Source organism: Phocoena phocoena, chromosome 4, assembly GCF_963924675.1.
Source record: "Phocoena phocoena chromosome 4, mPhoPho1.1, whole genome shotgun sequence".
NCBI lineage: Eukaryota > Metazoa > Chordata > Mammalia > Artiodactyla > Phocoenidae > Phocoena > Phocoena phocoena.
The window spans coordinates 125,995,209-126,067,297 of record NC_089222.1 but is presented as its reverse complement, the minus strand read 5'-3'; the positions used below and the strand labels follow the sequence as shown (position 1 = coordinate 126,067,297).

At 34.9% G+C, this 72,089-nt stretch overlaps 1 pseudogene; it reads left to right on the top strand.

The window, feature by feature from the left end:
• The first annotated feature begins 18,761 nt into the window (after positions 1-18,761).
• On the top strand, positions 18,762-57,019 carry LOC136122091 (small ribosomal subunit protein uS5 pseudogene; annotated as a pseudogene).
• Positions 57,020-72,089: the final 15,070 nt, after the last annotated feature.

The following is a 72,089-nucleotide window of genomic DNA, read 5'->3' as shown; positions in this document are numbered from 1 at the left end:
TTTAATTCTTTTTCATGACTCAGCATCATCCAAGAATTCTCTTGGAAGACCTTAGCTTGAACAAAGTGTGACAAGAATTCTCACAGAATGACTGCAGGCTCCTGATGGGTGGCAGTAGGAAGATACTGGTACATTATAGGAGCAGTAGAAATGTCTAAGCAAGCATGCCTACTCACGTAGTTTTTGTATTCATTTTGAAGCAATTATCTAGCTTAATTCTTTATTTCTTTGAGAATAAAATGGAATTGAATTGATTTTTCCTGAAATCCTCACCTTTCTAAACTGCTGAACAAAATGATTGAGGTATGAATTTCTATAGCAATATCCTGTTAGAAAACTCTGAATTAATGTTAATTTAGTCACAAGATCTTAAAATCCCCTTAAGTCTTATCCCAACTATTAACATTCTATTACAGTTATGAAAAAGATAAACTGTCCAATGACCAGAATATCATGACATGATAGTTATGAGAAAATAATTTTTCAATGAACTGGGCATTTTAGTCATATTTATAACCATTTTTTCCAACTTTATATCATGCTAATTATAGTTAACATAGTAATCTAGTTAATAATTTAAGGAGTGTTGTGATTTTCTTTCAGTTCCTTGATTTATTTGTTGTAGAGAAATAGCTCTGATGCATTATTACAACAACCTCAGTAAATCACTACATTTTATTCCCAGTTTAATATAATAAAATTAATGGAATGCTCTACTTTTAGAAATTTTTGATGTAGTATCTCTCTACATGAGCTGAAAAAAAAATCAGTTTACATTTTTCATTTTATGAGCTCTGTGATGCAAAGTCCCAAGGTATATATACTGTTCTTCCTGAGATTTTCTGACCACATTCTCTTTTCTCTCTTCTAGTTCTTTTATATCAATCTCACAAGTTTTGACTGGTTTGCAAGTCAGTTTATCTACTGTCACCCAGGATGATATAAATACTCTATTGACACAGTGACATAAAGATCTTACTTTTTAGTAATATCAGCATGTCTCACTACATGACACTCTTTACATTTATTAAGATTCTTACTAAATTATACCTTTCTGTTACTTATTAAAATTCACATTGAAATGGTCAAAGTTTAAAAATATTTTCCTTGCTTGAGGTGTGTAATAGAATAGGGTTAGGTTTTTTTGGGATTTTTTTGTTTGTTTGTTGTTTCAGGATTGTGTTAAGACATGTGAGCACTCAATTAAAAATACTTAATCTTTATTGCTAGATAAGTCCTGATTGTAATACTTGGGCATTTATTTATGGAATGTTATAAAAGCATGTCTCCGTTAGTGGCAGCCAGAAACATGAACTTTAAAAATCTTCAAATTTTCAAATTCTCTTCAAAATTCAGTATCATTAAGAGGTATATACCTTCAACTCATGCAGTCCTTTAAAACTCTCTTATTGACTATATATAACCTTCTTAGTTTCTCTCCCAGAGAAGTCTAAAGCCTGAAAGACATTTTAAAGTAGATAATACCTAGAAGGAAACATTAAGAATTCTGGAGAGAAAGCTCAAAGGAGCAAATCAATAAGCTCTACCAACCTGAGAAAGGAAATACAAATCATTTGGGAATATTAAGAGAAACTGCAAAAAAAAAAAAAAAAAGTCAAATAAAACGCTTCCAAAGCAAATACATTTCAAGTCCAACTGCTATTGTTTGGTGTACTCAGCTGAGTTACCTTGCTGTCTGAACAGGATAAAGCTCGCAAGACTCTGCCTAAAAAACTCTGTCTAGGGCTCCCCTGGTGGCACAGTGGTTGAGAGTCGGCCTGCCAATGCAGGGGACACAGGTTCGTGCCCCGTTCCGGGAGGATCCCACATGCTGTGGAGCGGTTGGGCCCGTGAGCCATGGCCGCTGAGCCTGCACGTCTGGATCCTGTGTTCCACAACGGGAGAGGCCACAACAGTGAGAGGCCCACATACAGCAAAAACAAAAACAAAAACAAACAAACAAAAAAACTCTGTCTAAAGATTACTTGAAATTATCACAAATTGGGCTTATCTACACTTGTGTTTATTTCCAATAAAAATTAGTTTATGTCATCTCTGCTCCATTCAAAGTAACAATGTAATAATGCCTATAATTTATGGATGTTAACCCTTAGGAAAACTCTATGAGATTTATATTTATTTGTATAGGAGAAGGAGAAGAATCATAGGAGATTAAATAACCTGCCCTAGGTCCCTTTTGAGGAAGAATCAGAACTGAAACATGAGCCAAACCAGTCTGACTCATGTTGAAGTCTGTATTCTTAAACACTGTCTATAGTAAGTTGAAAACTTGATGTTTTTTATAATGAGGGACAATATGATTCAAAACGCTTCAAATGCTTTTAGCATATTAAACAGGAAATATATAGGTTATCAATATAGTTAGACTAAATAACTAATAAAACTAGATACAGCTCCTTGAAGAAGTGATTTTGGCAACAAGCAAAATTAAACAACTATTCCATAGTGTTTTATGGTATAGAGCCCACTATTCTGACATGTTTGTTTTGAAAATTCAACTTTCACAAAAATCTTCACTAATAACAACATATTCTGCATTATGTGGATAATGTTTAACATTAAACAAAAGATCCACATAATTCTGATTATGAAAACTGGAAGAAAATTGAAAGATGATTGTGTAATTGTGTTTTGCTGAACCCAAAAATTTAAATTACTTATAGCCTTAGAGAGCCATTTTCTTGTGGTGTGTTTTACATAATACCTAGCAACACTTTCTCTACTTTTGTTTATGAATGTGACATAAACAAATGAACCTCATGTATGCATTAACTAGTAATAATCTGCAGTAAAATTCTCCTTGTCTCATTATTAAGAGATTTTACATAAACCTTGAGTTCAAAGTCCTTGAAGGCTTTTATTTTTATTTTATTTATTTTATTTAACATCTTTATTGTAGGATAATTGCTTTACGGTGGTGTGTTCGTCACTGCTGTATTACAAAGTGAACCAGATTTACATATACATATATCTGCATATCCCCTCCCTCTTGTGTCTCCCTCCCACTCTCCCAATCCCACCACTCCAGGTGGTCACAAAGCACCAAGGTGATCTTTCTGTGCTATGTGACTGCTTCCCACTAGCTATCGATTTTACATTTGGTAGTGTATATATGTCCATGAAAATCTCTCACTTAATCCCACCTTGCCCTTTCCCCTCCCTCAGTCCTCAAGTCCATTCTCTACATCTGTGTCTTCATTCCTATCCTGACCCTAGGTTCTTCAGAACTTTTTTTTTTTTAGCTTCATATATGTCAGCATACGATATTTGTTTTTCTCTTTCTGACTTACTTAACTCTGTATGACAGACTATAGGACTATCCACCTCACTACAAATAACTCAGTTTTGTTCCTTTTTATGGCTGAGTAATATTCCATTGTATACATGTGCCACATCTTCTTCATCCATACATCTGTCGACGGACATGTAGGTTGCTTTCATGTACTGGCTACTGTAAATAGTGCTGCAATGAATATTGTAGTACATGACTCTTTTTGAATTATGGTTTTCTCAGGGTATATGTCCAGTAGTGGGATTGCTGGGTTGTATGGTAGTTCTATTTTTAGTTCTCTAAGGAATCTCCAAACTATTCTCTATACTGGCTGTATCAATTTACATTTGCACCAACAGTGCAAGAGGGTACCCTTTTCTCCACACCCTCTCCAGCATTTATTGTTTGTAGAGTTTTTATGATGGCCATTCTGACAGGTGTAAGGTGATACCTCATTGTAGTTTTGATTTGCATTTCTCTCATGATTAGTGATGTTGAGCATCCTTTCATGTGTTTGTTGGCAATCTTCTTTGGAGAAATGTCTATTTAGGTCTTCTGCCCATTTGTGGATCGGGTTGTTTGTTTTTTTGATATTGAGCTGCATGTGCTGCTTGTATATTTTAGAGATTAATCCTTTGTCTGTTGCTTCATTTGCAAATATTTTCTCCCATTCTGAGGGTTGTCTTTTGGTCTTATTTATTGTTTCCTTTGCTGTGCAGAAGCTTTTAAGTTTCATTAGGTGCCATTTGTTTATTTTTGTTTTTATTTCCATTTGTCTAGAAGGTAGGTGAAAAAGGATTTTGCTGTGATTTATGTCATAGAGAGTGCTGCCTGTGTTTTCTTCTAAGAGTTTGTTAGTGTCTGGCCTTACACTTAGGACTTTACTCCATTTTGAGTTTATTTTTGTGTATGGTGTTAGGGAGTGTTCTAATTTCATTCTTTTACATGTAGCGGTCCAGTTTTCCCAGCACCACTTATTGAAGAGGTCTCTTTTCTCCATTGTATATTCTTGCCTTTTTTGTCAAAGATAAGGTGACCATATATGTGAGGGTTTATCTATGGCCTTTGTATCCTCTGCCATTGATCTGTATTTCTCTTTTGTGCCAGTACCATACTGTCTTGATTACTGTATCTCTGTAGTATCATCTGAAGTCAGGGAGCCTGACTCTTCCACCTCCATTTTTCTTTCTCAAAATTGCTATGGCTATTTGGGGTCTTTTGTGTTTCCATACAAATTGTGCAATTTTTTCTTATAGTTCTGTGAAAAATGCCATTGCTAGTTTGATAGGGATTGCATTGAATCTGTAGATGGCTTTGGGTAGTATAGTCATTTTCACAATGTTGATTCTTCCAATCCAAGAACATTGTATATCTCTCCATCTGTTTGTATCATCATTAATTTCTTTCATCAATGTGTTATAACTTTCTGCATACAGGTCTTTTGTCTCCTTAGGTAGTTTTATTCCTAGGTACTTTATATTTTTTATTGTTGCAATGGTAAATGGGAGTGTTTCCTTAATTTCTCTTTCAGATTTTTCATCATTAGTGTATAGGAATGCAAGAGATTTCTGTGCATTAGTTTTTTTATCCTGCTCCTTAAAAAGTTCATTGATTAGCTCTAGTAGTTTTCTGGTAGCATCTTTAGGATTCTCTATGTATATTATCATGTCATCTGCAAGCAGTGACAGTTTTACTTCTTCTCTTCTGATTTGGATTCATTTTATTTCTTTTTCTACTCTGGTTGCTGTGGCTAAAACTTCCAAAACTATATTGAATAATATTGGTGAGAGTGGGCAACCTTGTCTTGTTCCTGATCTTAGTAGAAATGCTTTCAGTTTTTCACCATGGAGAACAATGCTGGCTGTGTGTTTGCCATATATGGCCTTCATTATGTTGAGTTAAGTTCCTCTATGCCTGTTTTCTGGAGAGCTTTTATCATAAATGGGTGTTGAATTGTGCAAAAGTTTTTTTGCATCTATTGAGATGATCATATGATTTTTATCCTTCAATTTGTTAATATGGTTTATCACATTGATTGATTTGTGTATATTGAAGAATCTTTGCATTCTGGGATAAATCCCACTTGATCATGGTGTATGATCCATTTAATGTGCTGTTGAATTCTGTTTGTTAGTATTTTGTTGAGGATTTTTGCATCTGTGTTCATCAGAGATACTGGCCTGTAGCTTTCTTTTTTTGTGACATCTTTGTGTGGTGTTGGTATCAAGGTGATGTTGGCCTCGAAGAATGAGTCTTAGAGTGTTCCACCCTCTGGTATATTTTGGAAGAGTTTGAGAAGGATAGGTGTTAGCTCTTCTCTAACTGTTTGATAGAATTCTCCTGTGAAGCCATCTCTTCCTGGGCTCTTGTTTGTTGGAGGATTTTTAATCACAGTTTCAGTTTTAGTGCTTGTGATCGGTCTGTTTATATTTTCTATTTCTTCCTGGTTCAGTCTCAGAAGGTTGTGCTTTTCTAAGAATTTGTCCATTTTTCCATGTTGTCCATTATATTGGCATGTAGTTGCTTGTAGTATTCCCTCATGATCCTTTGTATTTCTGCAGTGTCTGTTGTTACATCTTTATAATTTCTAATTCTATTGATTTGAGTCCTCCCTTTTTTTCTTGATGAGTGTGGCTAAGGGTTTATCAATTTTGTTTATCTTCTCAGAGAAGCAGCTTTTAGTTTTATTGATTTCTGTTATTGTTTTCTTCAATTCTTTTTCATTTATTTCTGGTGTGATTTCTTTCTTTCTGCTAAGTTTGGGGTTTTTTTGTTCTTCTTTCTCTAATTGATTTAGGTGTAATGTTACATTGTTTATTTGAGGTTTTTCTTGTTTCTTGAGGTAGGATTGTATTGCTATAAACTTCCCTCTTAGAACTATTTCCCTGCATCCCATACGTTTTGGGTCTTCGTGTTTTCATTGTCATTGTTTTCTAAGTATTTTTTGATTTCTTCTTTGATTTCTTCAGTGATCCCTTGGTTACTGAGTAGTGTATTGTTTAACCTCCATGTGTTTGAATTTTTTAGTTTTTTTTTTTTTCCTGTAGTTGATATCTAATCTTATAAGGTTGTGGTTGGCAAAGATACTTGATACAATTTTAATTTTCTTAAATTTCCCAAGGCTTTTGTGACCCAAGATATAATATCCTGGAGAATGTTTCATGAGCACTTGAAAAGAAAGTGTGTTCTGTTGTTTTTGAATGGAATATCCTGTAAATATCAATTAAGTCCATCTTGTTTAATGTGTCATTTAAAGCTTGTGTTTCCTTTTTTATTTTCATTTTAGATGATCTGTCCATTGCTGAAAGTGGGGTGTTTAAGTCCCATACTATAATTGTGTTGCTGTCAATTTCCCCTTTTATGGCTTTTAGCATTTGCTGTATGTATTGAGGTGCTCCTATGTTGGGTGCATAAATATTTACAATTGTTATATCTTCTTCTTGGATTGATCCCTTGATCATTATGTAGTGTTCTTCTTTGTCTCTTGTAATAGTCTTTATTTTAAAGTCAATTTTGTCTGAGACGAGAATTGTTACTCCAGCTTTCTTTTCATTTCCATTTGCATAGAATATCTTTTTCCATCCCCTCACTTTCAATCTGTATGTGTCCCTAGGTCTGATGTGGGTCTCTTGTAGACAGCATGTATGTGGGTCTTGTTTTTATATCCATTCAGCCTGTCTATGTCTTTTGGTTGGAGCATCTAATCCATTTACATTTTAGGTAATTATCGATATGTATTGTCCTATTACCTTTTTCTTAATTGTTTTGGGTTTGTTATTGTAGGCCTTTTCCTTCTCTTGTGTTTCCTGCCTAGAGAAGTTCTTTTAGCATTTGTTGTTAGGCTGTTTTGATGGTGCTGAATTCTCTTAGCTCTTGCTTGTCTGTAAAGGTTTTATTTTCTCTGTCAAATCTGAATGAGATCCTTGCTGGGTAGAGTAATCTTGGTTGTAGGTTTTTGCCTTTCATCACTTTAAATATGTCCTGCCACACCCTTCTGGCTTGCAGAGTTTCTGCTGAAATCTCAGCTGTTAACATTATGGGGATTTCCTTGTATGTTATTTGTTGCTTTCCCCTTGCTATTTTTATTTTTTTTTTTCTTTATATTTATTTTTTGCTAGTTTGATTAACATGTGTCTCGCTGTGTTTCTCCTTGGATTTTTCCTGTATGGGACTCTCTATACTTCCTGGGCTTCATTATTTCCTTTCCCATATTAAGGAAGTTTTCAACTATAATCTATTCAAATATTTTCTCAGTCCATTTTTGTTTTTTGTTTTTCCTCTTTGTCTTATGGGACCCCTATAATTCGAATGTTCATATGTTTAATGTTGTCCCACAGGTCTCAGAGACTGTTCTCAATTCTTTTCTTTCTTTCTTTTTTTTTTTTTTTATTCTGTTCTGCAGTAGTTACTTCCAATAGTTTATCTTCCAGGTCACTTATCCGTTCTTCTGCCTTGGTTGTTCTGCTTTTGATTCCTTCTAGAGAATTTTTAATTTCATTTATGTGTTGTTCATCACTGTTTGTTTGCTCTTTAGTTCTAGGTCCTTGTTAAACATTTCTTGTATTTTCTCCATTCTGTTTCCATGATTTTGGATCATCTTTACTATCATTACTATGAATTATTTTTCAGGTAGACTGCCTATTTCCTCTTCATTTGTTTCATCTGTTGGGTATTTACCTTACTCCTTCATCTGCTCTGTGTTTCTTTGTCTTCTCATTTTGCTTTACTTACTGTGATTGGGGTCTCCTTTTCACAGTCTGCATGTTTTTTTGTTGTCTGCCACCAGTGGGTAAGGCTTCCTGCTGAGGGGACTAGTGCCTGTGTTCTTATGGATGAGGCTGGATCTTGTCTTTCTGGTGGGCAGGACTGCGTCTGGTGGTGTGTTTTGTGGCTTCTGTGAACTTAGTATGATTTTAGGTAGCCTCTCTGCTAATGGATGGGTTTGTGTTCCTTTCTTACTATTTGTTTGGCATGTGGTGTCCAACATTGGAGCTTTCTGGTCATTGAGTGCAGCTGGGTGTTAGTGTTGAGATGGAGATCTCTGGGAGAGCTCTCACTCACTGATATTACATGGGGCTGGGAGGTCTCTGGTGAACCAATATCTTTAACTCGGCTCTCCCCCCTCAGAGGTTCAAGCCTGACACATGGCAGGAGCATCAAGACCCTGTCAGCCACACAGCTGAAATAATAGAAGATGGATTTATGCTTTCTGATGTTTTCACTTCCATTTATTATGATTTTCTATCCTGTCACACTAATATTATGCCATTGACTGTGGGAATCTTTTCTTTTTTCCTTTAGAACCACTAGATAATCTTCATTGTTCCAACATTTTCACTTCACTTCAGACCATGTTCTACCTTGTGAACAACTTCCTTGATGTTATTGCTTGAGACATTTGTTTGCTCTCACACACTGGCCCATTCCTGCACCCAGCCACTGACATCAAGGCTCCCACTTAACTGATGCAGCCTTTTGTCTTCTCTCCTTGAAGGCTTTTAAATGAATATATAAAATGCCAGGACATCTAGAATCAGGGGTGTTTTTAGTGAAACTCTTCATGTTGTCTGCAAGTTTCATTCTTCTGTTTAACTGTCGAGAAAGCATGGCACCTTTATACTTTTCTGTTCTCCTTTTTCTGGGCACCAGGGAAAGGACATATCTTAGTACCCAGGAAACCTTCAGGTTGCAAATATGTCTAGGCTTTTAGCTTTGGATATGTATTATTCTTCTTATGGTGAAACACAGAAGTTTACATCTGAAACATAAATTGGAACTCTTTTCATAATGGCATTCCATTTAAGCAGTGGATATAAAAAGGAAGAATACAACAGAGTTAACTAGATATTTTTAGTGAGAAAGGTGAAAAAGATATTCTCAGCAGTAAATTGCACACCTAGAAATGCATATCAATATTTTGATTTTGTGCTGTCTGCAGTTTCAGTTAAGCCATTTTATAAACCATATTCTTGTTTTAATCTCCCCAATCAATTTTTTAATAACTGAATGAGTATACAAACAATATGTGGAGAAAACCACATGATAACATGTAATTTTTCCATATGGAGAATCCCCTCTCCAGGTATTTTAAAAGATGAAAGCCCAAAAGTAACCCCAGATTAGTTGAACCAGATTTTTTCTTGTTTGTTTTGGGGTTGGGAGGGTTACTTTATAATGATCCACAGTTCATTCTGGCTCTCACAGACATTGAGATTCAATATATTAGAAACAGTTTAGTGTTGGGGAACAAAGAATTTGAAGGCCAATCATTCCAGGACTCAAACTTTAGACTGAACTTGGCCACTGCTGAGCTACGTCACCTGAAGTTCAGGGTGGATCAGAAACCGTGACTCTCTTCCTCATCCTTATATCTTCAGGGCTGGTCTAATGTCTGACACATGGTAGGGTTTCAGTATGTGTTTGTTAAGTGAATTAATAAATAAAGGGGTGAATTGCTTTGTCTTTCTGCAAGAGAAGAAACTTTAAGAAAAAACGAAGGCTGTTTACTACCACATTTTCCTGGAAAGGACACATATTTGATTGATTTAATGAGGACCAATTTTTGAAGGTCAGATTGCCCATTAAATTCTGTATGAGGAGAGGCATTTGGGGTGTCAAATAGGAGTTTGTTCAGGTCTCCAGTGAGCATTAAAAAGAAGGTTGTGGGAGGATTTGTAAGAAGATGATTACTTCTCCTTGATACCTTAGAAGGAGAGTTCAAAAGGAAATTGACTTTTTCTTGATTTCTTGAGGATATAATGCAAGTCTTTTTCCCCCTCTGGGGTAGTGAAATTAGGTTGCAAGTGTCAAAGACAATGATTTATGGTTGTGGTCTTTGAACTAGGTGTCTTGAATTAAAAAGAAAAAAAAGTAATGCATTTCATGGTCTTTCCTGATAAACTACAGAAAGAAGTCATATTGATTCAATGCAATGTTTTCTGATGGAGTGTTGCTGGGACAAATTTTATAAGCAGATTATGTTCCAGAAGTCTTAACTGTGTTCTGAAAATTACCAAAATTCACTTTCTGTTTGTTTGTTTGTTTTTGTTTTTGAGGTTACAGCCTTGGGATGAGACCATTTATAGGAGAATGTGTTTCTTAGCTCTCCTTCCTAGATATAGCAAGCTTTGTAGTCAGATTTTGTGATCAAGTGTCAATGTGAAATATATTTCTCTAATTTATAGTTTCTGTGGTAGGATTTGAAAAAAAAATATTGCATTTCTCATAAGAAGTAGTAGTAACTTTAGGTAAAAATGCTTTGTAAGTAATTTGGACAAATTTTGTTTGAGGTAAATCTATTGTTTAGGTAAAAAGTAAAGTTCTCAATAAACTGACAATTTGCTAATAAGTGGATACCATAAGATGTTTAAATACAGCATCTAAATTATTACTCAAATTTTTCCACCTTTTTTGACAGCTTGGAGTTCTATTAAGAGCCTATAAATAGAGTAGTCTGCATTGATTTGGTAGATAATATTTATACATTGTCAATTGAATTGTACAGGAGCACCACTAGTGATTTCTTTATATCTTGACTCAAAATCCTTATGGGGAGCTCGATTTGTATGTTAGAAAATATGATGGCCTACTCAGTGTAGGCAGTAATGCAGATTTGCTGTCTATATGCATTCAGCTGAAATTAAACTGTAGGTCCTTGCTGCTCTAAGTGAGATTCGTGAAACTTATTAGAAAAACAGTAATTCAGGCCTGTCTTCAGATCTACAGAATTAGAATCAGCATTTTGACAAAGAACCTAGGTGAATAATTGGATGCATGTTGAAGTTTGATAGCACTCTTCCAGGCTTTTAGAATGTAAAATAAGGCATCCACTGCATGGAAAATCTAACTCACAGACAAGACCATCTTTTCATTATTGTAAGATTAGACATAAGGAGCAGTATTAGTCTTGGGTTTCTCTACTAACAATTTTAAACCTGTTAGAACACCTAAATTAATATAATCAAATACAGTATAATCTTATATGATATCACATCATATTTTTACATTAGAATTGGATCAAAATTTCAGAAAGTAGATGCCAGTGTTTTCTTTCTACAGGTAAAGAATCTGAGACTTGAGAAAGTAGATGCCAGTGTTTTCTTTCTACAGGTAAAGAATCTGAGACTTGAGAGGTGAAATGGCACACTCAAGCTTCCACAGCTGGTAAGTGGCAGAGCTCTGACTACTGTGAAGGTTTCTGGAATCCAGTCAAGACTCACCAAAAAGAGATGCTTTCTTCACTCTGTAAATTCACTAAATATCTTTATACAGTTTTTATTTTGAATTTTAAAAATGTATACCTGTCATTCATAAGCAAAAACTATCTGTGCATAAATATGTGTATATAACGTATACTATACCCGTATTTAATGATGGTTATATAGAAGAAAAGAAGTTAAGGTTATTTCACTTGGTAGAATGAGCAAATATACACAATAAAATATTTGCAACTATTATATATTAAAAAATCAGCTGTGAGTGATAATTTTATGTGGTGTGTGATATATGATAAGGGATCTGACTTGTATGTATATGCATGGCTTTGTGTGTGTGTGTGTGTGTGTGTGTGTGTGTGGTAGAGAGCTTAATTCTTATCTTCCATTATAGTAAGTCAATATAAAATGGCTAATTTGACAAAATGAGGGAGGAAGAGAGAGAGAGAGAAAGAGAAACGGAGTAATAAGCATATTACTTAGAAATATAGAGGTAGCTTACCAAGGTGCAGCTAGAAGACATGGACTATGTTGCCTCTGGAAACATGGGTGGGCAAGGATGTTTTAATGGTTGGCCCTTTTCCATTAAAAACCTATATTTTGGTAGACCTACCTATCATCTACCAAAAGCCTGTAATAACTTTTAAACATATGTTTAAACTTTCAAAAGGAGAGAAAGAAAGAAAATACATCATGGTTCACCTTAAGTACAGTTCAACAAAAGAATTCAACAAAACACATGCAGATTAATTGATTCTGAAAGTAGTTGATTCTGAAAATAGTGCACTGTGTTTAACTGGCAATTTCAGTTGGGTTGCAGGAATCTGGAAGTATAACCTGAACTCACTTCTATTTAGCACCTTGGCAAAGCTCAGATGAGTAAAACAATGTTATTAGAGGATTGCCATAATTACCATAGTAGAAAAATATTTATCTAAAAAGAATACCAGAAAATATAGCTACTAAAAAACATTTCTTGAGTATCAGTAGGGGGCACTAAGATTCCACTGAAAGGAAATTAATAACCCTGGAGCAGTCATAAATTATTTGTTTTCTTACTTTAACTTTAAAGGGAAAACATCATAAACTCTATGCTTTTTTAACTTCAGTATGGGTGGTGGAAATGCTTTTCCTCTTAACCCTTTTAATGCGAAGATGTATTTAACTATTTTCTTTAACTGGAAATTTATTTATTTTTTCTCTTATTTCCACCTCTGTTTGGTATGCTTCTTATTCAGCATTCAAATGCAATGCTAGTTTGCTTACTTTGTCAAAAATAGAGCAATTGGGTTTTTCACAGATAAGTAACTTCCTAATAAATGACCTTCTGCAAGAAGCTCTTTTAAAATGAAGCGAGGGTGTGTTTACTGCAAGTTGGAGCCAAGAAGGAAATTGTATGAACAAAAATAAGATTTGTACAACCAACCCTCCTCACCTTCCCCCAAAATAATGAAAACACCATTCCTTAACTAGGACCACACTAAAAATAATTCTAAATATGAGAAGAAACTAAAACTAAAACATGCTTTGAATGGCCATTGAATATTAATCTCACAGTTAAAGAAAAGATGTCTTTTATCCACAGAGGACATTAGCAAATCAGGGAAAAAACAACATAGATAAACTATGAAGGGGTGAAATCATATTGGTGGATTTTCATGTCTTCTTCAATACTGATTCCTTTAAATATTAAGAAAACATAAAAACTTTAAATTGCCACCCTAAATTATAAATAATCCCAGAAAAGAATCAGGGTTATCTGGAAGCAAAAGAGCAGCTTTATTGTTCCCAAGGTTTGCAAACCAGGAATACAAAGTCTTTCTCAGTAACTGAAAGCGTGTTTCTCCTATTTTTCACCCTGTGAAGGGGGTGAGGGATTTTTAAAAGCAAAAACCTCGAAAGTCACAGTTGGGAGACTTGTAAGGAAGTTGGATGGTCCTTGCAGCCTGACCACAAGTCCTTGCAACTAGACCGCAAGTTTTTGATGGTTGCCTGTCATCCGAGCTTCTCCTTAGGGACTTTATCCAGGTAGGACCCTTAGCAGCATCATCAGAAGTCCTTATAGTTTTTGTTCATGTTTTTCTGTAAGAACACAGGGTATGTGACTGAAGTCCAGGTGTGTCATGACTGCCTGGCTCCATTTTGGGTCGCTTTTGGCCACACCGGGTTAATTTTCTATGTTCTTTCCATAGGGCATTTCTCTCATTTTTACCTTTCTTTATTTTATTTTTACAAAGTAGAATAATTTTGAAGTATATTGCTAACGGGTGTTCAGTGTAATATTTTGGACCTGGCTGTATATTTTTTTTCCGTATACTTTTTTGTGTTTGTAACTACCAAAAAAATAAATAAATAAAAACACAATTTAAAATGTAGGCTTTCATTTTGGTTACACTGATCATATTTTTAGGTAATTTGTGGATTCCTAATGAATGACATGAGAAATGGCATTGCTAATTGTTTTATGTTGATTTTGCTTATTGTATTGTAGATCTAATAAACGAGGCTCAGATCATAGAATTGTAGATCTGTGAAGAACTCTCTCAACAACGCTTTTATTTTACAAATGAGAAATCTTTAAGTACAGAAAGGTCACTCAGAAACCTTTAAAAACATAAGTGAATTATTTGCCTTGGTAGCAAAACTGGAAGAAAATTCCAAGTCTCCTGACTTCAATCCAGAGTTACTTCTTCAGGCCATGCTGCCTTTCTGTGTGAAGAATAATTGATTCACTCTCAGAGTAATAGATTTCTTTAGCAACGATTTGGAAAACAACATGAACACTAAGGAAAACAAGTGAATGTTGATCTTATCTGCATTTGGATAAGCGGCATTGTACTTAGAGGTAGAGGATATTATATGTTGATACAGAAAAATGGATTTCTAAGACCATTAGGGAATGACTCAAAGAGCATGTCAGTTATTGGATTCTTTTATTGGTTTTGTCTGTGAGTACAAGTGAAGTACTGTTCCAAAGAAGCCGTATCAGAAATGAGGAAAGATCTCCAGCAAGGACAGATACTTTTAAATGCGACTGATATTGTTTTGTGTCAGAACTCTTAAAATAGCACAAAAATGAAAACATCAGCTCTAAACCTAAAGCATATTCCCTCTCCACCAGTAACACAATTTGAGTTGTGTGCCGTGTTTGCATTTGGCTGACTGTGCTGGTTCAGTCCATTTTTGCCCTCCTTCTCTTCAATATAATTAAATCAAATTTGTATGCTGAGTCTGTGATGACTAAGTCTGGCTGTTCGCTGCCAGTAAAATGTTTTGCTCTCTACATTTCATGCTGGTTCTCTTTCTATTAAGAAAAATGGAATTTTCAGGCTTCATTACAAGATTAAACTTCTGATAGAATTAAAGATTATTGATCCTTTCTTACCAGTTCCAAAGCAATTTTCCTCTTGGGACCTACCATCCTGAAAACTAGAACCCCAAAACACAATTCCTCCAGGGATACATTTTTTTCTGCTCAGCAGGGAATAGTTTGGTAGTATATTATCAAACTTGGCAGAGGAGTTAAACAATGTAAAATAGAATTATTTGAAATGAATGAAAAAATCTAATATAATCGTGTGTATAACCACCTCAAAATGCTTATGAGATGAGCTGCACCTCGTTACCTGTGACTTCAGAGACACAATTGTTTAATATTTTTATAAAATAACACAGAATGCTGTCCCTTTTAAAACAATAATTGTTTTCTTTTGCCTTTTGACATTGAAGATGCTCTGTAAATTTTCAAGAGGCTAAAAGACTGGTTTCCTTCTCCCTCAATGCAAATATGTTAAGATAGTGTTAATTTTCTTGTTTACACAAGAATTAAGTTTTCAGTCTATTTTTGTCATGTCAATAATAGCCACTGATGATAATAAAAGCGATAACTAAATAACTAGATAAATAAATGAAATACTGTTGTCTCTCCTTTCTCTTGTTATTTTGTTCTTTCTTTTCATTTTCCTGTTTATATGAATGAAAAGAGAGACTGATCCATTTTTCAAGGGAATGTTTCGAAATTTCATGCTTAAAACCATGTCTGGAGAAGGCCTTTTATCTTACTTAGCTTGAGAAAGGAGTGTTTGCTAATCTAAATGGAGAATGTTTATTTCTTACTGTATCATTTCAGTTGAGTGATTTTCTCAAAAAAGCTTAATATTGGGCCTAAGAATTGCCATTATCTCAGAGAACTATATGCAGATAACTGAAGACATTCCTCCCCAGCCATCTTCATTTAAGCTTCTTCTTATCAAAGAATAAAGAGCCAACTTAGACCATTATCTGTTATATGTATTCACTGTACATAGAATGCTTTGTTAAACCCCACAATCTGAGGTCAAACTATATATGAAAATGAAATGATTTTGTATATAAGAATGCTCTAAAGAATCCACACAAAAAGCTAGTGGAGTTAATAATCAAGTTCATCAATGTGGTAAGATATAAGATCAATAAACAATAACAACAACAACAAACACCCACATTTTGTCTGTAAGATACTTGAAAACTAAGGCTGAATTGGGCATGAAATTAAGCTAAAGCCACACAATAGTACATTGCAGAACGGAGTTCTGAGTTCAAATCAGTCTGACTTTAATACACGTTTTTTTTTCCACCCTCCCTCCAACTATCTCACAATTTCTTCTGTGTTCAATTCAATGACTCAATGAATATTTCAAAATAAATGGAAGAATTTTATTAAATAAAAATTACCCCACTTCTGGGCTTCCCTGGTGGTGCAATGGTTGAGAATCTGCCTGCCAATGCAGGGGACACGGGTTCAAACCCTGGTCTTGGAAGGTCCCACATGCCACGGAGCAACTAGGCCCGTGAGGCACAACTACTGAGCCTGCACGTCTAGAGCTTGTGCTCCGCAACGAGAGGCCACGACAGTGAGAGGCCCGTGTGCCATGATGAAGAGTGGCCCCTGCTTGCCGCAACTAGAGAAAGCCCTCGCAGAGAAACGAAGACCCAACACAACCGAAAAAAATAAAATAAATAGTGTTCCCTTGAAAAAAAAAATTACCCCACTTAAAACATTTGTATGCCATTATAATAAAAAGAAATTTCCATTTATTCATTGTCTGGATCAAAAAAAAAATTGGAACTCTCTTTGAGGCTAATAGCCTAATAAGGGCTACCTTTTGACCTGTGTGACACTAAAGATATACAACAAACTCTAAACAAGGCTTTATCCCCTTGGGACTCAAGGGATGCTGGCTGCAGTTTATCTCTCAGATTTGGCAGCATCTCTGGTACTGTAACTCTAGGGCAGGCTGTCATTGTTTTTCCTTACCTTTGATTTCTGGTCTTGCTGTCTCTGCTGTGAGTTAGCAGAAGGATGTTATTGCATTAAAGGTGGAGAACTTGAGCTAGGCTGGAAGAAAGTTAGATTGTAAACATTCTTGGAATTATGAGGAGTTTTGTAGCCAGGTCCTAAAGATAATATTGAGAAAGAGTCAGGAGAAAGTAAAACCAGTCTCTGGGAAGCATAATGGGAGGACAGGAAGGAGGGGTAGGGAATCCAGGATTGGAAACTAAGGTATTATTATAGCTCAACTACTCACTGTATGTGCATCTCTGGTTCTGAAGGCTAAAAAGATAAAAATAAATTTCACTAAAATGTTATCAATGCATACTATAATCAAGCAAAATAATGATCTCTCTCCCTTAGAAAAACAGTATGTCACTTATTATGTGTCCTAGGGATTTAAAAGGTCTGGCTTCTACAGCTCCCTGCCATCAATTGTTTGTAATGGCTTAGTAAAGGAAATAATTTTGTTTTAGTTTACTAGATTTATGCATTCACTCTCTCTTAGCTGAAATGAAGGGTGGAATTTGAATTCTAAAAATGTGCACTTCTGTTCCACAAAGTAAGTTAATTTTCAAGTTCATCAGATGTGTATTTATATGGTGATTGTATCTGTCACATAAACATTTTGTCAATCACTGCCTTCCTTCTGTTCTGATACACTATAAATTCCATCTAAAATGTGACGAATACTTTGCTTGTTCTAAGTATAAATTGATTGTGGCAATGACAAGCATTTTGCCAAATCTCATATGCTCTATTTTTATGTTGAATTAACCAAAGTAATCATTGAAGTTTTAAATTAAATATATATATATATATATATATATATGTCAAAATTAAATCATGAAATGATTTTGTTTTGCCCTTTAAATTCTTTTATCTTTTGAATAAACATTTGCCTACAACAACTATAAATATATAAACTAACCCAAGATCTTAAATTATAAAACAAATCAGAATGTGTGAAATAGCAATAGAATCTAATGAATAAATCAAGTTACCCTTCCTTTTTTTGTACTGGTATTTTGCTTGGTTATACTATGTATGAAAGAGATTAACTTTTTCCTTTAAAAGGTAACGGCACATCACTCTTGGCAGTCATCACAGTAATAATTCTTTTGAGCAAAAATCACCAGTGAATGATAAAATTAGTGAGCAAAAGTTGAAGTGAAATTAGAATATTTATATGTTCTCAAAGTATCTCTGCTTAAGTACTTATTAATTACAAGAGTATAAATATTAACTTTACAGTGGAGAAACCTAGCAGGCACAGCCTTAACCAAGTGATCAACATTAAGATCACCTTAATGGGACAAATTAACATTATGTGCCTCTTGACATGATACACTGAGAGGAACACCTATTATTTCTTTGGTATTATTGCCAAAAGTATATAACCTGAATCTATGAAAAACATCAGACAGGCCCACACTGAGGGACATTCTACAAAGTAACTAGCCTTAACTCTTCACAAATGTTAAGACAAAAGCAACCTTGAGGACCTGTTCTATACTTAACAAACATGGAATTAAATATGTGTGTTGCTATATTGGATCATGAACAGAAACAGACATCAATATGTAATTTTATGACTTTGACCATCATATTTTTTTTAATATAAGAGAATATCTTTTATCTTAGAAAATATACAGTGAAGTATTTAGAGTTAAAATGACATATCCCTGTAAATTAATATTGTAAATATCAATATTTCCAAGAAAAAATAAAGAATGAAAGAGAATAAAGCAAGTGTGTGAAATGTAAATTTATGAGGATTTGAGAAAGCTATGTGAGAACTGTTTGCGTTTTTTGCAACTTTTCTTGTAAGTCAGATGTTATTACAAAAACGTTTAAAAAATAGAGTACTGGTAGAAAATTTGGAATTTTGAGATGATGTCAAAGGGAAGAGAACAAATAGTTAAAATTTCCAAGTCCCCAGTGAATGCCTGGAGTGTCTGAGCCCGCCTCCTGGGTTTCAGCAGCAGTGAACCGGGCAGCGGATATCAGATACCCAGACTCCACCTTTACTTTCACCTGCGTTGGTGACCACAAAAGTGACTCTCAAGGCTATTGGAGCTGCTACACCAGGCAAGACCTACAAGACAGTGGGAGAGTAAGACTTGGAGATGACCTTCCTCCCCACAAATACATCAGAAATATATCTACATGTGGAATAACTCCTACAGAACACCTACTGAACAGTGGCAGAAGACCTCAGACTTCCCAAAAGGCAAGAAACTCACCACATGCCTGGGTAAGGCCAAAGAAAAAAAGAAAAAATAGAGACAAAAGCATAGGGACGGGACCTGCATCAGTGAGAGGGAGCTGTGAAGGAGGAAAGGTTTCCACACACTATGAAGCCCCTTCACTTGTGGAGACAAGGTAGTGGGAGAAGCTTCAGAGCCACGGAGGAAAGCTCAGCAGCAGGGGTGCAGACTGCAAAATGGAGAGATTCCCGCACAGAGGATTCATGATGACCACTCACCAGCCCGAGAGGCTTGTCTGCTCACCTGCTGGGGCAGGCAGGGGCTGGGAGCTGAGGCTCCGGCTTCGGAGGTCGGATCCCAGGGAGAGGACTGGGGTTGGCTGCGTGAGCACAGCCTGAAGAGGGCTACTGCACCACAGCTAGCCCAGAGGGAGTCTGGGAAAAAGTTTGGAACTGCCTAAGAGGCAACAGACCATTGTTTTGGGGTGCTTGAGGAGAGGGGACTCAGGGCACTGCCTAAACGAGCTCCAGAGATGGGCACGAGCTGCGGCTATCAGCGCAGACATCAGAGATGGGCATGAGACACTAAGGCTGCTGCTGACACCACTAAGAATCCTGTGTGCAAACGCAGGTCCTCTCTACACCTCCCCTTCCAGGAGCCTGTGCAGCCCGCCACTGCCAGGGTCCCATGATCCAGGGATAACTTCCCTGGGAGAACACACGGCACGTGTCAGGCTGGTGCAATGTCATGCTGGGTTCTGCTGTCACAGGCTCGCCCTGCATCCGTACTCCTCCCTCCCCCCAGCCTGAGTGAGCCAGAGCCCCCTAATAAGCTGCTACTTTAACCCCGTCCTGTCTGAGCGAAGAACAGACGCTCTCAGGTGACCTACATGCAGAGGTAGTGCCAAATTCAAAGCTGAACCCCGGGAGCTGTGTGAACAAAGAAGAGAAAGGGAAATCGCTTCCCACAGCCTCAGGAGCAGCGGATTAAATCTCCAGAGTCAACTTGATGTACACTGCATCTCTAGAATACCTGAATAGAGAAGAAATAATCCCAAATTGAAGGGGTGGACTTTGGGAGCAATTATATATATATATATTTTTTTTTTTCCTTTTTTTCTTTTTCTGAGTGTGTATGTGTACACTGCTGTGCATGACTTGCTTTTACCATTTGTCCTAGGGTTCTGTCTGTCCTATTTTATTTATTTATTTTTTTTGTATAGCTTTTAGTGCTTGTTATCATTGGTGGATTTGTTTTCTGGTTTGGTGGCTCTCTTCTTTCTTTCATTCTTTGTTTTTTTTACTTTTTACTATTTTTATTTTTAATAATTATTTTTTATTTTAATAACTTTCTAAATTTTATTATGAGCTATGTGGTGCTCTGGCTAGGTGTCAGGCCTGTGCCTCTGAAGTGGAGGAACTGAGTTCACGACAGTCATCCACCAGAGACCTCCCAGCTCCACATAATAACAAATGGCAAAGATCTCTCAGAGATCTCCATCTCAATGCCAATACTCAACTCCACTCAAGGACCAGCAAGCTATAGTGCTGGACACCCTATGCCAAACAACTAGCAACACAGGAACACAACGCCACCCATTAGCAGGAAGGCTGCCTAAAATCATAATAAGGTCACAGACACCCCAAAACACACCACTGAATACGGACCTCATCACCAGAAAGACAAGATCCAGCCTCATCCACCAGAACACAGGCACTAGTCCATTCCGCCAGGAGGCCTATAACACCCACTGAATCAACCTTAGCCACTGGGGGCAGACATGAAAAACAACAAGAACTATGACCTGCAGGAAAAGGAGACCCGCAAAACAGTAAGTTAAGCAAAATGAGAGGACAGAAAAACACACAGCAGATGAAGGAGCAGATAAAAACCCACCAGACCTAACAAATGAAGAGGAAATAGGCAGTCTACCTGAAAAAGAATTCAGAATAATGATAGTAAAGATGATCCAAAATCTCTGAAATAGAATAGAGAAAATGCAAGAAACATTTAACAAGGACCTAGAACTAAAGATGAAACAAGCAATGATGAACAACACAATAAATGAAATTAAAAATTCTCTAGAAGGAATCAATAGTAGTACAACTGAGGAAGAAAGGATAAGTAACCTGGAAGATAAAATAGTGGAAAAACTACAGCAGAGCAGAATAAATAAAAAAGACTGAAAAGAATTGAGAACAGTCTCAGAGATCTCTGGGATAACATTAAATGAACCAACATTCAAAATATAGGGGTCCCATAAGAAGAAGAGTAAAAGAAAGGGACTGAGAAAATATTTGAAGAGATTATAGTTGAAAACATCCTTAATATGGGAAAGGAAATAATTAATCAAGTCCAGGAAGCACAGAGTCTCATACAGGATAAATCCAAGGGGAAACAGGCCAAGAATCATATTAATCAAACTATCAAAAATTAAATACAAAGATAAATATTAAAAGCAGCAAGGGAAAAATAACATACAAGGGAATCCCCATAAGGTTAACAGCTGATCTTTCAGCAGAAACTCTGCAAGCCAGAAGGGAGGGACAGCACATATTTAAAGTGTTGAAAGGGAAAAACCTACAACCAACATTACTCTACTCAGCAAGGATCTCATTCAGATTTGACAGAGAAAATAAAACCTTTACAGACAAGCAAGAGCTAAGAGAATTCAGCACCATCAAAACAGCCTAACAACAAATGCTAAAAGAACTTCTCTAGGCAGGAAACACAAGAGAAGGAAAAGGCCTACAATAACAAACCCAAAACAATTAAGAAAAAGGTAATAGGACAATACATATCGATAATTACCTAAAATGTAAATGGATTAGATGCTCCAGCCAAAAGACATAGACTGGCTGAATGGACAAAAAAACAACACCCATATATATGCTGTCTAAAAGAGACCAACTGCAGACCTAAGGACACATACAGACTGAAAGTGAGGGGATGGAAAAAAATATTCTATGAAAATGGAAATCAAAAGGAAGCTGAATTAGCAATTCTCATATGAGACAAAATAGATTTTAAAACAAAGACTATTATCTGAGACAAAGAAGAACACTACATAATGATCAAGGAATCAATCCAAGAAGATATAGCCCTTGTAATATTTATGCACCCAACATAGGAGCACCTCAATACATAAGGCAAATGCTAACAGCCATAAAAGGGGAAATTGACAGTAAAACAATCAGAGTAGGGGACTTTAACACCTCACGTTCACCGATGGACAGATCATCCAAAATGAAAATAAATAAGGAAACACACACTTTAAATTATATACTAAACAAGATGGACTTAATTAATATTTATAGGACATTCCATCCAAAAACAACTGAATACCTTTCTTCTCAAGTGCTCATGGAACATTCTCCAGGATAGATAATAACTTGGGTCACAAATCAAGCTTTGGCAAATTTAAGAAAATTGAAATTGTATCAAGTATCTATTTTCGATAACAACGTATGAGACTAGATATCAATGACAGGAAAAGATCAATAAAAAATACAAACACATGGAGGCTAAACAATACACTACTTAATAACCAGGAGATCACTGAAGAAATCAAAGAGAAAATCAAAAAAAAAATACCTAGAAACAAATGACAATGAAAACACAATGACCCAAAACCTATGTGATGCAGCAAAAACAGTTCTAAGAGGGAACTTTATAGCAATACAATCATACCTTAAGAAAAAAGAAACATCTCAAATAAATAAATAAATAAATAAATAAACTTACACCTACAGCAATTAGAGAAAGAAGAGCAAAAAAAAAAAAAAAAAAAAAAAACCCAAAGATAGCAGAAGGAAAGAAATCAAAAAATCAGATCAGAAATAATTGAAAAAGAAATGAAGGAAACAAGGGGAAAGATCAATAAAACTAAAAGCTAGTTCTTTGAGAAGATAAAGAAAATTAATAAACCATTAGCCAGATTCTTCAAGGAAAAAAGGGAGAAGACTCAAATCAATAGAATTAGAAATTAAAAGGGAGAAGTAACAACTGACCCTGCAGAAATACAAAGGATCATGAGAGATTACTACAAGCAACTATATGCCAGTAAAATAGACAACCTTGAAGAAATGGACAAATTCTTAGAAAAGAACAACCTTCCGAGACGGAACCAGGAAGAAATAGAAAATATAAACAGAGCAATCACAAGCACTTAAATAGAAGCTGTGATTAAAAATCTTCCAACAAATAAAAGCCCAGGATGAGATGGCTTCACAGGAGAATTCTATCAAACATTTAGAGAAGAGCTAACACCTATCCTTCTCAAACTGTTCCAAAATATAGTAGAGGGAGGAACACTTACAAACTCATTCTACAAGGCCACCATCACCCTGATACCAAAACCACACAAAGATGTCACAAAGAAAGAAAACTACAGACTAATATCACTGATGAACATACATGCAAAAATCCTCAATAAAATACTAGCAAACAGAATTCAACAGCACATTAAAAGGATCATACACCATGATCAAGTGGAGTTTTTCCCAGAAACACAAGGATTCTTCAGTATACACAAATCAATCCATGTGATACACCATATTAACAAACAAAAGAAAAAAAAAACCATATGATCATCTCAATAGATGCTGAAAAACTTTCAACAAAATTCAACACCCGTTTATTATAAAACCCTCCAGAAAGTAGTCAAAGGGGGAAATTACCTCAATATAATAAAGGCCATATATGACAAACCCACAGCAAACATTGTCCTCAATGGTGAAAAACTGAAACCATTTCCACTAAGATCAGGAACAAGACAAGGTTGCTCACTCTCACCACTATTTTTCAACACTGTTTTGGAAGTTTTAGCCACAGCAATCAGAGAAGAAAAATAAATAAAAGGAATTCTAATCGGAAAAAGAAGTAAAACTGTCACTGTTTGCAGATGACATGATACTGTACATAGAGAAACCTAACGTTGTTACCAGATAACTACTAGAGCTAATCAATGAATTTGGTAAAGTAGCAAGATACAAAATTATAGCACAGAAATGTCATGCATTCATATACACTAACAACAACACATCTGAACGAGAAATTAAGGAAACACTCCCACTTATCACTGCAACAAAAAGAATAAATACCTAAGGATAAACCTACCTAAGGAGACAAAAGACCTGTATACAGAAAAGTATAAGACACTGATGAAAGTAATTAAAGATGATACAAACAGATGGAGAGATATACCATGTTCTTGGATTGGAATAATCAATATTTTGAGAATGATTCTACTACCCAAAGCAATCTACAGATTCAATGTTATCCCTATCAAACTACCAAAGGCATTTTTCACAGAAGTAGAAGAAAAAATTGCACAATTGTATGGAAAAACAAAAGACCCCAAATAGCCAAAGCAATCTTGAGAAAGGAGAAGGAGCTGGAGGAATCGGGTTCCCTGACTTCAGACTATACTACAAAGCTACAGTAATCAAGACAGTATGGTACTGGCACAAAAACAGAAATATAGATCAATGGGACAAGATAGAAAGCCCAGAGATAAACCCACACACATATGGTCACCTTGTCTTTGATAAAGAAAGCAAGAATATACAATGGAGAAAAGAGAGCCTCTTCAATAAGTGGTGCTGGGAAATTTGGACAACTTCAGGTAAAAGAATGTAATTACAATACTCCCTAACACCATACACAAAAATAAAGTCAAAGTGTATTAAAGACCTAAATGTAAGGTTAGACACTATATAACCCTTAGAGGAAAACATAGGCAGAACTCTCTATGACATAAATCACAGCAATATCCTTTTTGACCCACCTCCTACAGAAATGGAAATAAAAACAAATATAAACAAATTGAACCTAATGAAATTTAAAAGCTTTTGCACAGCAAAGGAAACAATAAACAAGACCAAAAGACAACCCTCAGAATGGGAGAAAATATTTGCAAATGAAGCAACTGACAAAGTATTAATCACTAAAACTTACAAGCAGCTCATGCAGTTCAATGTCAAAAACACAAACGACCCAATCCAAAAATGGGCAGAAGACCTAAATAGATATTTCTCCAAAGAGATATACAGATGTCAACAAAAACATGAAAGAATGCTCAACATCATTAATCATTAGAGAAATTCAAATCAGAACTAAAATGAGTTATCACCTCACACTTGTCAGAATGGCCATCATCAAAAAATCTACAAACACTAAATGCTGGAGACAGTGTGGAGATAAGGGAACCCTCTTGCACTGTTGGTGGAAATATAAATTGGTACAGCCACTATGGAGAACAGCACGGAGTTTCCTTAAAAAAACTAAAAATAGAAGTACCATACAACCCAGCAATCCCACTACCAGGCATATACCCAGAGTAAATCATAATTCAAAAAGTGTCATGTACCACAATGTTCATTACAGCTCTATTTACAATAGCCAGGACATGGGAGCAACCTAGTTATCCATCAACAGGTGAATGGATAAAGAAAATGTGGCACATATGTACAATGGAATATTACTCAGCCATAAAAAGAAACAAAATTGAATTATTTGTAGTGAGGTGGATGGACCTACAGTCTGTCATACTGTGTGAAGTAAGTCAGAATGAGAAAAACAATATCGTATGCTATCACATATATACAGAATCTAAAAAGAAAGAAAAGAATGGTTCTGAAGAACCTAGGGACAGGATGGGAATAAAGATGCAGACCTACTAGAGAGTGGACTTGAGGACATGGGGGTGGGGGAAGGGTAAGCTGGGATAAAATGAGAGAGTGTCATGGACATATATACACTACCAAATGTAAGTCAATAGCTAGTGAGAAGCAGCCACATAGAACAGGGAGATCAGCTTGGTGCTTTGTGACCACCTGGAGTGGTGGGATAGGGAGGGTTGGAGGGAGACGCAAGAGGGAGCGGATATGCAGATATAGGTATATGTAAAACTGATTCACTTTGCAATACAGCAGAAACTAACACACCACAGTCAAGCAATTATACTCCATTAAAGATGTTATTATTATTATTTTTTTCTATAAAGAAAAGCCCAAGCCTAGATAATGTCACTGGTGAATTCTTCCCAAAATTTAAAGAGAACTAAGATGAATCCTCCACAAATTCTTACAAAAATAAAATTAAAAAAAGAGGGACTGTTTCCCTTCTCATTCTATCTGCCCATTATTACCCTGATTTCAAAACTATACAAAGATATCACAAGAAAAGAATATTACAGAACAGTATTTCTTATGAATACTGGCACTAAAATTTCCAATAAATAGTAGCAAGCCTAGTCCAGCAACATAAAAAAAAAAAAAGATACACAACGCCCAAGTTGAGACTTATTCCAGAAATGTAACTTTGGTTCAAAATACAAAAAAAAAAAAAAAAAAAAAAAGAAAAATCAATGTATTATAATGTATTATTAGAATACAGGAGAAAAACACATGGTCATCTTAGTAGAGCAAGAAAAACAACTGATAAAATTCAGGATATAACATTTTAACAAACTAAGAATAGAAGGGGACTTCCTTAATGTGATAAAAGGAATTTATTACAAAAGCTAACTTCATTTTTAATGGTAAAATATTCAATACTTTTCCCCAAGATAAAGAACAAGACAAAGAAATTTTCTCCTGTCATTTTACTCAGTATAGAGGTTATAGACTAGTTAATTAGGCAAGAAATTGAAGTGAAAGACCTTCAGCTTGGAAAGAAAAAAGTAAAACTACCTCTATTTGCAGATGATATGATCTTGTATATAGAAAACCCTAAGAAATACACACACACATGCACACACACAAGTATGATTATTAAGTGAATTCAGCAATGTTGCAAGTTACAAAATTAAATAAAATAATTAAATGTACTTCTAAATACTAGCAATGAACAATTCAGAAATTAAGAGAGCACTTCCATACAACAAGTAAAATACTTAAAAAATAAATTAACAAAGAAATGCAACACTCATGTAGTGAAAACTGTAAAACATTAATGAGGGAAATTAGAGAAGACCTGTATAAATAAAAGATATCTTGTGTTCATGGATTAGAAGACAATATCGTTAAGATGATTGCAATAATTTCTAAATTATGCCATAGATTAGACATCATTTCTACAAAATCCTAGCTAGTTTTCTTTTTTTTTTTTTTGCAGTAATTGGTAAGCTGACCCTAAAATTCATATAGAAATTCAAGGCATTCAGAATAGCTAAAATAAGCTTGAAGCAGAGGAACAAAGTTAGAATACTCATACTTCCCAATTTTAAAATTTACTACAAAGCTACTGTAAACAAGACAATGTGGTGCTGTCATAAGCATAGACATATTAGACCATTTGAAAAGAATTATGTGTCTATAAGTAAACAGAATCATTTATGACCAATTGATTTTCACCAGAGTGTGAAGACAATAAAGCAAGGGAGAAAGAGTCTTTTTAACAAATGGCACTGAGACATCTGAATATCTCCATACAAAGAGTAAAATTAGCTCTCTATCTTACAGCATTTATAAAAGGTAGATCAAAATGGATCAAAGAACCAAATATAAGTGATAAAATTATAAAAAAGGAAAACACGCAAACCTTTGTGACCTGGGATTAGGCAACAGTTTCTTGTAAGTGAAATCAAAGTACAATTAACAAAAGAAAAAAAAAAATACATAATTGACTTTATCAAAATTAAAACCTTTTGTGCTTCAAAAGACACTATCAAAAAACTGAAAAGATAATCTGCATAATGGGAGAATAAATTTGCAAATCATATATCTAATAAAGGTCCCTCATCCAGAATACAAAAGTAATTCTTTCAACTTAACAATAAAAAGACAAATAACCCAGTTTTGTTCTTTTATTGAGTTGAGTTGTAAGAGTTCTTTATATATTTCTGGAGACAGTGAGTAGTGACCTTGAGCATCTTTTGTGTATATATTATTCATCTGTATATCTTCTTTGAAGAAATGTCTATTAAAACCCAATAATTAAAAATGGGCAATAGGTTTGAATAAGCATTTCTCCAAGGAAGATATATATATATATATATATATATATATATATATATATTTTTTTTTTTTAATCTGTATCTATACCTATATAACCTATGAGCATGTGGAAAGATACTCAGGATCATTAGTCATGAAGAGAATGCAAACCAGAGCCACAAAGAGATACTACTTTATAGTCAGTAGGATACCTGCAATCAAACACTAAGTGTGGATGAGGCTATAGAGAAATAGGAATACTCATAAAATATAAAACGGTTTAATGTCTATGGAAAACAACTGAGCAGTTCCTTAGAAACTTAAACATGGAGGCACCATATGGCTCAGAAGTTTTATACTAGTTCGTATACCCCCACAAAAATCAAACCCACAAAAAATCTGTACATGAATGCTCATAGCAGCATTATTCATAAAAGCAAAACAGTGAAAACAACATAAATATCAATAACTGATAGCTGGGTAAACAAAATATAATATAGCATATGATGGAATATTACTCAGCCATAAAAAGGAATAGAATACTGATACATGCTACAATATAGACCAACTGGGAAAACACTATGCTAAGTGAAAGAATGATGGAGGAGACCCAATAAGGCCTTGCGTCACAGTACAATTGGGTAGAAAGGATGAAGGCCACAATAACAAACCAATGCAGGAGGAGGGGTGTCTCCTTGACTCAAGAAATTGGGTACATAATGTTTCACAGATCCAACAACACAGCTTCGAGCCTTGGAGCCACAAAGATTTGGGACCTTGGGTCACTCATGTGTCCTAAATGGACAAGACTCCATCTGTTTAAGCAAGGCCCAGCAGTTTCCCGAAGTAGAATGATAGAGTGGTCAGCAGCCTACCTATGTGTGATTTTCTACTTGAACTTGATATTGGAAGAGAAAAAGTGAAGAATAATGTTGCACATTCATTGAATAAGAAATGTTCACTACTCTTTGAAGATTTGGGGGTCATTTGTAGAAGGTCTTTTTGCCTATGAAAAAGCTCTCAAACTTTTCTGGAAATTTTGCCTATTAGACCATTTTGCTATATCTACACATTCTAAATGTAAGCAGGTTGCTACCGTATAATAACATCAAATTATAAAATCATATATTGTAAATGTCCTTCAAAGATTATACAAGAGAAATGTCTTCTCAAAAGAACTTTTGGAAATGAAATTGTTAGAACATCACTACTATAAATAATACCAGGAGCATCATACACAGCTGTGTTCAGTGGGCTGGAAAGGTGGAGTAGTTTGTCAATTACAGTCCATGTTTACCTCCACTGGTACTGGTTCCCATGGAGGTTTCTTCCTGTGAGTCTCAGTTTCAGTAAGCCATGACTTCCTGTATTTGTCTGTCTATCTCTCCAGCCTGGGACATACCAGTTGGCCCCGTGTCTTTATCTCTCTTATGAATCCAAGAAGAATTGTTGATTTTTCAGTCTGTTTAGCTTTTTTACTTGTTAGAATGGAATGGTCACTTCTAAGCTCCTTACATGTGGAAACAGAAACTCCAAGTTCTTGATCTTTTATGAATATTTCTAAGAAGTTATATGAATTGAATGCTGAGTAAATGCTTTGAGCTTTAGATCTCAAAACTATAAAATAATGACCTAGATAAACTATCCTGTGAAAGCTAATCATATACACTTTACTCTGGTTGACTTAAAATTTTCTGTCTCTTGGAAATGTTCTTCAGTCACCAACATTGTACTTAACAACTTACAGAGCTTGTCTCTAAATTGTTGCTTAGTGCATGCATTATGTTGTGATAGACACATAAAGCAGCTGGAATCTTTAAACCAAACCCTGATCCCTCTTTAAACCAAACATGATCTTTAAACCAAACATGATCCCTCATCTAGAAATTTTGGCAAATAGTTAACTGACTTCTTTGTGGAAATCTCCATCCATCAGCTAGATCTTTTAGAGACCTTGTTGATAGACAGATAAAATAATTTTTCTGAACTCTCAAGAGATAACAAGCATAATTTTTGAGGCAGGAAATAAATAGGACTTTTCTTAAAGATATGCCATAAGAGAAATATGCACATTCATTAAGATGTAGCAGAATTCAATTTGCCTCTAAAATAAAGTTTATCTCGGACCATATGAAATTGCCATATCTGACCAGTTTTGACTTATGAAAATGTGTATTTTATGCAAAACCTAAAAAATACATAGGAAAGCTAATGTAAAAATTAAAATGTATTTTTCTACTATACCAACAATAAAGCAGTTTCCTGTTAATGCTAGAATCTTCTTAAAATATATTAAAATATATTAACTACTGGATTTTGAGAAATATCATGCACATTAAAAAGAAAAATTGGGGCTTCCCTGGTGGCGCAGTGGTTGAGAGTCCGCCTGCCGATACAGGAGACACGGGTTCGTGCCCCGGTCCAGCAAGATCTCACATGCCGTGGAGCAGCTGGGCCCGTGAGCCATGGCCGCTGAGCCTGCGTGTCTGGAGCCTGTGCTCCGCAACGGGAGAGGCCACAACAGTGAGAGGCCTGTGTACCGCCCCCCCAAAAAAAGAAAAATTGACAAATTAAAGATAGACTCTTTAAAGTTATGTAATGGCATTTCCATTTAGCATTTTGACTCTGGGAGAAAGAGTACATAGAGATATAATAGCCACCAGATGATGTTAGTGAGATGAAGTCATTCAAAATAAACTCAGACATAAATAGGTAAGCTATGCGTAAGGTATGGGGGCAGAGTGTATGAATGCAATGGAAATCAGCATAACGTTTTCTTACAAAGAGTACAAAATTCCACCATGTTGCCTCAGCACACCATAAGCATTACCAAATTTTTTATGGTATTTCTAATTTTAATGTAGTTTTATCGAGAGAAATACACATACATTATTGATTCAGTTACATGAAGTATCTGGAAAGTGCTTCAAAAGTAGATGTAGTATTTTTAAAAATTATTTATTGGCAACATATGCACAATTTCTTAGTAAAAAGTTTTCTTAGTAAAAAAAAATGAGGACAAAAAGAATGACAATAAGGTAATCTCCAGCTTGAAATGAAGGGTAAAATACAGAGGTGAATTTAACAAAAGTCAACTCATAATGTGCAGAATCAGGTGGCAAGACAATGAGCAAAAGCCCCTACCTGCCACCACAGCCCCAAGATTCCCTAATATCACAACATTTGTCCTCATGGGAAGCAATGTGGATAACAGACCATGCTCATTGCTTTTTTATTTAAGAAAAGTGTGCCAAAGCATCTGTCGACTTTCTACAAAATAAGCTGTGTATCTGCAAGAAAGGAGAAACAAAAGTCATGTCTGTAGACCATGATCATATCTTTTTGTTTAAACTAATGTTTGATTTTTTTTTTCAATAGAGTATTTTGAAATCTTCACCACCCCTGCCAGTTAGAAACCCAAAGGGGACAAGGGGAATACTTGACCAGTCATTTCTGTTTTGAACAGAGTAAGAAGAGGAGAACACCCAGCTTCGCTCTTTGCTGGAAGCTGCAGAAATAAACCTCTGTTCTTGGCCCCAGTTCTCACTATAAGCAAAGCTAGATCTTAGCTTAGGGCTGTTATCTGCCTTAAGAAGAGATTGAAGCATTGCCTGACACTGCATTTGGTATGGAATTCTGTATTTGAAATTTTTAATCCCACTTTAGTTCCATCTCAGTTTCATGGTTTCCTGAAATCTCTGATTTATTTTAATTTACTAAGAACAACAAAATTAAGTATGTTCTGGTGCTCAAGGTAAAGCAACCCCTAAGAACTTATTCTTAACTCATGGCATATGAATTAACTTCAACATATCTGTCAATGATTTTAAAGAATATGCAAAATTTGTGTGGATGTAATATGTTTATTTTTCTAGAGAAAAGGCCAATAAAAGGAAAGTTTCAAGATAAAAGGAAGATGTACTTAGGTGGTCAGTGACAGGAAATTTATAAAATAAATAAACAAATATGTAACAGATTGTACTGTTCTCTGTCTGAAGAAAATCTGTGTTACTGTTCTTGAAAGTTGAATCAAACAATGTATAATTGGTCAGTAGATCTCTAGCAAGTCTAGGAGAAAGCAGACCCTAATTCAAGGACTCAAAAATATATTTATAAATGGTTGCATAAAACTCTTTGTTTTTTAATACTGGACTGACCACCTAATTTTTGCCCTTCTGTGTCAATACTTACCAAAAATTCTTCTGTATGTTCCATTTTATCAAAATAAAATGATGCAAAAGAAGTCATGAAAATAATAATACAATTTATAGAAAGTTTAGAATGTGTATAAAACATGTAGACCATATACTATATTTTTACTATATTTGACTACATTTAACATAGTTATCAGATCTGAAGAACATATGGCCTCTGGTGTTGAAAGAGTCCTAGTAGATTAATCTACAATTAATTGAATAAAAACTTTTTTATCTACTCTGAAATTTCTTGTGATTCAACAGCAGGTATTTACAGGGAATTGTCAGATATCTCTAAGACTCCATAAAATCTTGGTTTTATATGTATTATATATATATATAGAGAGAGAGAGAGAGAGATAAGATGAGAGAATACTAACTTCAGCTGAATGCCCTGAGTTTTCAGTCATTTGAATAAAAAACAAACAAACAAAAAATGTTCCCTGTGGTAGTGGAATTTAGTAACAAATTTAATCATGTGCAGATAGCAAGGTAGAAGTAAAGCTCAAGTAGGCACATGTGAGACAGCAAGCAGAGTATAGTGACTACTACAGTACTACAATAGGATAAGTTTGCGCTGTGTCTAGTGGATGTCATCTTAAATTACGTAAAGTGTTTGAGAAGAAAATAAATTCCTGTTTTAATGTGGTTGTGATAGAACATGTATCTCTCTTAGATTTTAAAGAAAAACCTTATCTCTGACTTAGTTTCTAGGATTTCCTCAGAATATTCCTATTGACCAGATTTTGATTACTTCAGTTTGGTTAATATAAAAATTTAATGAACTAAAAATTAAGAGAGCCATTTTAACAATAAATATGCAAATAAAAATCCAACATCAATTTCTTAGGAAACATTTTAAAATTATTTTTGTTTGTCAGTGTCCCACTTTTATTTTCTGTATTTGCTTACATTTGAAGAGGAGGTATAATAATGACATAAAAATGTCACATAAGTTAAAAATCATGTGGTCAGTAATGGACCCCATTACAACTTTGGCATCAGTTGGAAAAATCAAGTATTTCTTATTCTCCATATGTTTACAATATTGTCTAGTTATTCTTACATGGTGATAGATGCTAATAGTAACTTTTATATGTATTGAAGTGTAAAATATACCAATTCATGCCAATTTGATACCATTATGTTTAAAATAAATCATAGTAATATTAAGATTATATAATTATTTAATATCAAATAATTTTGCCTGTTTTAATCACTCAAAACTTATACCTGGGTCCCTAATATATATTTATTTGGAGCACCTGAAAACTGGCTATTTGGAGAGCATTTTTTAAAAATTTGCATGAATTCCTTCAAAGAAAAAAAATAGTTCCTGTGATATTTGGGCTGAAGAAGAGTCTTCTGTAAAGCTTCTGAATGTTAATAAGTTCTCAGTCTCTGAGTGGCAGCAAAAGGAAAGAAGTGTTTGCCTTATGGATGTAAAATAAAGTCACACTCTTGGAGCATGATCCATTATGAGAAGGGTTAGGAAAATGAAATATCAGCTATGTCCACCACCTGCTAATTTCATAGCTACTTCTTTCATTCAAAAGTTGAGTTTCATCTTCTGTTCTGGAGTCAGTAGTAATGTCATCAGCCATGTGAAAGAATGATGATTTTCTGAAAGAATAGGTGAATAAAATGTGGAAAGGGAATGAGAACTTAACCTGAACATATTTATTAGGTTATTTTCCATACACTAATACAAGCCATTAACTCAATTATTCAACAGATACCTGTTGAGATCTAATTATACAGAAGGCTCACATCCCTTGAGTTATTAATTTCTAGTGGATAAGTTCAAGAAAATCCCATTTTGCAATGACTGGTAAGTTATCTCATACAGTTTTATTGATTATAATGATAAAAATCATGATGAAAATTGCAAACATTAAAGATAGTGATTTTCTTTCATCCATAATGTAAAATGAAACAGAAAAGAAAGTGAAAATAGATATAAATTTTATATAATTTTTCAAGAAAATAAATAATTATGAATAACTGATAGATAATTTATAACAGTAGAAATCTTTAACATCACCATTCAGAAGCTCTGCAGAGCTCAACATATGTGCTTAGCATGTCCACCCTACGTGATTCAGTATGTAATTTTCCAAGTATTTGGGCATAATTTACTTACTTACTTGGGGGCTAACCTTCTCTGAATTTGCTTCTTTGACTAGTTTCTATATTTATCACATTCTCTTGATCCATTTGCATCCTTTTCTTCATTTCTTTTGGATTAATTTTTTACATTATTTCTCAGAAGGCATTATCTATTTTGTTTGTTTGCCCTGTCTTTATTCTGATCTTCTTATTTTGTCTTCAGTTAAGAAATATGTTTTCTTTACTTTTATTGGTTCTGAGTTTTATCCCCTCACTTCTCAGCTATAAAGTTATGTCTATCATATATGTATTATTTGTATAATTATTTTAGCACATTTTAAAATGTTATAGTTTTTATTTTTTTTGTGAATGTTTCTTTCTAGCATGCTTTTTTGTCTCTAGGAGTTATTCTAAGGCAACCAGTATTTTTAATATTATTTTTTAAATGAGAAATATGGTTTAAGATTGCTTTATAGCTCAAGATATCCCTTTAGTTCAAAAGAATGGCATCTTGCTTTCTGAATTCTCCTATATTCATTTTATACTTTTATCTGGACTTTATTATTTTTCTATTTTCCTTTTTATGCTCAATTTAGACTTCATTCTAAGAAGTTTATCCTGTGTGGGGCTTTGTTTGGCTGCCTAGTTTTGAGAGTTCAGAGAGCTTAGACTTCCCAGCCCTTTTAGATCTCAATATGGAAATACTTTTTCACTTAGCATTACGGGGAGTAGAGCCCCACTCTTGTTTCAGATGATCTCAAATTGACCTGTTGAGTTTTCAAGAAAGTGTGGCCCTTTTGAATTTCACAGGTATGTAAGGCATACCCTTGCTTACTTCTACCCTCTGCATAGTGCTAATACTACTCAGATCAAGTGTCAACCAATGGTTTGTCCACATTCACTCATATTTAAGGATCATCTACTTTTATTGCACATGTTGCTCAGGAATTTTTAGTTTTGCTACCTAAATTACACTGTCAGTGATTCAGGGGGAGAGGGTGGTAGGTTTGGGGAATACTTGAATGTATGTCTCCATACATTCTCCTAGAATCCTTCTCCAACCATTTTTGACTATAGAAATCTCACCTATAAATCACGCACATCATTTATTCATTTACAGTAAGAATCTGATGACTACAATATAAGAGTCCTGAAATAAACAACATAAACCAAAGAAATAGATCTGATTTTTCGTTAGCTTGAAGGAAATATCAATTTATTTATTTAATGTAGGATAATCCATGTAGACTGATATGAAAGTCAAAGTTAACTATATAAATGCTAAATGAATTATTTACTTTGTCCTACGTCGACACAAGTAATAGAATAAAGAATATTATTTTATTCAACCTATGTTAGCATATTTGGGTGACTTGATTACAAAATTAGATGAGGTTGTTAGAGGATATATAAAGAGCGTGTTCATTCATAAATACACCAAACATGTTGAATCTTTACTCTGAGTTAGACACTTTCAAAGTGACTATATTGGTGTGCTTTCTTATATCAGTATCTGTAATCCTCATTATCAGGATAAAACATAATATATGTTAAAGATCAGTTATGGGACTTGTTCTATATTAGGAAATTTTGTATATCTTTTTTTATTAAAAAAATAACGTCTATTGAATTTGTTACAATATTGTTTCTGTTTTATGTTTTGTTTTTCTGTGAGGCACGTGGGATCTTAGCTCCCTGACCAGGGATTGAACCTGCACCCCCTGCATTGGAAGGTGAAGTCTTAACCACTGAACCACCAGGGAAGTCCCTGTATATCTTTTAAATTTAATATTTACAGCAGTTCAATAGAGATGCAGTATTATTCACTATCTAATTTAAGGAAACAGAAACTCAGGAAGTTAATAAAACTTACTGGCTGGGAGAATAGAGACAGGATTTGAACCCAGGATTTCTAGTAACAATGTACATGTTCGTCCTTAAAACTAAGTCTCTCATGCTGAAGTATAACTTTGCTTTGTCTGCCTTTATTTTACCATAGTAATTATCATTAATTCTACAGAAAGGAACGTTACCTGTGAACAGTGTTAGTTAGCTATCCCTACGGAAATGTAATATAACAAGCAATCCAAATATCTCAGTGGCTATTAACAAAACATATTTACTTTTTGTTGTCCAGGTAACTCTCATCCATGCTGCATGTTGAGTTCTTTACCAGAAATATGTCTCTTGTTTCAAAGTCTGGTTGAAGAATTTGAGGCTACCTGGGCATAGTCTTCTCACTTAGTGTAAGAGAGGAAGCTATCCATGAGAGCATTTGTAAAGTCTGTTGTTAGAAATAGTATGCCTATGTACACTTACATTCTTTAACCAAAATAATTAGCATGGCTAAGCCCCAAGTCAATGGCACAAGAACAGAAGAATTAATTGAGAGAAAAGTACAATAAATCACATGCAATGAGACTGAATTCAAATCCCAGCTGTTATTCAGTAGTCATATGACCTTGAGCAAGATATTTAACACCTCTGAATCTCAGTTCCCTCATTTATTAAGAAAGAAAAAGAAAGAAAGGAAAGTTGATTCTTTTCCACTGTATGAGCTTGTTATGAGAATTTAAAATAAGGACAAATTTAAAGGAATTGTCATGGTTCCTAGTGGAAGCTAAATATTTAATAAATATATGTGCTTGGACTCATAGGATAATATATATGTAGGAAATATATAATATAATTTATATGATATAGATTACATATTAAATGTAATATAAATAAATGCATAGTATATAATTTAACATATTATATGTGCATATATTTTAAAATATATATAAAATACATTCTATTTGGATATGTATACCCACCCCACCCTGCCATTGTCCATTCCATCCTGTTGTGGAACGAGTTTATACTTCTTAGAGAAAAACTAGAACAGGTTCTATGAAACTTTTTGGTTTTCTGTAGTTACAAAAATAGAGGCCCTCCTCTAGTCACTGTAATAATTATTTTAAAAATCCCTCATATCAGGGATTGATATATCTAGAATACAAAGAGTGATGAGGAAATTGTAGATTATGTCTGGGAAGCAGTGGAAGGAGAGATAATACAGGGGTTCATAGCAAAGTTGAACTCCACTCTAGGTGATATGGCAATCTATATAAGAGTTTTTTCAGTAAAAGATTCACTCTATCTGACTTTGGGTTTTATAGCATCCCTCTAACTGCAGTGTTGGAAATACACAATAGAAAGTCAATTTATGAGTCTATTGAAATAATACAACTAAGAGATTGAGGTACTTTGACCACTTAGTTGTGGAAATGATGTAGAATGGTTGGAATTTTGATATATTTCTAACACAGGCTACAGGATATTCTGATAAATTGGACATGTGGTGTGAAAGAGAGCAAAAGAGCAAAGATGACTCCAAGTTAGGGGCTGAGCAAATGCAAGAATGACATTTATAAACATGAGGAAGTCTTGGGAAGAGCAGGTTCAACAAGGGAAAGGAATAAATTATTTTGTCTGTGTAATATGCTTATTAGACATTCAAGCAGAGATGTTGAGTAGATTGTTGGAAATATGAATCTGTGGTTCAATTTGAGATGTTGGAACTGGAAGCACAAGTATGGGAAGTGTTGACATACAGATTTCATTGAAAGAAACTGGGCTATAAAAGATTTAAATGCATGTATTGAAAAAAGGAAGAGGGCCAAGAACTGTAATTGGGACTGTCAAACAGGTAGAATTTGGGAATATGAGGAAGAATGAACAAAAGCAATAGAAAAAGAATTGGCAGCAGTGTTGTCACAGGAGACACATGAGAGAGGTTATCTAAGGAGTAAAGTGAAGAAAAAATATTTTAAGAAGGCTTCCGATTAGCTGTGATAGATGAAGCAAGAGGAAAGCTGAGAATGGACCACAGATTTTGACAATGAAAATGTAGCAAATGATCTTGATGGAAACAGTTTCAAGGGAGAAGAGACTGTGGGAACTTGATGATAAAAACCAATAGTGAATGAGCGGAAAAATGGAGATAGAATACAGAAAACTCTCTTGAAGATTTGGCTGGAAAATAGTGAAAAGAAAGGTCACTATCAGGGAATTGAATAAGTAGAAATTATTAACACGTGTGCACACTAATGGAAAAGTTCCAGCAAAGATGGAGAATTTGATAACACAGAAAACAAGAAGGAACAATTACAGATGTGGAGTACTTATGTGAATGGGATGGAATAAATCCAGGGCATAAAGAAAGAGCCTACATATATGCAGATGCACATAAGCTGATAACATTTGATGTGAAATTTCTCTAATGGCTCCTATTAAGCAAACTTATCAACTGAGTGAAGAGTGTGAGGATGAGGCGTGACTTTAAAGAGAGAATAAAAGATGTGAAATTGTTTAGGAAGGTACAGACTAAATTAACTAAAAAAATAAATAAAATCAGGTTTGTAAGGCAAGACTAAAAGCCCATCATTGTGTGTTTTCTCCGGTCATACTCAACAGAGGTAAAAGTAGAGAGTAGGTGGGAAACTGTATTTCAACAACATTGTGTTTTTGCCTAGAGAGTGAAACAGGGAGAAAATCACAAAGAAGGAAAATATATGTAAGAGGAGTGGTGTTAATTACTGCTTATAGGGTAAAAGTTAAGTAAGAAGAGAAGAAAAGAAGAGAAGAAAAAAATTCATTGCAGCTCTATTTACAATAGCCAGGACATGGAAGCAACTGAAGTGTCCATCAACAGATGAATGGATAAAGAAGATGTGGCACATATATACAATGGAATATTACTCAGCCATAAAATAAGTGAAATGGAGTTATTTGTAGTGAGGTGGATGGACCTAGAGACCGTCATACAGAGAAGTAAGTCAGAAAGAGAAAAACAAATATCATATGCTAACACATATATATATGGAATCTAAAAAAAAAAAAGGTTATGAAGAACCTAGGGGCAAGATGGGAATAAAGATGTAGACCTACTAGAGAACGGACTTGAGTACATGGGGAGGGGGGAAGGGTAAGCTGGGACAAAGTGAGAGAGTGGCATGGACATATATACACTACTAAACGTAAAATAGATAGCTAGTGGGAAGCAGCCGCATAGCACAGGGAGATCAGCTCAGTGCTTTGTGACCACCTCGAGGGGTGGGATAGGGAGGGTGGGAGGGAGGGTGATACAAGAGGGAAGAGATATGGGGACATATGTATATGTGTAACTGATTCACTTTGTTATAAAGCAGAAACTAACACACCATTGTAAAGCAATTATACTCCAATAAAGATGTGAAAGAAAGAAAGAAAGAAAGAAAGAAAGAAAGAAAGAAAGAAAGAAAGAAAGAAAGAAAGAAAGAAAGAAAGAAAGGGAAATGAGGCTGATGGGCAGTCCTGGGAACCAGCCCAAACACTAACCCAATGGTGCAGGCTCCAGCTACTCATCAGAAAACTCACAAAAGAAAGAAAGGAGGCCCTTGGAGACACTAAGGATGGTGGTGGTAGATTGTGACCCAGACCAGAGATGCCCAGTGAAGATCCCCATTCAACAGTCATTATTGAATTTCATTGTTATTTAATAGTGTATCTATCTTGATATCCATGCAGACCCTGGCATCTGGGATATTGCCAATAATATTATCTTTATTAATAAAAACAAAAAGCTAACCATATATATATATATATATATATATATATATACATACATACTATTGGTATTCAACTAGTAATATCACAAAAACGTTATATATGTGATTTAGTTATATTAGGCTTTCAATTTTAGAGGATCAGGATGCCTTATTTTAGTGTTTAGTGGTTTAAAACCACAAGCTCCTACATTTGCTAAATTTATTTTCAACAACATGATAGAATGTATTTGAGTATGATTACACAGTGGGTTATCATTTTTATGGTTTTAATGATAGCCTGTATAATGATCAGGACCAAAAGAGACATTTAGAGATTTCATCTTATGTATTATGGGAAATTAATGTGCAAAAAGTGAAAAAATCACTGTGCTCAAGGATTGCTTTGAAAAGCTATTCATTATTGGGCATAGCATAACTTTCAAGTAAGAATGGTTGATTGGCTTTAAGATCTTCTATGTAAAAATAAGATATGACATAAATTATTCTTCTTTTCTCTTTCTAATGCACACATTGCTTCTCTTAAGACCAATGAGAGTTATTTAAGCTGTCACTGTCATCATTAACATTTGACAGGTGGCTACCATGTGAGACAGATATTTATTCCACTGAAGTCCCCATGGTGCTTTCTGGTATGCAGGTGTTTTATTGCAGTATTGAAAATGTTAGACACTCTAACTTGGAAAGTTAATTTATTTAAGAACCCTACAGTGGTTGTTCTAGTATTCAACACTTTGCTCCTTAAACAAGATATCTGAGGAACTCTGCTCTGGTATTTTCCATTCTGCCATTCTCCCACTGATAGGGACATTAGTAACCAATGTTAAGACCCTCTTGCTAAAATGGTTTTAAAATAGTAAATATAGCAAAATATAATTTTATCTTCTAGGGCTGGACTATGTGTCGTTACTCTTGAGTTTCCACTTTCTTAAACTTATATTATAGCTGTCTAGTACCTTTTACTTTCCAAGTTTTGGACCCATAATTTTCAGTTTACTCTGCTCACCAATTCCTACAAACTAAAGTGATTAAAAATAAAATATGCCATGGATTATGATCTCAAAGTATTTTATATACAGGGAGAAAAGAGTTAAACACAATTGGCATGTATTCAATATATAGAGTAATTTTTAAAAATAATTTCTATTCAGTAGAAAGGAAATTTTTAACTACTGGCTAGCTAGTTAATAGCCAGTAAATCAAGTAAGACTTCGTATCAAAATGGCTTTCAGCAAAACAGATGAAAGTGAAAAGTTCCCTAATATGGCACTGCTGGGAGAGTAAGAAGACTTATGTAAATTGTTAGGTTTCTTTCTTTTATTTGAAAGGGTAAAATGTTAAACAAGTGACCTATATAAAATTTGGTAAGTATATTTCAATACCAGAAACAACCATTACAATAGTATACTAAAATATATAATCAAAAGTCAACAAACAAATTAAAATGGAATTTGAAAAATTGAAATAACTCAAAATGCCTCACTGCCCCAGGTGTCCACAAAGAAAAATAAAAGAATGTTGGCAAGAAATTTTTGATAGAATTAATCATTCAAATGTGATCAAATTATGTCTAAGTATTGGTGCATATACTGAGTGTTCCTGTTATGAGCTGAATGTTCAAGTCCCACCCCTCTCCCACAAATTCACATGTTGAAGTCTTAACCGCCAATTTTTCTCCAGAAAAACATATACATTTATTTTAAAGAATTGGCTTATGCAATTGTAAGGGTGGAACTGTCCAAAATTTTCAGGGCAGGCCACAGGGCTAAAAGTGCTGGAAAGAATTGTTGTAGTCTTGAATCTAAAGACAGTCTGGAGGCAGATTTTATTCCTTCTTGGGGGACCTTAATATTTTCCTGTAAGGTCTTCAACTGATAATAGTCATTATGGAGGTTAATTTGCTTTACTAAAAGTCTACTTTTTAAAATGTTGATCACATCTAAAAAAACTAGCTTCACAGCAGCATCTAGACTGGTGCTTTAGCAAATAAATAGGCACAATAGCCTAGCCAAGTTGAAATATAAAATTAACCACTATAGTGAGAAATACTTTTAGATTTTTTTTTTGTTTAATTTGAATGTTAGATTCTGCATTTTTGGTGTCAGTGTAATTGGGTTTAGTTCCATATATAATAATGTATGATTATGGAATGTGACAGCATTGAAATGTCTTTGACCAAATCATATATATTGTTCTTGGATTAACGTATAACCTATATTTTATGTTGGGGTTAAATGTAAATGAATAGCACTTGGTTAAAGCTCATGAGCAGATAATATAGACAAAGAGAATATTTGATTTAAAAATATTCTCCATTGCTACCTGTACAAGAAGGTATTTGAACCAGTATCCTTCTGAAAGTTAAGGTATCTTTATCTGACATGTACTCTTCATTGGAAAATTCCATAGTTTCCTACAAATGGCAATACTTGTTACTGTTCATTCATCACTGAAGGAACTGAACACTTAGATAAAAGTTATCAAGGCTGTATAATCAATTCATGATATTTGTGTGCTATTTTCCATAAAGCTGAAGCCAGATTCAATTCCAGAGTTCACTGTGAAAACAATATTTCAATCAGATAGTTTGGGGAAATATAATCCAAAAATATAAGAAACCACATATTTTTTTCTTTTTTTTTAATTTTTTTAAATTTTATTCTATTAATTTATTTTTTATACAGCAGTTTCTTATCAGTTATCTATCTTATACATATCAGTGTATATCTGTCAATCCAAATCTCCCAATTCATCCTATTACCCTGCACCTGCTTTCCTCCCTTTGTGTCCATATGTTTATTCTCTACATCTGTGTCTCTATTTCTGCCTTGTGAACCAGTTCATCTGTACCATTTTTTTAGATTCCACATATATGTGTTAAAATACAATATCTGTTTTTCTCTTTATGACTTACTTCACTTGGTATGACCATAATTCAATTCAGTCTCTAGGTCCATCCACGTCTGTACAAATGACCCAATTTCATTCCTTTTTATGGCTGAGTAATATTCCATTGTATATATGTACCACAGCTTCTTTATCCATTCATCTGTCAATGGACATTTAAGTTACTTTCATGACTTGGTTATTGTAAAAAGTGCTTCAATAAACATTGGGGTACATGTGTCTTTTTGAATTATGGTTTTCTCTGGTATATGCTCAGTAGTGGGATTGCTGGGTCATATGGCCAACTAATCTATGATAAAGGAGGCACAGATATACAATGGAGAAAAAACAGCCTCTTCAATAAGTGGTGCTAGGAAAACTGGACAGCTACATGTAAAAGAATGAAATTAGAACACTCCCTAACACCATACACAAAAATAAACTCAAAATGGATTAAAGACCTAAATGTAAGACCAGACACTATAAAACTCTTAGAGGAAACATAGGAAAAACACTCTTTGACATAAATCACAGCAAGATCTTTTATGACCCACCTCCTAGAGTAATGGAAATAAAAACTAAAATAAACAAATGGGACCTAAGGAAACTTAAAATTTTTGCACAGCAAAGAAATCTATAAACAAGATGGAAAGACAATCCTCAGAATGGGAGAAAATATTTGCAAATGAATCAACCGACAAAGGATTAATCTCCAAAATATATAAACAGCCCATGCAGCTCAACATAAAAAAACAAACAACCCAATCCAAAAATAGGCAGAAGACCTAAATAGACATTTCTCCACAGAAGACATACAGATGTCCAAGAAGCACATGAAAAGCTGCTCAACATCACTAATTATTAGATAAATGCAAATCACAACTACAATGAGGTATCACCTCACACCAGTTAGAATGGGCATCATCAGAAAATCTACAAACAACAAATGCTGGGCAGGGTGTGGAGAAAAGGGGACCCTCTTGCACTGTTGGTGGGAATGTAAATTGATACAGCCACTATGGAGAAGAGTATGGAGGTTCCTTAAAAAACTAAAAAAGAAAAAAAAAACCTAAAAACACATTTTTAATGAAATATATGAGACATATCATTATAGCTATTATATATTTACACTCTAGACTTTAATATCTATACATTGAGATCCTGTAAGAAAGGTCATGAAAACATGAAAGCACAAATCCTGGGAGTTCTAGAGTATTGAAAGCCAACCTTTTAGTTTTTTTTATTCTCTCTCATTTCTAAATTGCTTTTCCTGTTTTCTGTTTCCAATTATATTTGTGGAAACAATGTCCTTGTATACTGTTTGCTCAGTGGATATTTATCACTGTGTACAATAACTTGAGAATTATTGTATTGTTAAATGGCTGTTCTGTAGTTTTGCTTTTAATTGAGTTGCAGACATTAAGCCTATGAAAGCAATAATACTTCCATTACATTCCATGAATGTGTTCTAAATGAGAAAAGTAAGAACTTGGTATACAAATTTGAAAATGAAAAATAAGATTATTTGTAAGAGATAAATATGTGTATGCATATACATACACATGTGTGTGTGTGTGTGTGTGTGTATGTATACACATATATTTAAATAACTACAATTTTGGCATTTTACACTGTGATGGCTCTTAAAATTTATGTGACAATTAAGAGTTCTTAGAGGCTAGATTAGAACTTCCTTTATATATATTTTTTATTCTTGCTAATGTTATGAAGAATCATCAATAGTAAGGTCTATTATATACATTTTTGTAAAACTTATAATTTGCTTCCTGAACTTATCCTTTAATGTTTTAAATACACTTAAATACATGAAAAAAAATTGGGTTGCAACTCTTATTCTAGCTTCTGATGTAGCAGTTGCTTATGAACACACTGTCCAAGTTTGCACTAGTTCCTATTAAGGTTTCACTTAGACCTACCTAGGCCTTTTGCCTTTATTTCCTACCAAGGGACTTTTTTTTTTTTTCAATTTCATTTTATTTATTTTTTATACAGCAGGTTATTATTATCTATTTTATACATATCAGTGTATAAATGTCAACCCCAATCTCCCAACCCACCCCACCACTACAACACCCACATGTCACTTTCCCCCTTGGTGTCCATATGCTTGCTCTCTACAACTGTGCCTCTATTTCTACCTTGCAAAACCAGTTCATCTGTACCATTTTTCTAGGTTCCATATATACATATTCATATACGATATTTGTTTTTCTCTTTCTGATGTACTTCACTTAGTATGACAGTCTCTAGGTCCATCCACGTTTCTACAAATGACCCCATTTCATTCCTTTTTATGGCTGAGTAATATTCCATTGTATATATGTACCACAGCTTCTTTATCCATTCATCTGTCAATGGGCATTTAGGTGGCTTCCATGACCTGGCTACTGTAAATAGTGCTGCAATGAACATTGGGCTGCATATGTATTTTTGAATTATAGTTTTCTCTGGGTATAGGTCTAGTAGTGGGATTGCTGGGTTATATGGTAATTTTATTTTTTAAAGGAACTTCCATACTGTTCTCCATAGTGGCTGTATCAGTTTACATTCTCACCAACAGTGCAAGAGGGTTGCCTTTTCTCCACATCCTCCCCAGCATTTGTTGTTTGTAGATTTTCTGATGATGCTCATTCTAACTGGTGTGAGGTGATACCTCATTGTAGTTTTGATTTGCATTTCTCTAATAATTAGTGATGTTGAGCAGCTTTTCATGTGCTTCTTGGCCATCTGTATGTCTTCTTTGGAGACATATGTCTTCTCCTCATTTAGGTCTTCTGCCCATTTTGTGATTGGGTTGTTTGTTTTTTTAATGTTGAGCTGCATGTGCTGTTTATATACTTTGGAGATTAATCCTTTGTTGGTTGATTCATTTGCAAATATTTTCTCCCATTCTGAGGATTGTCTTTCCATCTTGTTTATAGTTTCCTTTGCTGTGCAAAAATTTTAAGTTTCCTTAGGTCCCATTTGTTTATTTTAGTTTTTATTTCCATTACTCTAGGAGGTGGGTCATAAAAGATCTTGCTGTGATTTATGTCAAAGAGTGTTCTTCCTATGTTTCCTCTAAGAGTTTTATAGTGTCTGGTCTTACATTTAGGTCTTTAATCCATTTTGAGTTTATTTTTGTGTATGGTGTTAGGGAGTGTTCTAATTTCATTCTTTTACATGTAGCTGTCCAGTTTTCCTAGCACCACTTTTTGAAGAGGCTGTCTTTTCTCCATTGTATATCTGTGCCTCCTTTGTCATAGATTAGTTTACCATAGGTGCATTGGTTTATCTCTGGGCTGTCTATCCTGTTCCATTGATCTATATTTCTGTTTTTGTGCCAGTACCATATTGTCTTGATTACTGTAGCTTTGTAGCATAGTCTGACATCAGGGAGTCTAATTCCTCCAGCTCCTTTTTTTCCTTCAAGATTGCTTTCGATATTCAGGGTCTTTTGTGTCTCCATACAAATTTTAAGATTTTTTTGTTCTAGTTCTGTAAAAAATTCCTTTGGTAATTTGATAGGGATTGCATTGAATCTGTAGATTGCCTTGGGTAGTATAGTCATTTTCACAATATTTATCCTTCCAACCAAAGAACATGATATATCTTTCCATCTGTTTGTGTCATCTTTGATTTCTTTCAGCAGTGTCTTATAGTTTTCTGAGTACAGGTCTTTTACCTCCTTAGGTAGGTTTATTCCTAGGCATTTTATTCTTTTTGATGCACTGGTGAATGTAGTTATTCCTTAATTTCTCTTTTTGATATTTTATTTTTAGTGTATAGGAATGCATGAGATTTCTGTGTATTAATTTTGTATCCTGCTACTTTACCAAATTCATTGATTAGCTCTAGTATTTTTCTGGTGGCATCTTTAGGCTTCTCTCTATATAGTATCATGTCATCTGCAAACAGTAAAAGTTTTACTTCTTCTTTTCCAATTTGTATTACTTTTCTTTCTTTTTCCTCTCTGATTGTTGTGGCTAAGACTTCCAAAACTATGATAAATAATAGTGGTGAGAGTGGACATCCTTGTCTTCTCCCTGATCTTTCAGGAAATGCTTTCCATTTTTCATCATTGAGAATGATATTTGCTGTGTTTGTCATATATGGCTTTTATTATGTTGAGGTAGGTTCTCTCTACTCCCACTTTCTGGAGAGTTTTTATCCTAAATATGTGTGCATATTTTATTCTCAATTTGCTAATATGTTTGTATCACTTTGATTGATTTGCATATATTGTATAATCCCTGCATCCCAGGGTAAATCCCACTTGATCATGGTGTATGATCCTTTTAATGTGCTTTTGGTTTCTGTTTGCTAGTATTTTGTTGAGGATTTTTGCATCTATATGCATCAGTGATATTGGTCTGTACTTTTCTTTTTTTTAGTGTCTCTGTCTGGTTTTGGTATCAGGGTGATGGTGGTCTCTTAGAATGTGTTTGGGAGTGTACCTTCATGTGCAATTTTTTGGAAGATTTTGAGGAGGATGGCTGTTAGCGCTTCTCTAAATGTTAGATAGAATTCACGTGTGACGCCATCTGGTCCTGGACTTTTGTTTGTTGGAAAATTTTGACTCACAGTTTCAATTTCATTATTTGTGATTGGTCTGTTCATATTTTCTATTTCTTCCTGGTTCAGTCTTGGAAGGTTATACCTTTCTAAGAATTTGTCCATTTCTTCCAGGTTGTCCACTTTATTGGCATAGAGTTGCTTGCAGTAGTCTCTTAGGATGCTTTGTATTTCTACTGTGTCCATTGTAACTTCTCCTTTTTCATTTCTAGTTTTATTGATTTGAGTCCTCTCCCCTTTTTTTTTTTTTTGAGTTTGGCTAAAGGTTTATCAATCTTGTTTATCTTCTCAAAGAACCAGCTTTTAGTTTTATTGATCTTTGCTACTCTTTTATTTGTTTCTATTTCATTTATTTCTGTTCTGATCTTTATGATTTCCTTCCTTCTACTAACTTTGGGTTTTGTTTGTTCTCTTTCTCTAGTTCCTTTAGGTGTAAGGTTACATTGCTTCTTTGAGCTTTTTCTTATTTCTTGAGGTAGGATTGTATTGCTATAAACTTCTGTCTTAGAAATGCTTTTGTTGCATCCCATAGGTTTTGGATTGTCGTGTTTTCATTGCCTTTTGTCTCCAGGTATTTTTTGATTTCGTCTTTGATTTCTTCAGTGATCTCTTGGTCATTTAGTATGGTATTGTTTAGCTTCCATGTTTTTTTGCTTTTTACAATTTTCCCTGTAATTTGTTTCTAAACTCATAGTGTTGTGGTCAGAAAAGATGCTTGATATGATTTCAATTTTCTTAAATTTACCGAGGCTTGATTTGTGACCCAAGATGTGATCTATCCTGGAGAATGCTCCATGTGCTCTTGAGAAAAAAATGTAATCTGCTGTTTTTGGATGGAATGCCCTATAAATATCAATTAAATCTGTCTGGTCTATTGTGTCATTTATAGCTTGTGTTTCCTTATTAATTTTCAGTCTGGATGATCTGTCCATTGGTGTAAGTGAGGTGTTAAAGTCCCTCACTATAATTGTGGTACTGTTAATTTCCTCCTTTATAACTGTTAATATGTGCATAATGTATTGAAGGTCCTATGTTGTGTGTGTATATATATACATACATACATATATATATATAATATATATATATATATATATATATATATATATATATATATATATATATATTTGCTATATCTTCTTCTTGGATTGATCCCTTGGTCATTATGTAGTGTCCTTCTTGTCTCTTGTAACATTCTTTATTTTAAAGTCTATTTTATCTGATATGAGTATTGCTACTCCAGCTTTCTTTTGATTTCCATTTTTATGGAATATCTTTTTCCATTCCCTCACTTTCAGTCTGTATGTGTCCCTAGGTCTGAAATGGGTCTCTTGTAGACAGCATATCTGTTTTTTTTTTTTTTTTTGTATCCATTCAGCAAACCTGTGTCCTTTGGTGGGACCATTTAATCCATTCACATTTAAGCTCATTATTGATATGTATGTTCCTGTTACCATATTCTTAATTATTTGTGGTTTGTTTTTGTAGGTTCTTTTTTTCTCTTCTGTTTCCAACTTGGAGAAGTTCCTTTAGCATTTGTTGTAAAGCTGGTTTGGTGGTGCTGAATTCTCTTCGATTTTGCTTGTCTGTAACACTTTTGATGTCCCTATCGAATCTGAATGAGATTCTTGCCAGGTAGAGTAATCTTGGTTGTAGGTTCTTCCCTTTCATCACTTTAAATATATTGTGCCACTTCCTTCTAGCTTGTAGAGTTTCTGCTGAGAAATCAGCTGTTAACCTTATGGAAATTCACTTATATATTATTTGTCATTTTTTCCTTGTTTCTTTCAATATTTTTTCTGTGTTTTTAATTTTCTTTAATTTGATTACTTTGTGTATCAGCATGTTTCTTCTTGGGTTTATCCTGCTTGGGACTCTCTGCACTTCCTGGATTTGGGTGGCTATTTCCTTTCCCATGTTTGGGAAGTTTTCAACTATAATCTCTACAAATATTTTCTCAGGTCCTTTCTCTCTCTCTTCTCCTTCTGGGACCCCTATAATGCAAATGTTGGTGTGTTTAATATTGTCCCAGTGATCTCTTAGGCTGTCTTCATTTCTTTTCATTATTTTTGCTTTATTCTGTACTGTGGAGGTGAATTCCACCATTCTGTCTTCCAGGTCACTATCCATTCTTCTGCCTCAGTTATTCTGCTATTGATTCCTTCTAATGTATTTTTCATGTCAGTTATTGTATTGTTCATCTCTGTTTGTTTGTTCTTTAATTCTTGTAGGTGTTTGTTCTATAATTCTTCTAGATCTTTGTTAAACATTTCCTGCATCTTCTTCATCTTTGCCTTCATTCTTTGCCTGAGGTCCTTGATCATCCTCATCATAATTATTCTGAATTCTTTTTCTGGAAGGTTGCTTATCTCCACTTCATTTAGTTGTTTTTCTGGGGTTTTATCTTCTTCCTTCATCTGGTAAATAGTCCTCTGCCTTTTCATTTTGTCTTTCTGTGAATTTGTTTTTTGCTCCACAGGCTGCAGGATTGTAGTTTTCCTTGCTTATGCCCTCTGGTGGATGAGGCTATCTAAGAGGCTTGTGCAAGCTTTCTTATGGGAGGGACTGGTGGTGGGTAAAGCTGGGTGATGCTCTGGTTGGCAGAGCTCAGTAAAACTTTAATCTGCTCATTTGCTGATGGGTGGGGCTGTGTTCCATCCTTCTTGGTTGTTTGGTCTGAGATGACCCTGCACTGGAGCTTACCCAATTCTTTGAGGGGGCTAATGGTAGACACTGGGAGAGCTCACGCCAAGGTGTACTTCCCAGAACTTCTGCTACTAGTGTGCTTGTCCCTGCAGTGAGCCACAACCACCCCCCGCCTCTGCAGGAGAACCTCCAACACTAGCAGGTAGGTCTGGTTCAGGCTCCTATGGGGTCACTGTTTCCCTCTCCTGGGTCCTGATGTGCACACTACTTTGTGTGTGCCCTCCAAGAGTGGAATCTCTATTTCCTCCAGTCCTGTCAAAGTCCTACAATCAAATACTGCTAGCTTTCAAAGTCTGATTCTCTAGGAATTGCTCCTCCTGTTGCTGGACCCCCAGGTTGGGAAGCCTGACTTTTGGTTCAGAACCTTCACTCTAATCAGTGGGCTTCTGTGGTGTAAGTGTTCTCCAGTTTGTGAGTCATCCACCCAGTGGTCATGGGATTTGATTTTATTGTGATTGCACTCCTCCTACCATCTCAAAGAAGCTTTTCATTTGTCTTTGGATATGGAGTGTCTTTTCTGGTGAGTTCCAGTGTTTCCCTGTTGATGATTGCTCAGCAATTAGTTGTGGTTCTAGTGCTCTTGCAAGAGGGAGTGAGCTCACGTCCTTCTACTCTGCCATCTTGAACCAATCTCCTCCATCCCAAGATACTTTTCTAACCTAAGAAATTGACATTGACATCCTTGTTAGAAACCAACCTAACATTCAAACATGTGAACCCAGACATGAAAGTAATTAACCCTCATGGAGCCATCATTGACCTCTAAGGAATAGATGTTGGGTGGATAAATCTTCCCCCTTCAATGCTGCAGGTAGCCAGTTCTAAGAGGCATTCCATAATGCTCTTCAAGAGGTCACAGGTAAGATCTAATGCTAGTCAACCTTTGCAGTGACCAATTCAGTAACTCATGCTAAGGTAGGAGATAGATGGGTCCCAGGCTGAACAGCTGGAGTTTGTCCCCTGTGGACAGAAACTCCAAGATTAAGAGGAGGAGGAACTAAACCCTGCCCAGATAAGAGACCACACATTTCTCATTCTCGAGGTCAAGGAGAGCTTTCCGACTACACATGCACAGAAAGGCTCCTTGGAGCTCCAAAAGGGAGGGGGTGCCACCCCATAGTAAGTGACGTCAACTACCCATAGGCCTGTTTGTTGGAATCCATCTTGGCTAAGAGATGTACATGTATACATGAGAGGACCCTGAGACAAACCAAATACAGACTCAGAACCAGGCAAAGCAAGATGATTGGCCAAAGGAAACCCTGAAGAAATGGCCCATATAAATAATTCAAAGTACTATGAGGGCACGACTCTCTCTCTGAGTCCACCCATGTGTCTATTCACAGGTACCCTTTCTCCTTCTAATAAACACTTTACTTGTTTCACTTATTTCCCATCTCTATGTGGAATTTCATTTCTACACAGCTGACGGGCCAGGGCCTCGTCAATGGCCACTGGTTCCTGGTGGTCTAGTAGCTAGGATTTAGCACTCTCACTGCCATGGCCTGACTTCAGTCTCTGGCTGGGAACTGAAAACCTGCCTCAAGCTGCTGCAGGCCAAGGTCAGCCAAGATCAATACTTGTAATGTTTTTCTCTTATTCCCTGTCCCTCAATCCTGTTTTTTGTGATGACTTTCCAAATATACTTCCTGTACTACAAACCTTTGTTTTTTTTTTTTTGTTTTTTTTTTTTTTTTGACCAAAACTATACCTGCCTTCAAATACTTTAGCAGATACCATATATTAAATATTTTTCAGAAAATTCATAGGACACATTTAGCATAATGGGAATTCTAAGAAGTCCAACAGTTAATAAATGTGTTAATTTTTAGTTTACTTTGTTTAAACTTGAATTTTCCTACCTTTTTTTAATCACAAAGCCTTCCTTTCCTTGACATAATATCTTTTGACATCCTAACACTAAAAACATGTTAATGACCAGGAAACTGACCATGTAATTCTCTTATCATTCCATCATATTATTGTTCACTGAGCCATGAGAAGTTTCCTTCACTATCTTAACTTTTATTATATTATTGAGAACCATGATTTTTGTTGTGGATTAAGCAACTCCATTCATATATCCTATATGTCTTTAAGGACATTATTTGAAGGCATTCATAATTCTACCTTTAGTTGCAAACACCAGCTTCAAAACCTGGGAGAAGATTATAAGAATTAAAATTAAGTTTAAAAAAGAAAAAAGGGAGATAGTTGAATGATTATTATATGTAAGGTCAATTGGAGAAATTAAAAAAAGAAAAAAAAAATTAAGACCATTTCTTTCCCCAAGAAATCACAAATATTAAACAAACTGTCAAATTTATGTTCATTAGTATTAGATGTTAATAATCATGTTTCCTTTTCTCCAGACAGCTTAGCCTTTCATGCTCCTTTGGAATTATGTGATTTGCTTTGTCAATGAAATATGAGTATCACTGATATACCTTATTTTTCTCCATACTTGATAATTGTGGAGCACAAGTTGATATGAAGGAGTCATATGACTGAAACAGCCTACATCAAACAAACAAACAAAAAAGCTTTTGTTAAGTCATTAAAATCCTAATGCTAGTTATTGCAGCTTGACCTAGCCTATCTTGATCTATGGAATAATTTGAAAGAATGATAGAATAAATGCAACTAGATTGAACCTGAGGTAACTTCTAAATGAATTATTAATTCCTTCTCATGAAAATATTCTTTGAGTGTTAATTATGAGACAGGTCCTCTTGTGAGCACTGCAGCTTGATTGGAGATCAAAACAATGTTTGTGTTCTCATGCAGTTTATTCCTTAGAGGAACACAGACAATAAACTAATAAATATACAACAACCAAAAGGTGGTTTTAAATTACTTTTGATTATTAAGAAAAATAGCAGCAGGGACTATAATGGAAATGCTGGGGATCCAGAAGCAGGGAACTTCAGTTACTCCTGGAAGGCCTCCTGGAGAAGAAGGTGTGATCTGAATGATAAGAAGTGATATTCTCCTCTGAAAGAAACTAGGACTCCTAGGAGAAATGGCTAATTCTAGGGCTGGAGCAAGGGAAATACAAGATGAGTTTGGAGCCTCATGTAGTACCTCAAAATAAGGAAGTGCTCAAAAAATTTGTTAAAGGATGAAGACATTCAAAGAGTTACTGGAGACAGTCTGAAAGAGTTTCCAAGCTAAAAATATTTGAGCAACAAATAAATAATGTAGTACTGGATTATAACTTAAGGTGTAAGTTACTTATTAAATCCATAATGGTGTAAAAAAATGATTGAATAAATAGAGAAGGGAAATATTTTCCTTACAGAAGAATTTTACATGATAGAGAGATAGTGTTATGGTCTGAATTGTGTCTCTCCATAATTCATATGTTGAAATCCTAGCTTTCAGCATCTCAGAATGTGACTGTATTTAGAAATAAGGCCTTAAAGTGGTGATTAATGTAGGGGAAGAAAAAAAAATCTCTTCCTCTCTCCTGTTAAAACCAATGTCTGTGGCTAGCAAATCAAACTGATAAAAGATTAACAAAAGAAAAACAATGTTATCTATACAGACTCTCATGGGAGTATGCAAAGTAAAACATAACTCAAGGAGGCAGCCACCTTATATAATATTTTAGTGTAAACAAGGGGAAATGGAATTTTGGGTTTCTGGGTTGAGAAGACAAATTATGAGAGGGTGAGGGAAGGAAATCTATGGTAAATAAAGGTTGCCTTGAAATTTAGATTAGAGTCTCTTAGATGACATGAGGTGTCCCTGGACTAGCCTGTTTTCCTGGTACAGAGATATCTTTACAAATAGAAATTTTCCTTATAAATGTAAATTTATTTTATAAAAGGAGACATTTATAATTTATTTTTAAGAAGTTGGGGAGAGGTAAATAACTTTTGCTGTGTCTGCCGGTGCTCAAATGGTTTTATCTCCATATAATTCATATGTCAAGGATACATATTTTGGGGTGGGATATTCAAATACATTTCATTAAATTAAAATGAGACCTTTAGGGTGGCTCTTAATTCAATCTGACTTTATTAAAAAAAAAGAGAGATTAAGATACACAGAGAGAGATATCAGGGGCACAGGGACACAGAGGAACAACCACGTAAAGAGGCAGCAAGAAGGTGGCTATCTGCAGGCCAAGGCAAGAGACAGCTTCAGGGGAAACCAACCCTGCCAGCACCAGCATCTTGACCTCGGAATTCCAGCCTCCAGAACTGTGAGAAAATACATTTCTGTTGTTTAGGTCACCCAGTCTGTCGTACTTTGTTAGGGCAACCCTAGAAAATGAATATATATATATATATATATATATATATATATATATATATATATATATAAAATATACATAATTTTATCTATATCAGTATCTATCTATCTATATCTAATCTAAAAAGCGACAGAGGGACAGAGAGAAACAGAGAAAGAAAAATGATCCACCTCCCTTAGGCAGAATTTAATCTTCCACCCTGAATGTGGGGGGAAATTAATAGCTTGGTGCCACAAAAGAGAAAATCAAAAGGAAGAAGGAAATAATAACTTTATCATGGAAAAACCTGACAAACACTACCTTAACCAAGTGATCTAGTTTGACAACACTGATAGTGTTGTGTTGCTGACACATATCTACTGATCAAGGTAATGAAAAGGACGCTCCATCTCTATTCTTTCCCCAAACCCCCTAACTCCTGTCTAATAATGAGAAAAACATCAGACAAATCCAGTGAAGGACAACATACCTGAACAGAACTCAAAACCACCAAGGTCATCAAAAGAAGAAAACCTATGAAATCATCATAGACCAGAGGAAGCTAAGGAGACATGATGAATAAATGCAATGTGATGTCCTCAATAGAATTCTGGAACAGAAAAGGGAAAATAATGGAAAAACTGATGAAATCTAAGCACATTGAAAAGTTTAGTTTATAATAATGTATCACTGTTGGTTTCTTAGTTGTGACAGTGTAACATGGTTACATACAAAGCTATATGCAATGACACAGTCTAGTCAAATTCTGACGTCCTCCAGATACAATCGTAATTAATTATGGCTAGGTTTGAGCTGGTAATAATTTATAGAAAAATGTATTATTTGCTGATGACCAAATGATCAATATCTTTCTAGTTCAGATCTCTTTTCTGGAACAAGAATCTTGTATGAGAAAAGTAGGTATTTTACTTCTATATTTACTGAAATACTCTACTGCAAAGAATTCTGTATTCAGGAACATCTGGTGCAAGAGGACATCTTGGTTCAAGATTTCTCAGCCTTCATCACATTTTGTTACTTTAATAAAATGAAGTATATTCCTTTTTCTTCCTCTCAATATTCTGCCTAATCCAAAAATGGCCCTCTAGCGCTTCACTGGCTGAATAGAAATACCATCATTTTATTCAGAATGAACATAGGCCAATGGTTGTACCTCTCGTTACATATGATCTTTGGAATGACTGGTGAGAGCCTAAGAAGTAATATATCTTTATCATAACTAGTCTGAAGATACTTTTTCATGTCCTTGGTCCAATAATTCTAATAGATATATCACTATTTCCCACTCATTCAAACTCAAGCATGAATCTCATCTGAACCCCTACTTATCCAATGACCCATACACTTGATTCTTCACTTCTAAATATTCCTTCTTGTATTTATTGAAATAAGTAATTTATTTTCTTATTCAGTTCCCCTTTTCTCATTTTCCAGTATGTTTTTATTGAAGTGATGTATGGATGTGTGCACGTGTATATGCTTGTCAAAAGGGTTAAATTTAAATAAATAAGGGTTAAATTTAAATAAATAAATGTTGGAGATCGTACAGAGATCGTACAGACTCTATGATCTAACATATTAATATAAAATTTGAAGCTTTCTTTGCCCCTGTGCTCAGAACAGTATGAACGTTCAGCTACTGTGACAAGATTCTAATTACCTGTTTGACGTTCCCAATGTTTTAACACTGGGCTACTCATTTTTTCTTTTTGCGGTACGCAGGCCTCTCACTGTTGTGGCCTCTCCCGTTGTGGAGCACAGGCTCCAGACGCGCAGGCTCAGCGGCCATGGCTCACAGGCTCAGCCGCTCCGCAGCATGTGGGATCTTCCCGGACCGGGGCACGAACTATGCCCTTTGCATCGGCAGGCGGACTATCAACCACTGTGCCACCACGGAAGCCCTAACACTGGGCTACTCTTGTAAGGCATTTCAACAAATAGAAGTATCTACACATATGGCTCAGAAATCCTACTTTTTATAAATGGAAGAATAGAATTAATTTTCTTTCCTGCTTAAAAATTTACTCCTTCCATGAAATCTACACAGGTATCTTTTATTTAGTCCCTGGAGGATATCTATCACCTCTCCCTGCCCATCAAGGAGTCTGAGATCACTGACTTTTTCCTGAAAGTGTTCCTGAAGGAGGAGATTCTGAAGAGTATACCTGTGCAAAAGCAGATCTACACTGGCCAGCAGACCAGGTTCAAGGCATTTATCACCATTGGGAATTACAACAACATGTTATTCTGCGTGTTAAGTGCTCCAAAGAGGGAGCCATTGCAATTTATGGGGCCATTATTCCAGCCAAGGTCGCCATACTCTCTGTGCAACAAGATAGTGGGGGGACGAGATTGGCAAGCCCTGCACCGACCCTTGCAAGTAACACAGTGCTGTGGCTCTGTGCTGGTATACCTCTTCCCCACCCCCAGAGGAACTGGCATAGTCTCAGCCCCTGTGCCTAAGAAGTTGCAGTTGATGGCTAGTATCAATGACTGCTACATCTCAGCCAGGGGCTGCAGTATCACCATGGATAACTTCACCAAATCCACCTTCCATGCCATCTCTAAGACCTACAACTATCTCATCCCATCCTCTGGAAAGAGACTGTGTTCACTAAGCCTCCCTATCAGGAATTCACTGACCATCTTGTAAAGACCCACACCACAGTTTCCACATAGAGGACCTAGGCTCCAGCTGTGGCCACCTGTAATAACCTATATGGGAAAATAATCTGAAAAAGAATGGATATATGTATATGTATAACTGAAACACTTTCCTGTACACCTGAAACTAATACAACATTATAAATCAACACTATTCGAATATAAAATTTAAAAAATCATGCCATAAAATATTAAAATGTAAAAATAAAATGAGTGTGGTCTTTTGCTCACTTTAGGCATTATATTTAAACAAGAGTATGATTCAAATTAACAAAAATCTAAGATAAATTGTCTATAAGCAAAACCAAAGAATATTTGGCAAGCTAGTAGGTTTAGGTTATTAGGGAGAGAAATTAAAAATTTAAATCGTAGTGAGCAGAACCTAATTTAATGTAAGACAATATTCAAAATTGGCTTTCTGGGCCCTTAGGGCTGTAACTCAAAATTGTTTTGGCATTTCCAACACTGTGTAACCATATTTTTCATATGTTTAGGCAGTGAAACTTGGCAAATAATTGATAGTAGGTACGATTGATTTTAAGGAACCGTGTGGCAACATACCAATAATTTTAGTCCCAATAAACAGAAGTTAAATAAGAGATAATGCACTTTCTCCTCTGTGGATATTAATCCCTTTCAAATCAGTTAATTTTAGGGAAGTCTTTAATATCTTTGTTAATCTTCTGGACATTATCTACAGCATTTTCTATATGATAAGAATTTTGATGACAATATAAAACTCAGAAGCATTAGAAATCTTTTCACTATAAACTACTAATGTTGGCTTCCAAAATAACAGGAATTGTACTTTTCTACATATTCCCTTGCTTATAGAAGATTTCAATCACACAGAAATCATCTAGCAAACTACAATTTTGATATGTTTATAAAATCTTTATTCTTCCCTCACTCCCACCACTGTTATCACATATGATACACGTTTGCAGAGAAATTAGGATGCACCACTCCTAATTTATGTAGAGAGTGAATTTTCAGATTAACTCTGGCATGTACTCTGCATCCATTTGCAAAGTGATGTTTTTAATTACTCAGTTGAGGCAGGGAGCAAGAAGAATAGAATCTAAATAGTTTTCTAGTGTTCTAACTTAAGCCTTAAAAAATTGCCTATTTAATTTGAGCTACTATAAACCCTAAAAAAATTCAAGCATGTTCAATATAAATATGGGGATACAAAACAAAAATAAAACTAATTTTTAGATTACCTTCTCCTCTGAGTACTTGTACTACCGCAATAAATTCTGAATTATTGACCATAATGAAAATACTATCTGATGGATTAAGACCTAAAATGTCTCAATATTCACTCTATAGATTAAATTAATTTAAAACTTCTCCTTGGTTTATAGGTTTATAGCCACTTTGTAATATTCTTAAAGGATTATAGGTCAACTAAAATGTTGAAGTTTCTAAAGCATATTCCATGAAAACATTTTTTAAACAGTATTTATATACATGAATAAGCCTTTGTTGGGAGGAATTTGTTTTTATTGCCTTTTCTGTAAAATTATTAAATGTCCTTATTTGAGTTTGAGATAGATTCTCTCTTAAAAACTCAAATACCCATTTAACTAAAATGTATATTTTAATAACTGATATTTCTGATGAACAAGACTGGATTTACAATCATAGACTGTAATCAAAGCCTTGAGAACTCAAACTGAATACTTTTATTCTTACACTGATGAAAAAATCCAATAATATCTTTATCTAATTAAGTATTTACCATGATGATACCTTTCCCATGAGCAAGATGCAATACTTGTTTCAAAGGTAGTGCAGTCCAAATTCTTAAAGTGATAAAGTGATTTTCAATATAGCCCATATTCTTGAGATTGAAATATTTTGGTCAAATTCATTTTACCCAGGGGGTCAGGTCTAGTACATTGTGATTTGTGAGTATCCTAAATGGAAGGACAGACATACTCAGTTGAGCAACATTACAATTAATTTTTTATACAAAAGATATTCCAGGGATGAAAAGAAACTTACATCCTGAAAACTTATAATTATTCTACTACCTTTGTTTGCCCACTCATTATGATATAGTCACAGCATGGGACAGTCTGGACTATAGACTATATCGAATAGACTGCACTTTTACAAAGTATCATTTTCCTTAAACAAAATATTTTAAAGATGTTCTTAACTCAGAAGCTTGTTCATATTTCCTATTAATTAATTCCATTGATATAATATACATAACTTCTGCTTTTGAAAATAATTTAATTTACAGATATAACTTTTTATTTTTCTGTTTATTTTTATCTTTTTATTTATTTATTTTTTTAGGTATGCGGGCCTCTCACTGTTGTGGCCTCTCCCGTTGCAGAGCACAGGCTCTGGACGCGCAGGCTCAGTGGCCATGGCTGACGGGCCCAGCCGCTCTGCGGACTGTGGGATCTTCCCGGACCGGGACACGAGCCCATGTTCCCTGCATTGGCAGCATCGGTGGACGGACTCTCAACCACTGCGCCACCAGAGAAACCCTATTTTTATCTTTTTAATTGTCAGAGTTGGAGAGATTTTTTTCAGTATATTAGCTTCCAGTTTCAAATGGAACATTTACACAACTAAATGTAGTTTCTGTATTTCTATATAATTCATAACCATTAATTTTATGGTAGTCATAATAAGAGCAACAATGGAGAAAACAGGTATTGCATAAGGTTTTTGCCATGTGGCAGCTGGTGGGTCACATGCTTTGCATCTTTCTCTTTTAATTCCTATACACTCCTATGAGTAAATTCTTGTTATTCCCATTTTACAGATGAAGGAATTGAAATTCAGTTCAGCTGAACAAGGTTGCAAAACAATAAGTGTTGGAGCTAAAATTTGAACCAATGTTTAAACTGCCAAAACTTATGTTCTCAAGCTCTACTGCCTTCCTGATAGAAATCGTTATGGAAGCCATAGCTAGTAAGTATGATGAAATAAAATACAGGATAGAATATGGTAGATACAAATAGAAAACAGAAGGAAGAACTCCAGGCAGGTTGATAAAATGGAGTTGGGTTCACTACCAGGGAAGGAAGCCAACACTTATTAGCATCCTGTTACAGTACAGATGATGGGGAGCCATTTCTAGTAATGCTGATTTGCTGGTTCAGTACTTTCCTAGTGAATTAACTTGAAATAACTTCCTACAGAGTCTCAAAAGAACCAATACACAATTGCTTCTCACAAAAGTGTAGAGGTAAAACCCACACAATTTTAAATATTAAAGAAAATGATATACCTAACAATTGTGTATTAAAAAACTGTTTAAAAAAATAATAGTACAGTGAATACCTTTTATTTTTGATCTAAGTGCCATATATTAAATCATTACTAGGCTCACTTTATTTTTCTATGGTGTTTTATAAATACTTCTAAGCTGAAGAATATAAATTATGTTTTCCTACATAGATTCAAAAATTAAAGGTTATATTTTTCATACATAACTAATACAATTTCATTACCTTTTAAGGAATCAGAAAAATAAAACTAAAAGTGACATAGCTTGGAAAAGAAATGTCAAGATGCCAAGGTACTGACAATAACAATTCAGTGATAGAATGAGTGACATGTACAGTGCGATTATCTCAAACTGTCAAATTAACCAACTGAATTACTACCCAGGCCCCAATGTATTGCTTAACCCCTAGAAACACCACAGTGATTCTGTACTCTGTTGTGTATTAGAAAAAGAGGGCCACACAATTTTTGATAATTTGGGGAAAATTGCCACACACATACACACAACCTTAGGTATATAGATATGGATTGAATTTAGATAGATTGAGGCCAATCAAAGGAAGGAACCTTAAATTCAATATTAAATCTCTAAAATATGAACAGAGGCAAGAAAATGTTTCCTGATTTCTCCATGTTTTGAAGCAAATTCTTATAAGAATGTTTGCAAAGAAGTGTCTCAGGAACCGTGCGCCCCTTCTCAGTGGGGTCGGGGCTGGTGCACTTGGCAAATCTTAATGTTGTCTGTTTGCCAGTGCTTCTGGGCCACCAATATCCTTATCTTCCACTCTGACTTCCCCAGCCTGCTGTTCCGGGTGTCCACAAAGAAAAAAAAAAGAATGCTGGCAAAAAAATAAAAAATGATAGAATTAATCATTCAATTGTGATCAGATTTTCTCTAAGTATTGGCACATATGTGGATAGTTCCTGCTATGGGATAAATATTTGTGCCCCACCCCTCTCCCACAAATTCACATGTTTAATCCCCAATGTGATCGTTTCTGGAGGTGAGACCCTTAAGAGATAACTAGGTTTACATGAGGTCATGAGAATGGAGTTCCCATGATAGGATTAGTTCCCATAAAAGATGAGGAAGAAATCAAAACCCTCTCTGTCTCTATCATGTGAGTGTATAGCAAGAAGGCAGTCATCTACAAGCCAAGGAGAGAGATCTCACCAGACATCTAAGCTACTGGGACCTGGATCTTTGACTTCCCAGCTTCCAGAACTATGAGAAATAAGCGTCTTTTATTTAAGCCACCCAATATATGGAACTGTGTTGTAGCAGTCCCAGGTAACTAAGAAATGTCCTTTCTCTATTCTCCAATGATATTATGGTTAGTTCTCTATGTCAATCTCTCTACAACTAGACCTGTAAATACCTTGAAGTCATAAACCACCAGTAAATGGCAGAATGAAATCCCTAGAAATATCCTTATATGTAGCCCATTGGATGACAATTCAAATCGCTCACATTTATGCAATATTTAGAATTTCCCAAAGTGCTTCTACATGTTACCTCATTTAGCACCATCACACTATCATTGTGAAAATATTTAACATATCTAATTTCCAGATGAAAACAACTGAGTTTAGATAAGACAAGAAACTTCCCAAAGTCATAAAGCTATGTCATTTGAATTTTGAACACATTAAATATTCATATACACTTTTTCTACCTTGAGCTTGATATTGATCTTTCTGGTTAATGAACTTATTCATTAGTAAAATTATCTTTTTGAGACTATGTCCTCAAATAATTATCCAGGTTATTTTCAGAACATTTCACATTTATATCTGAGTGATAATGATTGATTAGTTTAAAAATGTCTACCTCTCCTATTTGTTGAATTTAATTTTTTGCAAGATGTTTAAATGGAATTCTTGCAGCCTCTGTGTTAAATTAGGTTCTGCTAGACAGATAACAGCTGCCAGAGTGAGGAAGAAACAGACTTCCCCTTAGGTACAAACTGCAGAAGCAATTTAGAGAAACCTGGATCACTATTCTTGAACCCTTCAGTCCAATCAACTGTGATAGATTGGAAATTGCCCCTCCCCACAAATTCATGTTTTAATATTTGCAATCTATGAATGCTATCTAATGTGATAAAGTCTTTATAGAGGAGATTAAGTCATAGACCTTGAGATGGGGAAATTATCTTAGATTATCTATGTGGCTCCTTATCGCCATCACATGTATCCTTATAAGAAAGAGGCAAAGGTAGATTTAACAGAGGAAAAGGCCATGTGAAAATGGAGCAGGGAGAGATTTAAAGATGTTGACCTTGAAAATTGGAGTGATGTGGTTATAAGTGAAAAATGCCATCAGCCACCAGAAGCGGGAAGACTCAAAGAATGGATTTGCCCCTAGAGACTCCATGTGGAACATAGCCCAGCTGATGCCCTGATTTCAGCCCAATGATATGGATTCAGACTTCTGGACTCCAGAACCTTGAGAGAACAAATTTCTGTTGTTTTAGTCCACCTAGTGTTTGATAATTTGTTACAGCAACCATAGGAAATGAATACTTCAAAAACATATAAAAGGTAACGAAGTGGATAACTGAATTATGGGCTAATTTTCCCTGTAGAGATTTCCATGGGAGAATGCAGAGGTCCTGAGTTGAGTGAGATGAAGTCTAATGTGTGACTCATGTCTGAGAAAGACAAGGTATCCATGGAGCAGGAAAGAGGATGCTGCCAGGATTTATGGGGGCAAGGGATGCATGAGTGTTTCTGTGAACTAGATGAGGACCACAAAGGAGGGAATGAGTATAGATCTATTTAGATCCTTTCTGACATTGGGTAGGTAATTTGTGGTGTCCTGTGCAAAATAAAAATGTGAGCCACTTGTCAAAAAAGCAGGATACGTTTCCCTTTTTTTCTACAGTTTCTCTGTCTACATTTTGTGGTAGGCATAATAGTAGTCTTCCCAAAAATGTTCTTCTCCTAATCCCTGGAAGCTGAGAATACATGAGATTATGCAGTAAAAAGGGAATTAACATCGCAAATCAACTGACCTTAAAATGGGGTGGGGGGGTTGTCCTGGCCCAATGTAATGTCAATGATTCTTTTTTTTTCTCTTCTTCTTTTTTTCCTGTTTTTTTTTAAAATCTTTATTGGAGTATAATTGCTTTACAATGTTGTGTTAGTTTCTGCTGTATAACAAAGTGAATCAGCTATATGCATACATATATCCCCATATCCCCTCCCTCTTGTGTCTCTCTCCCACCCTCCGTATCCCACCCCTCTATATGGTCACAAAGCACTGAGCTGATCTTCCACTGCAATGCAGCTGCTTCCCATTAGCTATCTATTTTACATTTGGCAATGTGTATATGTCCATGCCACTCTCTCACTTTGTCCCAGTTTACCCTTTCCATTTTACCCTTCCCCCTCTCCATGTCCTCAAGTCCATTCTCTACATCTGCATCTTTATTCCTGTCTTTCCCCTAGTTTCATCAGAACCATTTTTTTTTCATTTTTAGATTCCATATATACGTGTTAGCATATGATATATATATATATATATATATATATTTATTTATTTATTTATTTATTTATTTATTTATGATTTACTTCACTCTGTATGACAGACTATAGGTCCATCCACCTCACTACAAATAGCTCAATTTTGTTTCTTTTTATGGCTGAGTAATATTCCATCGTATATAAGTGCCACATCTTCTTTACCCATTCATCTGTCGATGGACACTTAGGTTGTTTCCATCTCAGGGTTATTGTAAATAGAGCTGCAATGAGCATTTTGGTACATGACTCTTTGAATTATGGTTTTCTAAGGGTATATGCCCAGTAGTGGGATTGCTGGCTCATATGGTAGTTCAATTTTTAGTTTTTTAAGGAACCTCCATACTGTTTTCCATAGTGGATGTATTAATTTACACTCCCACCAACAGTGCAAGAGGATTCCCTTTTCCCCACACTATTTCTAGCATCTATTGTTTGTAGATTTTTGATGATGGCCATTCTGACTGGTGTGAGGTAATACCTCATTGCAGTTTTGATTGGTATTTTTCTAATGATTAGTGATGAGTATCCTTTTGTGTGTTTGTTGGCAATCTGTATTTCTTTGGAGAAATGTCTATTTAGGCCTTCTGCCCATTTTTGGATTGAGGTTTTTTTTTTTTGATATTGAGCTGGATGAGCTGCTTGTATATTTTGGAGATTAATTCTTTGTCAGTTGCTTCATTTGCAAATATTTTCTCCCATTCTGAGGGTTGTCTTTTCACCTTGTTTATGGTTTCCTCTGCTGTGCAAAAGCTTTTAAGTTTCATTAGATCCCATTTGTTTATTTTTGTTTTTATTCCATTTCTCTAGGAGGTGGGTCAAAAAGGATCTTGCTGTGATTTATGTCATAGAGTGTTCTGCCTATGTGTTCCTCTAAGAGTTTTATAATGTCTGTCCTTACATTTAGGTCTTTAATCCATTTTGAGTTTTTGTGTGTGTGTGTGTGTAGGGGGTTAGAGAGTGTTCTAATTTCATTCTTTTACATGTAGCTGTCCAATTTTCCCAGCACCACTTATTGAAAAGGCTGTTTTTTATCCATTGTATATTCTTGCCTCCTTTATCAAGGATAAGGTGACCATATGTTTGTGGGTTTATCTCTGGGCTTTCTATCCTGTCCCATTTATCTATATTTCTATTTTTGTGCCAGTACCATACTGTCTTGATTACTGTCACTTTGTAGTATAATCTGAAGTCGGGGAGCCTGATTCCTCCAGCTCCATTTTTCTTTCTCAAAATTACTTTGACTATTCTGGATCTTTTGTGTTTCCATACAAATTTTGCAGTTTTTTGTTCTAGTTTTGAGAAAAATGCCATTGGTAGTTTGATAGGCATTGCATTGATTGCTTTGGGTAGGATAGTCATTTTCACAATGTTGATTCTTCCAATCCAAGAACATGGTATATCTCTCCATCTGTTTGTATCATCTTTAATTTCTTTCATCAGTGTCTTATAGTTTTCTGTGTACAGAAACAATTGGATATTTATTAGTAAGTAACATTCAAGAATACAATCTCATCCACTATAGTAATTATTAGACAGCTCTTCCTTCAATCATGTATGCATTTGTTCATTTGCTTACCTAATCATTTATTTTAAAAGAATTATTTAGTACCAATTTTATGACAGATATTGATCTGGGTGTGAAGACCACAGAAGTGAACAGGCTTCAGAGAATTCCTGTTCCCGTGAAGCTCACTTTCCAATGGGGAAGGGAAGAGATGATTCACAAACATAAGCAAATAAAAAAGTAAGGAAATTTCAGGTAGTAACATATGTTATGTAAAACAGAGTATATTATGGGAAATAACTCAGTGTGGGGTGAGGGAAGAATATTTGAGTTTGACCAATCAAATTGGCATATATGACTATTTGCCTACATCAACTATATTTCCTTTTTTCTATATTAACAGATCCTTTATTATTATTATTTGTTATTGTTTTCTTTTTCAGGACTATAACATGCCCTGCAAAATGTACTCACATCCCCAGATTCCCTTACTTCTTAGAGTGGTCATGTGACATAGTTCTAGCCAAGTGAATGTCGGGAGATGTCCCTACAGAAGGCATATTTTTCCAGATACAGTTTGAAAGCCTTTCTAGGAGAAAGCCCTTTAATCCCTTGTCCTTTCCCTAGTTTCTTCCACAGGTAAATTATTATATGCTGTGTTTCCAATATTTAAAATCTGACTATATCAAACATAAAAATCCCAATTTATTAAAAATTTATCTACCATTTTCCATATGAGTTGGTCATTTATATTTTATAAAAATGATTTTTTAATCTGGATATTTAAATTTCTGCCAAATTTTCTTGCAAAATTCTAATAATAATAATATATAATACTCCACATATTATTCAGTATCTTCTCTACCTGTTGTTTTAACTCCTTTCTTATTCTTAATATGTATTTTAGTTTCCCTCTTTTATCCTTATACTGATTACCATATGTTTATCAATTTTCTTAAATTGTTTGAATATTTATTCATCTTTCTATATTTTGTTTTCTTTTTATTACATTTACTTTTATTCTTAGTAGTTCTTCACTTCAGCATACTTTTATATATTTTTTTTATATTGTTTTGCTTCAAGGTTCTTAAGTCAAATCCTCACCTTTAAAAAAAAAAAGTTTAGTGGTACAAAAGCAGTTATTACTAAACTTACTTTGAAACATGACTTCAATAATATTATAATTGATTTGAAGAATGATAATGACATGAAGAATTATTTGTCATTTTATTTCTTCCTATAATCCATGTAGGAGTTGAATGGATATTTCTGCTTTTTTGTAATATTTTATTTTGTTATAATTTCAAAAGTAAAGAATAGTGGCTAGAATATGTAAGAATATTACAAGAAACTCCATTGACGCTTTACCCAGATTCAACAGTTGTTAGCATTTTGCCTCATTCTTTTTTTTTTTTTTTTTTCTTTGTGATACATGGGCCTCCCAGTGTTGTAGCCTCTCCCGTTGTGGAGCACAGGCTCCAGATGCGCAGGCTCAGTGGCCATGGCTCACGAGCCCAGCCACTCTGTGGCATGTGGGATCTTCTCAGACCGGGGCACCAACCCGTGTCCCCTGCATCAGCAGGTGGACTCTCAACCACTGCACCACCAGGGAAGCCCACCTCACTCTTTTATTGTACATTTTCCACTGTGATACAACTTCTGGGAGATTTTTCTCTCAAATCATACAAAGGGAAATAAAACTGAAGAAGCAAGTGTAGGACTCCCAATAAAGATAAAATTCTTAAATATGATTCTAAGATATAGAAAAAGGCTTGAAATCCCAATAGGAAAATATAAACAATGTTGCTTGTAAAGGAGAAAGAAGATAACATGCAGACATTTACCACTTTAAAACTGTCACAATATGTATTATTTCAACAATCATTAATTCATTTATTATTCGTTGCATATCAGGTTATCCAAATAGGAATAAAATGTGGTATTAAGTGATTTCTAAGCTTTCAACTAAGATAGGGAATTATAGAACTTTGGGTGAAATTTTCAACATCATTCCATTTAATGGAAATTATTTTTATTTTATCTGACAAACGTTAATCAATCATTCACCATAAGAGGTGTAAAATTTATTTGAGCTTATGTAAGTCCTCAGTAATTGCCTTGATAACAATTGTTAATAATAGTAATAATTCGATTATAACCGTAACAAAGAACAGTTTTAGGACTCTGCCTTTCATAAATTCAATCTAAATTTTCTCTTTGTTTGGCTCAAAACACACACATTTTTCAAATTTAAATATTTAACAGTAAATTCTGCCTTCTACAACTATCATTTCACAATAGGTGTTCGCAGTGTTAACTGTTTATAATAGAGACAGCTGCAAAATCCTTGTGCAATGAATGTTGAATTTCTATTGCCATCTTTTTGAAGTTTCTTCAGGTATTTGGCAGTTTTGATAAATAACCATGATGAGGCCAAATCAGATGGGTGATAGATAGCTGTAATACAGTTTTATCAATTGCATTTTTATCATTATAGTCAATAAAAATCATTAATACAAATAGTAGCAGAAGTGAATTTGTTGATTGTTAATCATTGTAAATGCTTCACAAGGCTAACTTTGTTAGAAGAAATTAAATAATTAAAATTGTACACTACCAACAAATAAGTTGTTTGAAAACTCTGGCCTATATGACTGTTTTATTTATTTATTTATTTTTTGCGGTATGCAGGCCTCTCAATGTTGTGGCCTCTCCCATTGCGGAGCACAGGCTCTGGACGCAGAGGCCCAGTGGCCATGGCTTACGGGCCCAGCCACTCCGTGGCATGTGGGATCTTCCCGGACCAGGGCACGAACCCGTGTCCCCTGCATCAGCAGGTGGACTCTCAACCACTGTGTCACCAGGGAAGCCCCTATATGACTGTGTTTAAAATTCTAAGTGATCATATAAAAGTGAAGTAAAGATGATCATAAGAAACACACTACTAACTTCAGAAAAATCAAACGTTATATTGACTCTTGCACTATGTAAAGTCAATTAGCTATATCAGCAGTGTTGACTTAAATAAAGTGTGTGCTTGTGTTTGTGAAGATGTGACTCTTACTGGAAGGTAAAAAAGCCTTAGTATATTTTGAGTGTTGATTTGATTGTTAAATAAATTAACAACCAAGGGAAAAAAGCCATATGTAAATTTAACAAAATTGTTATCTTTATTTTCAAAACCTTAAAAAATAAATATCTGTGATAGCTTCTTTTTTTATTTTATATTTTTTACTCAGTTAATGAAATGGCTGTGGATCATCAGAAAGCAGAAATTTATTGCAAAAAATCTGTGTTCACTTTCATTTACTATCTACCCAGCATATGATATTACATAATTAATTAACTCAATATTTTAATTGTTTAGAAAACTTATTAAGCATCTGATCTATACAAGGAATTTTGATTGAAATGAGGAGATAAAGGAGAATAGTATGTAGTCCCTGAATTTTAGATGTTCAATATCCGGTAAAAATGATGATGTGAAATAAAGTCAGTGGTGACATAAATGCTCTAATAGAAGTATGCACAGAGTGATGGGTAAAATTATCTTTGTGAAAATTAGAGAAGAGATCATAAGGGAAATCTCATTTAAGTTGGGCTTTGAAACTAATAGAAGTCTGTCAGAAGAATGTTTGGAAAAAGACTTCTGCTTTGGTATTAGAATGTGCAAAGACTGATTTTTTTTTTCATTTTATGTATTCAATAAGCTTAAAATGATATATACATTGAAAGGTTGTTTTAGCATTAAATGTAATACTTCATGTGAAGACACCTTATAAATTATAAAACACTGTGCTTAAGGTATTATTAATTCTTTCTCTTTGTTAATTAAATTTTAAATGATTTAAAGTTTTCTCTTTTAGATTTTGATGATCTATATCATTTCAAAGTGATTCACTTAGACCTTATATTACTTCATGTCTATGTAAAGTTGTGAAAGATAATCTCAAAAAAAGTAAAATTCTATAATCTACCAATCAGAATACACTGACAATTAACTGTTCTGTTTATAGGAATGTTCTGATAAACTAAATATATATATATAAAGTCTCTTCTGTTTCAACACTTGTTTAAACTATAATTTTTAATAAAAATTGAAAGTTAAGATTACTACTTGAAGGTTATGATGTATTTATATTAGTATTACATATTCATTCATTCCTCAATGAAGTAGAGCTAGACACTGAAAATTCTTATTTCTCTAGGCCAACATAAATTGATTAGATATGAATCCAGAGGTTATTTAGTCCAGTTCCCTTCTGAATTAAGGAGTCCTTCCATTGTGTATATGGGCAGCATATGATTATTCATCTCCTGCTTGAAAATATCCAAGTCATGTGTGATGATAACGATATTGTATTTTTTTTCTAAGCCACTTTTTTTTTTAACATCTTTATTGGAGTATAATTGCTTTACAATGGTGTGTTAGTTTCTGCTGTATAACAAAGTGAATCAGCTATACATATACGTATATCCCCATACCTCCTCCTTCTTGCAACTCCCTCCCACCCTGCCTATCCCACTCCTCTAGGTGGTAACTAGACACCAAGCTGACCTCCCTGTGCTATGCAGCTGTTTCCCACTAGTTATCTATTTTACATTTGATAGTATATATAAGTCCACGCCACTCTCTCACTTAGTCCCAGCTTACCCTTCCCCCTCCCCATTGCCTCAAGTCCATTCTCTACGTCTGAGTCTTTATTCCTGTCCTGCCACTAGGTTCTTCAGAACCTTTTTTTTTTTTTCTTAGATTCCGTATACATGTGTTAGCATACGTTATTTGTTTTTCTCTTTCTGACTTACTTCACTCTGTATGACAGTCTCTAGGTCCACCCACCTCACTGCAAATAACTCAATTTCGTTTCTTTTTATGGCTGAGTAATATTCCATTGTATATATGTGCCACATTTTTCTTTATTCATTCATCTACGACATTGTATTTTTGTTGGTCATCAAGAAGTAAACAGAAATCTACTTTTCTAATGTTTTTCAAGTTACACTTACATTTACTAAGTTACTGAAGGAATTATTGAGACCTGTTGATCATGTACAAACAGATATTTGGGTCCCTCTGAAAGACTGCATAATTCTTTCCATTTCAAATTTTTAGAACTGATCAGTCACAATTATGTATTTAACATATGATATGTCATTTACCCTGCAGGGCTTTTTTTTTTTTTTCCCCTAAGGAAGAAAAATGATAATTAGGGAGGAAGCTTAATACAGTGGTAAGGGGCATGGGTTCTCCAGATAAACCGTCTGTAAATTTGAGAATGTGTAGTGTAAAAAAAAATAGTAATAAGCAGAAACCTCAATTAAGTAGAGTTAAGAGAATGGAAGAGAATGAGCTCTCAAGCCTTGTGACAGTAGCAGAGCCCAAAAGAAAAAAGAAAAACTCCCTTTCTCGCAAGGGCTTAGCCACAAAAACCATGAAAGGCCATGCACTCTGTTTACTGTAGCTCTCTCAACTTCCTTTTCCCTTCTCTAAAAGAGCTCTTCCCTTGCTGTGGAGACTTGCATGCAGCTTGCCTTGTTGGCAGACCCTAGATTGTAATTCTCTTATGATCTCAAATAAACCCATCTTTGCTGGAGAACTATCTGGTAGTCTAATTGTTTCAAGTCAATGTTTTGGTGTCCTGTACCAGGAGCAGAGAAGGCTCCTGAAGACAGCAGGAGGAGCAAGCAGGTGCAGTACCAAAAATTGAGCCCTCTGAGTGTACTGCTTTTCTCACTGACCTGGAGTTTGAAGATGTATTTTTCACCTAGATCCAAGCTCATACCCTCTGCACTCGAAGCTCTCCAGGTTTTATTTGGGATCTATTTTAAGACTTTGTTATTTCTGGTTAAGGCCTTGTTCTGTATACAAGTGCTCATTTGGATCTCAAAATCAGACTGTTTCAACTGAAGCTGATTGATACACCTTTGTCCCATTCCTCCTGGAACAGGAACTACTTCATGAAAATGTGTCATTTTTTTCAGCCTTCGGACCACTCCTTTGGAAGCTGTTCTATAGAAACTGGCTGAGAAGCCTTTGGCCTGGTCCCTCTGGGCCCAACCTGTTTCCTTAGAACTGGCTGACATTAGCCTCACAGGTTATTTGATTTGCAAGCTGCTTGATTTGAGCTGTTTGTGTTGTACTTTAAGCTGTTTGAAAATTGCTCTTTTACTCTAGAGAAAAACACCTGGGAAATGGTGTTTTTCTAAGTATTTTGAGGGCCACCCTCCCCACAGGGACTCCACCTGATTTTATATTTAAAAACCATGGCCCTTCCTCATGTGCATTTCTAACTAAATGAACCAATCGAACCGAAGGCAATTTAAAATATCAATGGTCATTATGGTAAATTTTTGAAATCCCAAAACTTAATTTTCTTAAAATCAAATTGGATTGAAATAGATCAAAACATTCCCAGAACCAAATGGAATATTTATTTTGAATAGTATTTTCAGGCTTCCCAGCATTATCAGAAGTCTAGCATTGCCCCTCTACAAAAATAAAATTTTAAGATTAACTGAGGCAAAAGAAAACAAATTAAAGAAAGGCAAAATGGCTCCTGAAGCCTCAGGTTCTACTTTCTTGGCTTCCTTGTCTCAGATTTCACCTCCAGCTCCATGTGGCTCCATCCCTTATATGCCACCAGTGCCTTTTCTATCTCTCAATCTTCCCATGCTAATTTTCTCCCCAAACTTTTCCTTTTCTCTGAAACTCTCCCCACTCCCTCATTCTCTGAACTTGTCAGATTGTGTCCCTTTAAAATTCAGCCTTCTGAGGTTCGAGGCTAAACACTTAATTTCTTAGAATCCCTGGACTAAAGTTGAACTGCAAGCAATAGTCAAAGATTTTACCAAAGT